The sequence below is a fragment of the Heteronotia binoei genome, chromosome 2 (assembly GCF_032191835.1).
Source record: "Heteronotia binoei isolate CCM8104 ecotype False Entrance Well chromosome 2, APGP_CSIRO_Hbin_v1, whole genome shotgun sequence".
Lineage (NCBI taxonomy): Eukaryota > Metazoa > Chordata > Lepidosauria > Squamata > Gekkonidae > Heteronotia > Heteronotia binoei.
This window is the reverse complement of record NC_083224.1, coordinates 186,977,726-187,048,745: the sequence shown is the minus strand read 5'-3', so window position 1 is coordinate 187,048,745 and position 71,020 is coordinate 186,977,726. Positions and strand designations below refer to the sequence as shown.

Here is a 71,020-nt window from a genome sequence, read left to right as displayed (position 1 = left end):
GATGGCAACCCAGCCCAAACCGCTGGGCAATCTGGGCGAGGGGGCGCATATAGATGTTGAACAACATCGGGGAGAGAACTGCTCCCTGAGGCACCCCGCAATCCAGTGTGCGCCTCCGGGACCGTTCCCCCCCAATAGCCACCCTCTGTCCCCGACCTAGGAGAAAGGAGGAAAGCCATTGCAAGGCCGACCCCTCAACCCCAATGTCGGCGAGGCGGCGCGTCAGTAGCCGATGGTCGACTGTATCGAATGCAGCCGACAGATCTAACAACATCAGCACCGCAACGCCGCCTCGGTCCAGTTGCCGTTGGAGGTCATCCACCAAGGCGACCAGCACCGTCTCCGTCCCATGGCCCGGCCGGAAGCCCGACTGACATGGGTCCAGGACAGAAGCGTCATCCAGAAACCTCTGAAGCTGCAACGCCACAGCCCTCTCAATAATTTTACCTAGAAACGGTAAATTAGACACCGGTCGATAGTTCGCCAATTCGGCCGGGTCTGCTGTAGCTTTTTTCAAGAGAGGGCGGACCAAGGCCTCTTTTAGGGGTGTTGGAAATTGCCCCTCTAAGAGGGACCTGTTTATGATGTCCCGTAAAGGACATCTAAGCTCCCCCTGGCAAGATTTAATCAGCCAGGAGGGGCAAGGGTCCAGATCACATGTTGTCGGGCGAGCAGCAGAGAGGATTCTGTCGACTTCCTCCAGGCTGAGCGGGTCGAAGTGGTCCAGCACTAAACCTGAAGACAGGCACGGAACCTCAATTTCACTCACTGTATCCAAGGTGGTAGGCAGGTCTTGGCGGAGCAACGAGATTTTATCTGCAAAATATCTCGCAAATGCCTCACAGCCTATTTCCAATTCTCTAACGTTTGGTTTGCCTTGAGGCAACGTTATAAGATCCCCGATTATTCTAAATAATTGTGCTGGGCGCGAGTTTGCAGATGCAATCCTGGTTGCAAAGTATTCTTTCTTTGCAGCCTTGACTGCCATCTCATAAGACTTCATAAACGTTCTATAGGATGTTCTCGTTGCTTCGTCCCGAGTATGCCTCCACTGCCTCTCTAGTCGTCTGAGCCCTTGCTTCAGCCGGCGCAACCCCAAGGTGTACCATGGGGCCAGCTTCGTACGAGGGCGTAGAGGACGCCGGGGTGCAATTTCGTCGATAGCCCTGGATAACTGGCCCTGCCAGATCTCCACCAGGTCATCGAGGGAATTGCCAGTGGGCCAAGGATCCCTCAGGACCGTTTGGAACCGTTCCGGGTCCATCAGGCCCCGAGGGCGAGCCAAAATAGGCTCTCCGCCCATACAGGGTTGGGGCAGCATCCCCATACGGGCCTTAAGGGCTAGGTGATCCGACCATGGTATCGCTTCTACGGCGATATCGTTCACCAAAATCCCGGACGCAAAGATCAGGTCTAATGTGTGCCCGGCCTGATGCGTGGGAGTCGTGACAAATTGAGAGAGTCCTAGTGTCGCCATGGACGACACCAGGTCCATCGCCTGAGTGGAGGCCGTGTCGTCGGCATGGACGTTGAAGTCACCCAGGACCATAAGCCTCGGGTACTCCAACGCCCAGCCCGCCACTGCCTCCAATAGTGATGGTAAGGCGTTGGCTGGTGCGTTAGGCGGACGGTACACCAGCCAAACTGCCAACCCCTCTCCAACATCCCACGCCAGACCGGCGCATTCAATCCCATCAATCTTTGGGCCCGGGAGAGCCCGAAAGGAGTAATCCTCCCGTATGAGTAGTGCTACGCCTCCCCCCCGCCCGCTACTCCGTGATTGGTGAAAGACCGAGTATCCCGGGGGGGACATCTGGGAGAGAGCTACTGTCTCCCCGTCCCTCACCCAGGTCTCGGTCACGCAAGCCAGGTCCACGTTCTGCTGTAGCAGAAACTCCCTAAGGGTTGCGGTCTTGTTATTTATGGACCTGGCGTTACATAACACCAATGACAGAGGCGAGCATTTCTTCTTAGACCCACTACCCGCCACCATTGGGATGGGAAGTAGACTGGAAGGTGGCCGAGCACCACTTTGTCTCTGTCTCCTTCCATTATATTTCTGTCTATTCCCACCGTCATATCTTCCCCTCCCCAGGAGCACTGGAATCCCCTGGCCGGACATCTGAATCAGCCCAAGATAAAGTCACCGGTATCACTCTCCACCTTGTCTCCACCTGCCACTTCTGTTTACCCTCCACACCAACCCCACCGATTCCTGATTGGTAACTCACTATTTATGTCTCAAGTTAATTTAGTAACCCTCCCAATCCACCTTACAATCAATTAGTTCGGATTCTACAATTTCATTGGTTCTTAAACTTATTAATAAATAATCCCTCCCCCCCATCCTAAATAATAAGTTAAGATTTTTTTTTTTAAATCTGAATATTAATTTTATCGCTAATTGATTGATGAAATAATCTATAATTAAATTAACAATAATAATAATTAATACTACTAGCGAGTTAGCAGTCATTCATCCATGGGGTGTAAGTCCAGGCAGTCTATTGGGTCGTTATTGCACACTGCCCGTAGATGTTCTTCATTAGTAATGTTTACTAAGTTAGTCTCAATGATGATCTCGATGATGTTAAAATGCAGGTGCCGGTGGGATCAGGATGTTGGATCAGTTTCAGTGATGTTAAAGTGCGAGTGCAAATGGTGACCACTTCAGGCTTAATTCAGCCGCTCAGGCAGCTGTAGCCTGGCAGTCAGGGGAGGGGGGAGGCAAGTCCCCCTTGCGGTCTCTTGGCTGGTCCGGCGCTTCAGGTCTTCTCTGGCTCAGCGCTCGACCGGGGTTCCCCTGAGCCCCGTATAGGGCTTCTCTAACTGGGGATACCCGGCTGCTAAGTCAGTTGTGCCATTCAGCGCTTGCAGGCAGAGGGAGAGGGTGGGCGGGCCGGTGGGCGCGAGATGACAGGGGCGAAGGAGGAGGGGGGGGGAGCAGGGCGGGGGCAGAGGCATCCGCCAACGCCCTAGTCTTGGGGCTCACTAGCCTCTCCTCGGCTCCTCCACTCCCCGGGGCTCCGTTGATACTCCCCAGTCCTCCCAGCCGACGCCTGCGGTTCGTCTATGGCGCCCTCGGCCGGCCCCCACTCCGCGCCTCGACCGGCCGATGGGTTGGTGGAGGCTTTGAGAGCCACACGATGTGTGTGAAAGAGCCTCATGTGGCTCCCGAGCCGCAGTTTGGCCACCCCTGAATTATAATGTTTCAAGTGAAAAGATAAGGAAGAGAAAGAGCCTGATGCGATGTGGGAGGGTGGGGGGGGGAAATCCCATATGTTTTAAGTAGGAGACATAAAGTTTGGTCTGTCTTCAGCTGCCTTGTGAAGATCAAAAGTGAGGGGGCCAGGTGCCCAAGGGGAGGCTGATCTATGCAGCTGCCACGGAAAAGGCCCTTCTCTCGTGTGCCCACCAGATGAGCTTCTTGGATTTACAGGACAGTCAGGAGAGTGCTGCAATCTTACTTCCCTGGGCAGGAATATGTATAATCTCTTCCAGGGCTTTTTTTTGTGGCAGGAACTCCTTTGCATATTAGGCCACACACCCCTGATGTAGCCAATCCTCTAAGAGCTTACAGGACTCTTAGGACAGGGCCTACTGTAAGCTCCAGGAGGATTGGCTACATCAGGGAGGTGTGGCCTAATATGCAAAGGAGCTCCTGCTACAAAAGAAGTACTAATCTGTTCCTTCCTTGATATCACAGTTGTGCCTCTCTCTTTGCTTTCCAGGCCCCAGGGAAAATCCTATCTCTTCTTTACCCAGTTTGAGGCAAAGGTGAAGGGGGCAACGATCGAGTACGGCATGGCTTTTGTAAGTCTCTTTCAGAGGCCCAGGAAATTGTGGTGGGAGGCGAGGGGTTTATGCAAGGCGCCATTAACTATCCCGTGCAGTCGTTCCTCTGGCTCACTTCTTAAGACATCTTAGAGGTGATTAGAAATCTGTCCTCAAGATACTAAAAGGGGGAGTCCCGTGCACGAGCACCAGGTCGTTACCGTTCCGTGGGGTGACGTCACATCGGGACATTTTCTTGGCAGACTTTTTGTTACGGGGTGGTTTGCCATTGCCTTCCCCAGTCATCTACACTTTATCCCCAGCAAGCTGGAACTCATTTTACTGACCACAGAAGGCTGAGTCAACTGTGAGCTGGCTACCTGAACCCAGCTTCCGCTGGGATCAAACTCAGGTCGTGAGCAGAGCTTGGACTGCAGTACTGCAGCTTACCACTCTGCGCCACGGGGCTCCTCAAGATACTACTGGAATTCTTTTTATCTGTTCTTTACAACAGTAGCTTCTGGGGGCTCTTGCTTGCTGCATGGTTGTGTTGGATTAGAACCTGGCAGACCTAAGACGAAATCTCCACTCTGCCAGGAAACTCCCGTCAGTGACTCCTATAGGCCAGTCATTCCCTGGAGAGCAATCCTACCTTTTAAAGTGGTTGTGAGGGCAAAATGTGGGAGGGAGAACCTTGGATAAGAGACATGGTCAAAAATGTGCCAGCCTCCCAGACCACCTAGTCACGCCTGTTTGGTGATGGAAAGTACCGTCAAGTTGCAGCTGATTCATGGCGACCCGGTTGGGTTTGAGGTGGTTTGCCATTGCCTGCCTCTGCGTAGCAACCTCAGACTTCCTTGGTAGTCTCCCCTCCAAATATTGACCCGGACTGACCTTGCTTCGTTTTTGTGAATTATTTGGTAAGCCTAGGCCATCGGCATCAGGGCACGCCTGCTTAGCTTCCATAAAAGCCACAACCCCAGGTGCTTCCTGTCAAGCATGGTAGAATTCCACTGGTAATTGATTGTTTTAGGGTCCTCCATAAAGCTGGCCTGTGAAATATCTTGGAGGACGAAGGTCTATTAACTCTGTTATTCTTTCCCCCTCCCCCTTCTTGCTTTATTGCTTGCGAAGTAGAAGTAGAGAGAAACGAAACTAACTTGAGAAAGAGTAATCGGCACCTTCCCATACATTCCTGTTAGGGAGTGCGGCATATCTGGGGAAAGCAAGGACGGGAGTCCTGATAACGCCGTGAGAATGTAGGCATTTATGATAGTTTATGTGTGGGAGCGCATCCCTCACCCCCACCTTTTGGAATCCTTTTGAAGTATGCCTTAAAAGTATTGTATCAATGTGTCTTTAGCATCACTCTCAAGAATCTGTTACACAGAAAGTATCGGTCTATCAATAAAGGTAGTTTTGTATCAAACCTGACTCCTCATTGAAACCGCATGCTTGACACTTCCTTAGGGGCTGGAAATCTGTTGCCTCTGCAGGCTAGAAATGTTTAAATACATTCCCACGCAATCATCCGCTGCCTCTTGGAAGGTCTTCACCAGGGTTGTTGTGTTTTAACAATTTATTAATAACATATGGTTACAATAATTAATTGTCTCTTTTCTATGCTAACCCATATGATATTTCAACCCCCCCGCCCTCCAATTTTTGACTTCCCCTAAGTTATAAATTTAAATTCAATTGCAAAGGTACCGCTAACCAAAGTCCAATATTTTTCTTCTCTCATTAATGCTAATAAATTGTCCAATAACTTTTTATATTCCATTCTTTCTCCATATATCCTTTAAATTTCTTCCACTCCTTTTTGAATATATCTAAATCATAGTCTCTTAAAGTTTTAGTTAATTTGTCCATCTCACTCCACGATAACACTTTCACAAGCCAATCCCATTTCTCTGGTATTTTTCCCCGTTTCCGCAGCCGCGCATACAATGTCCTAGCAGCTGAGAGCAAGTACCGAATTAAAGTCCTGTCTTCCTTTGGAAATTTTTCTAACTGTAATCCAAGCAAAAAAGTCTCTGCAGTTTTCTTAAAATCATAACCCAAAATTTTGGAGATTTCTTGTTGTATCATCTTCCAAAATTCTTTCGCTTTTTCACAAGTCCACCACATGTGAAAGAAAGAACCTTCATGTTTTCTACATGGTCTTCACCAGGGTTGTTGAACTCATTTGTTATGAGGACCAGATCTGGCATGAATGAGACCTTGTTAGGGTTGGACCATGTGTGGCATAAAATGCAATGCCAGGAAGCAGAGATACAAAGTTTATAAAGGACACAGAGACTCTCTTCTCTTCTCTTCTCTCTTCTCTTCTCTTCTCTTCTCTTCTCTTCTCTTCTCTTCTCTTCTCTTCTCTTCTCTTCTCTTCTCTTCTCTTCTCTTCTCTTCTCTTCTCTTCTCTTTGTATTTCTCCTGTGGAATCGAGGGAATTGGAGAAAGGAAGCTCTGGCTCTTCCCTCCCTCCCGGGGAGGGGGAGGAGGAGGCTCAGCCAATAGAAGGAAGAGAGGCTTGGCTCAGTAGCTCCGCTGCATGACTGAGAAAGCTTGGCAAATCAAGCTCTCCCTCTTCCCCAAGGGAGGAGCCTTAGCCAATGGAGAACTAGAGGCTTTGCTCTGTAGCTTCTGTGTGATTGAGCAAGCCTGGGAAAGCAAGCTGCGATGCAGAAAGGAGCAAGAGAGAGGGAGAAGGAAGCAGACTGGCTTGCAGGCCTGATTCGGCCCTCAGGCCATATGTTTGACACCTCTGGTCTTCACCTTTCCTTTTCTCTTCTTTGTAGTCTTCTGCTGCAGCCGGAGGACAGAAAGATGTCCCCTTGAAGGAGGAAGAATTCCAAGTGACAGAAACAGCCGGTAAGCCATGATCGGTGAATGCTTGAGGAGAAATGCAGAATGTTTTCACTGTGCAGCCGGTGTGCTCTCAAACATCCCGGTGTTCTACTGATGCCGCCCTTCTTGCAGTTTTGGAACTGTCACTTTCCTCATGAGATGGTGCAGGTTTCAGTGCTGCAGGCGTGCTAGTGGCATGCTTACGTCTGGCCCAGGGAGCCTTGTTTTGGCTCTTGGGTGGCGGAAAGACTCCTTGTGCTGGAGGAAAGCACCTCCACTACCGGAACTAGGGACGCCAGCCCTCCAGCTGGGACCTGGGGATCCCCCAGAATTATAACTTATCTCCAGACTGCAGTTTCCCTGGAGAAAATGGATGCTCTGGAGAGTGGACTCTAGGGCACTGTACCCCACAGAGGTCCCAGTCTGTCACGTTCTCAGGGTGCAGGCTGGCAGGAGTCCAAAGCCATTCCAAGGTCAAAGTCCAGGAAGTCAAGCAGGAGCCAAGTCACCAATGCAGAATCACAAACCGGAATCAGAAGTCAATGTCCAAAAGCCAAAAGGTCAGGGTGCCAAGGAAATCAAGCAGGTCAGGATCAGGAAGGAGTGTGGATGCAAGCCACTTGTTGCTTCCACAAGGTTACCAGGTCCTGGGTGGGAGCTATATGGGAGTCTCAATCATCCTGCTCCCTGGGTGGCAGTGACTCTGCTAGAACTCAGGGCTGAGAGATCTGAAGCATCGGTGTGCCTCATGTCTTCGCTCTGAAAGTTCTTTCCGGAGCCTGCTTCGAACTCTTGAGATGGGAGGAGGAGCGCTTGGAGGAGATTGATCCTCAACATCTGACACTGCTGCCTGGAGAGTGATTAATGGGCCAGCTGCTGTTTGTTCAGCTGAGGAACTGGCTGGCAACTCTTCCAGGTCTGTTAACCCTTCCAGCTCCTCGTCAGGGCTCATGACACTGTCCTCGTCAGGCTCCATCCCCAAATCTCTAGGAGTTTCGCAACCTGGATCTGGCAACCCTACCCCCCCCCCCCCCGTCCCACCAATGGCTATGGAGGACCTGGCAACCCCAAATGGAAAAGATCTGTGGGATTAGACCCATAGCTTGGGGTTTGCTACAAATTCTCAGCCTTCTAGACCTACGGGGCTCCCGAGGCTGAGTTGTTCCGCCATCTTGCCTCTCCCGCGTGTCTCACGCCTCTCTTGTCATCTTCCCCTTTTCAGTATCCCACAAGGAAGGCAAATTCCGCTCGGAACTCTCCAAGCTGGTGGTCGTAGCGAAAACAACCCATGACGAGTTGTGACCGTGACGCCAGAAACATCGTGCCTCACTTGGGAACAAGACGGCAGGAAGGAACGGAGGCGTCGGCTGATATTTTGCCTGAGGAGGATTGTCGGATCAGAATCGGGGCTCCACTTTTGTATGCTGGGGCTTGGAGACATCCCCAAAGCGTTTCAAACTCCAGTGAGAATTTGGGGGGGGGGGGCGTGCCCCTCTGTCACGTTCTGCTTTAGTGATCCAGCGGCTACAAAGAGCACCACCCAGGGTGAGGGAAATAAGTCAGGGGACTCCTCCTCCACCTTCTGCGCTTACTTACATTGTAGCGATGGAACATCACAGAATTATTCTTTACCCTTTTAGCTCCTTGAGAACATTCTCAAACCAAAGAATGTTTTCTCCCCCCACCCTCCCCATCTCCATGCCTCTTCCTTCCCCCAACGTAATTTGGTCCGATAGGTATGAAGGGACTCCGATTGTGGTTTTTTAAAAATTTGGAATAAATCAAAATATGTCTCTTAAATTAAATTTCTGTCCCTCTTTCTTTTCGCTTCCTTCGATGATAATGATATTGGATTTATATCCTGCCCTATACTCTGAATCTCAGAGTGGTCAAAAATCTCCTTTACCTTCTTCCCCCCCCCCACAACAGCCACCCTGTGAGGTAGGAGGGGCTGAGAGAGCTCTCCCAGAAGCTCTCCCTTTCAAGGACAGCTCTGCCAGAACTATGGCTGACCCAAGGCTATTCCAGCAATAATAATAATAAATTTTATTTGTATCCCGCCCTCCCCACCTAGGCAGGCTCAGGGCGGCTAACAACATTTCATAAAACATACAATAATAAATAAAACCTTTAAGTTTAACAATAAAAACTTTAAGTTTAACAACATTAAAAACCAGTCAATACAATTAAAATAACTTGGTCTGACAGTGCCGATGGTGTTTGACACTAGCTCTGTCAGTTTATACAATCTATACAGTTTACACAGCGGTATAAGTCTTTAATTAGACCGCATTAGCGAATCCTTAGCAGCCGCAAGTGGAGGAGTGGGGAATCAAACCCAGTTCTCCCAGATAAGAGTCCGCGCACTTAACCACTACACCAAACTGATTGGTGGGCTGCACGCACTTTTTATGGACCTGCTGCTGTTAAGGGGGGTTTGGGAGAGGTCACCAGGTAGAGAAGAAAGATGGCAGAGTGTTGCCTGTTAATATTTTGACAACAAATCCAAACTGGGTTTTGCGGGTAAGAGGCCGTGTGCCACAAGCTTGGAGATTCCGCATCGAACCACGTTTGTGGACAAGGACCGATGTGTTTCTGTGCTTGGAGTGTTGAACTCGGCATCTTGTTGGGGTATTTGTTTTAAATTCAGAGGTGAGGTAGATCCATAAATAGAGACAAGGCTTTTGCTTATCTAAAGAAATAAAGTTTACTAGTATAAAACATCAAGGAAAAGTACTTGGGATAAAAGAAAATTGAACATATGAAGCTGCCTTATACTGTATCAGACCCTCGTTGGTCCATCAAAGTCAGTATTGTCTACTCAGACTGGCAGCGGCTCTCCAGGGTCTCAAGCTGAGGTTTTTCATTCCTATTTGCCTGGACCCTTTTTAGTTGGAGATGCCGGGGATTGAACTTGGGACCTTCTGCTTACCAAGCAGATGCTTTACCACTGAGCCACTGTGAGTAGATTGTCCCATTGAGATTACAAAAGTGTGTGCTTGCAGACTATTTATTTTGGCTGCTTTGATGTGTATGTTCACCTCTCCTCCCTCAATCGCACAGGAGCTACAGAGCAAAAACTCTATTTTCTCCGCTGTGGTAGACAGTTCAAGGCTTGGAGAATGGTGGTTTGGGCTGAAGGCTACTTCCTGAATCTGGGCACAGCTGAGGTTCAAACACGGCTCCCTCTTGTTGCCCGAATGCTATGCCAACTAAAAGCAATCTTAATTTCTATGAGAAAAGTAGAATTTTCAAGATAGTCTCCGGATTATGTGTAGGGTGGAAGGTCCACCCTGGCCAAGGGCAGTGGGGGAGGGGGAGATAGTGTGGCCAGCTTCAGGCTGGGAAACACCTGGAAATTACGGGGTGGGGCCTTCAGAGGACAGGGGCCTCAGTGGAGTACAATGCCAAGGAGTTCACCCTTCAAAGCATCTACTTTTTGAGAAAGTGATCTCAGTAGTCTGGAGATGAGCTGTAATCAGGGGTCATTTTGTAGAAAAAGATGTGCCAGAGCTCATTAGCACAACTCATTTGCATATGCCACACACCCCCTGACATCATTGGAAGGTGGACTAAATTACAGGGCTTTTTTTGTAGCAGGAACTCCTTTGAATATTAGGTCACACATCCCTGATGTAGCCAATCCTCCTGGAGTTTACAGTAGGCCCTGTGCTAAGAGCCCTGTAAGCTCTTGGAGGATTGGTTACATCATCGGGGTTTGTGGTCTAATACGCAACGGAGTTCCTACTACAAAGAAAGCTCTGCTAAATTATATCAGCTCCGCATCTACCTTGAAATGCTTCTTGAATTATAATTGTCATAATAAAACCTTACTCCCATTGCAGTTTTAAAATTACTTTCTCCTGTGTGTCCACAAGTGGCATAACGAAGATTTCCATCTGTCTGCTTTATGTTTTGGTTATTTTCCCTATTTTTCTTGTGAGGGAAAATATGAGAATCTTAGGATTCAGCAAAATTCTCACAGGGGGTCTGAACAATGGAGCCCAGAAGCAAGTATTTTTTTTTTGGGGGGGGGGGTGGTTTAAGAAAAGAGCACAATAAAATTTAGAGGTTCGGGAGCTCTGCTCCTGTGAGCTCCTGTCAAAATGAGGCCTGGCCAATTCTGAAGGGGTCTCCAGGTATCAAGGCAAAAGCAAGGGGGGTTTTTTATGCATGATGTCCTCTCTGCATGTGCTGTTGATTGCCACTAGGGGGCGGGAGAGATTGTCCTTGAGTTATGCTACCCGTGTGAAAAGGGCAGGTTCCCTATTTGGATTCTCCCAAGAACAACCTGGAAATGAAACAGCTAGTCTTGTGATGAATGACTTTGGGAGAGCTCAACCGTACAGCTGCATTTGGAATCTCGGTCCGGTTCTGTTTTCCCCATCTCGAAAAAGGTATTGCAAAGAGGCTCTTGGCATGGGTCAAGCAGTTGCTGAATACTCAAAGATAAGGATGCTTGCCTCCAGGTGGGACCTGGGGATCCCCTGGAATTACGGCTTACCTCCAAACTTCGGAAATCAGTTCCCCTGGAGAAAAGGAATGCTTTGGAGCAGGGATGACCAAATGGCAGCTCAGGAGCCACATGTGGTTCTTCCATACATATTGTGCGGCTCTCAAAGACACCACTGCCCCATCAGCCAGCTCGGAGAAGGCATTTGTCTCTTTAAATCACTTCTCCAAGCCAGCTGGCAGCTTGGAGAATGCATTTAAAGTTGCTTTCTGCCCACCTCTCCCTCCCCCCTCCCCATCTTCCTTCATTTCTTCCTTCCCTCCTTTCTTCCTTCCTGTCTTGTGGCTCTCAAACATCTGACATTTATTCTATGTGGCTCTGAAGCAAATTTGGCCTCCCTTCTTTGGAGGGTGAACTCCATTGTGCCGCACTGAGGTCCCTGTCCTTCCCAGGCTCCACCCCCAAATCTCCAGGAGTTCCCAAACTTGGAGCTGGCAATCCCACCCATTCCCCACAGGTAGCTGGGGGAAGGGGGACCTGGCAACCCTACCTGAGGCTGATGAGCTTGTGGCTGATGGTTTTATTTTGGGGTGTGGGGCTTGCATTTGTGTGTGTGTGTTCCCATGCCTGGAAGTCATGGTGACCTCTGGCAACTCCTCCTGGGGGCCTGGAGGATATTTAGGGAGGTGGCTGAATAAAGCCTGCCCCTGCCTCCTGACCCTGGTATTCGCTGGAGGTCTCCCATCTAAATACTTGCCAAGGTTGGCCCTACTTAGCTTCTGAGATCTGATAAAATCGGGCTTGCCTGTGCTATCCTGATCAAGGTGGGCTGATTGCTTTAGAGCAGGGGTGGCCAAAGTTGCTTAACATAAGAGCCACAAAGAATAAACATCAGATGTTTGAGAGCTGCAAGACATGAACATCAGATGTTTGAGAGCAGGAAGGAAGGCAAATAGATTGAGGAGGGAGGAGAGGTGAAAAGAAAGCAACTTTAAATGCATTCTCCAAGATGCCAGATGGCTTGGCTTGAAGAAGTGATTTCAAGGGAGAAATGCCTTCTCCAAGATGGCCAGTGGGGTGATGGAGACTTCAAGAGTCATACAATATGTGTGCAAGAGCCACATGTGGCTGTCGAGCCACAGTTTTGCCACCTCTGCTTTAGAGTAAAGGGGGGACTTTTCCCCTTCTACCCTGACAGTACAACTGGGGGTGTCAACTCCCAATGAAATTGCATTACAGCAGCCCCCTGTGTATAATTTAACATCCGGAACTTACTGCCAATGGCCACGAGCCTGGGTGGCAGCAAAAGGAGGACTAGAGAAATGCACTGAAGGTCTGTCAACGGCTGTTGGCCCAGGGTGCTGAATTGAAGCCTCCATGTTCAGAAGCAGTGTACCTGCTGGAGAATCATAGAATAATAGAGTTGGAAGGGATCTCCAGGGTCATCTAGTCCAACCCCCTGCACAATGCTAGAAATTCACAAATACGCCCCCCACCCCCAATTCACAGGATCCGCATTGCTGTCAGATGGCTGTCTAGCCTCTGTTTAAAAACCTCCAAGGAAGGGGAGCCCATCACCTCCCGAGGAAGCCTGTTCCACTGAAGGCTCTGTTAGGAAGTTCTTCCTAATATTGAACGGGGAACACTTCTGATTTTATTTCAACCCATTGGTTCTGGTCCTACCTTCCGGGGCCACAGAAAACAATTCCACGCCATCCTCTATATGACAGCCCTTCAAGTACTTGAAGATGGTGGCCATATCACCCCTCAGTTGCCTCCTCTCCAGGCTAAACATGCCCAGCTCCCTCAGCCTTTCTTCATAGGACTTGGTCTCCAGACCCCTCACCATCTTCATCGCCCTCCTCTGGACCCCTTCCAGCTTGTCTATATCCTTCCTAAAATGTGGGGCCCAAAATGAACATAGAAGGGGGCAGCTAGAAGGACAGCCTTCATACTCTGCCTGGGGACTTCCTGAAAGCCACTTTGGGAAACAGGATGCTCAACTAAATGAACTTTGACCTGATCCAACAGGACTCTTCTGTCCTGGGATGCAAACAGTGAAGGGGGGGGGGGGTTCTCTTCTCAGCACAGAATTAACAAGCAGCTTGGTGTTGACAGCTGAGCTGGAGGAGTGGCTGACTAGGCATTCTCACTCCTCCGCATTGTTCCACCTCCTTCCCTGACGGCATCACTGTGAGCTCCAGGGGGGCTTGGTGCGCAGCTGTCAATCTTCCAGGAGGGCTGTGGCTTGTCATTTTATCCCCGAGTCTCTGTTTTGCAGCTGCCGGATGGGGAAAGACGTGTGCTGTGAAACTCCCTTTTTTGGCTTCAGAGGCAGCCAATATCGAACCTTGGTGGTGGAAAGTGCCATCGACAGTGGAGGCATGGTGACCCTTCGTGGGGTTTTTGAGGCAAGAGATGTTCAGAGGCATCTTGTGTCAGTGAAGATTCATTGAAGCTCCCAAAATAAGCAAGCTTGATTATTTGAAACAAAGTTGCATTTATTGTATACTCCAAAGTTACTTCAGCATGATAGGCATTGGAACTGATGGCAAGCAGTTCGGGTCATTGGTATTTAACATTCTACATCAAAGCAATTACAACTACCCCCCAATTCCCAAAACAAAGGCTGAGACTTTTCACACGGCTCCCCCTTATCTTCTACAGTTGGTTACATTTCCCTGCGGCAATGTCCTTGCTGCCTCTAGGGAGGAGGTGAGAATCTGCTGGGCATTCTCCACTTCAAAGAATGCCTAACAACCTTTGATGTCCCTGGGAAGCTACTCTTTGGCTATTCCCTACTTGGCCCCCTCTCCTATTCTGCTAGCATAGGTTAGTGAGCATATATGTGAGTTAATCAATCTGGTTAGTAGTCAGCATTCAGCAATAGTATCAATGAACAGAGTCTGACATCTTGGCGTCGCCTGCCTCTGCCCAACAACCCTGGATTTCCTTGGTGGTCTCCCAAACCAGTACTAACCAGGGCTGATCCTGTTTAGCTTCCAAGATCTGACAAGATACAGGTTTGGGCAGGGCTGGTTCCAGGTTTTGAGGGGTCTTGGGCAGAGAGCATTCAGAGACACCCCCTTCTCTTCCCACCCCGACGACTCCCATCCATACCTTCCTGCCTGCCTCTGCTATTTACCCTTCCCTTGCTTGGTTGGCCTTCCCTTGCTTCTCAAGACGTTTTGGGCCCTGTTGGCCTCACCTCACAGTATGCTGGTGCTGGCCCTGGGCCATCCAGGTTAGGACAACATCCTCCATCTTCTTCCATCATCGTCGTCAGAGCTTTTTTGGTAGAAAAAGCTCAGCAGGAACTCATTTGCATATTAGACCACACCCCTGACATCACCATTGTTTCGCACCAGGTTTTTTTGTAGTAAAAGCCCAGCAGGAAATCATTTGCATATTAGGCCCTGACACCAAGCCAAGCCGAAACTGCATTCCTGGGCGTTCCTGCTCAAAAAAAGCCCTCATCATCATCGTATTGATCCTGGGCCTAGTGAGGCCTACAGGCTCCAGAGAAGCCTGCCTTGGAGTTATTACTGAAAGCTTACATTTCCCAGGATCCCCTCTGATTGGGTGGCAAGGTTTTCATCATATTGATCCTGGGCCTATTGAGGCCTACAGGCTCCAGAGAAGCCTGCCTTGGAGTTATTACTGAAAGCTTACATTTCCCAGGATCCCCTCTGATTGGGTGGCAAGGTTTTCATCGTATTGATCCTGGGCCTATTGAGGCCTACAGGCTCCAGAGAAGCCTGCCTTGGAGTTATTACTGAAAGCTTACATTTCCTTGGATCCCCTCTGATTGGGTGGCAAGGTTTTCATCGTATTGATCCTGGGCCTATTGAGGCCTACAGGCTCCAGAGAAGCCTGCCTTGGAGTTATTACTGAAAGCTTACATTTCCCAGGATCCCCCTCTGATTGGGTGGCAAGGTTTTCATCATATTGATCCTGGGCCTATTGAGGCCTACAGGCTCCAGAGAAGCCTGCCTTGGAGTTATTACTGAAAGCTTACATTTCCCAGGATCCCCTCTGATTGGGTGGCAAGGTTTTCATCGTATTGATCCTGGGCCTATTGAGGCCTACAGGCTCCAGAGAAGCCTGCCTTGGAGTTATTACTGAAAGCTTACATTTCCTTGGATCCCCTCTGATTGGGTGGCAAGGTTTTCATCGTATTGATCCTGGGCCTAGTGAGGCCTAAAGGCTCCAGAGAAGCCTGCCTTGGAGTTATTACTGAAAGCTTACATTTCCCAGGATCCCCTCTGGGCGGCAAGGTTTTGGAGGGACACTAGCCCAAAGAGGGGTAGGACCTGGGAGGAGAGCATAAAAAGGGCCAAGCCTGGAGAGACTTCAGGCAGAGAGGTTCTCTGTCTAGAGAGGTTGCAGACCGAGGAGGAGTGCTCTCTGGAACAGGCAGTAGTGGTGAGTTTTGGTATTAGAGCAGGGACTGTCTAGCTAAACGTGTCAGGGCTTTTGTTTATTTGCACCAACCTTTACTGTTTCATATTCACTATAGCACTAAATCTTTATCACCCACATTGTTTTAGAGCACTAATAATAAAGTATTTTTGTTGTTATACTGCCTCGATTCTCACGTCTCCTGGTCACAGTTAAGAGGTATTTATTAATAAGGACAAGTGGGGTTGGGAGCTCCGGGCCCTCCCATGCAGACCCTGACCAGAGTGGTGGCAGCCAGTAGAAGGCACTGCTAGGCCCCTGCTGTGTGACAGTTGTCATCATCATCATCTACCCGAATGGCATTGAATGGTGTAGAATAGGCAGGAGATTCTAAGACTGTCTGGCAGCCAGAAGTTCTAGCTCCTTTTAGCAATTTATGCACGACTAGGTGGCAAACTAGACTTGTTTTTTTTTCCATCCATCTTTTCACACATTAGAATAGTGCAAAAAATTATAGCCATTTCCTCTTTACAAACATAAAAGAAATATAAGGCAAGGGACTTTCAGAGGTGGTTTGCCCGTTGCCTGTCTCCACATCATGATCCTGGTATTCATTGGATGTCACCCTTCCATAAAAACGTAAGAGCCATGTTGGATCAGGCCAATGGCCTATAATAATAATAATAATAATAATAAAATTTTATTTGTATCCCGCCCTCCCCGCCGAGGCGGGCTCAGGGCGGCTAACAACATTTCATAAAAATTATACAGAGTTTAAAATCACATTATCTTTAAAACCTTCCAATTAATCGAGTATTATACAAGTTTCCAGGTGCTAATCCAGTCCAACGCTTTGTCACACAGTGGCCAAAAAACCCAGGTGCCATCAGGAGGTCCATCAGTAGGGCGAGGACACTAGAAGACCTCCCACTGTTGCCCCCTCCCCAAACACCAAGAATACAGAGCATCACTTGCCCCAGACAGAGAGTTCCATCTATATCAGGCGTGACCAACGGTAGCTCTCCAGATGTTTTTTGCCTACAACTCCCATCAGTCCCAGCCAGCATGACCAATGACTGGGGCTGATGGGAATTGTAGGCAAAAAAAGTCTGGAGAGTTACTGTTGGCCACCCCTGATCTATACCCTTTGGCTAATAGCCACTAATGGACCTCTGCTGCATATGTTTATCCGGTCCCCTCTTGAAGCCATCCATGCTTGAAGTTGCCACCACCTCCTGTGCGAGGGAATTCCATATGTTAATCACCCTTTGGGTGAAGAAGTACTTCCTTTTGTCCGTTTTAACCTGATCGCTCAGCAATTTCATGGAATGTCCAAGAGCTCCTGTATTGTGAGAAAGGAAGAAGAGTACTTCTTTCTCTACCTTCTCTGTCCCATGCATAATCTTGTAAACCTTGATCATGTCACTCCTCAGTTGAACACTAGCCAAAGCCGACCCTGGTTAGCTTCCAGAGATCTGACGAGACCAGCTGTCTCCAGGTCAGGGCCTTCGATTAGGAACCATCAAAATCACACCAAGCCATACACAAGTTTTGGAGTTCTGCAAAACTCTTTGATTTTTTAAAAAAAATCCTCTAATCTTTATAATCCTCATCATAAAGATTTCGCTAGGAAGAAATGGTGCGGGTCGAGCGGGCACCCATTGGGCTTTTGGCATTGTGGGAAGCTAAGCAGGCAACGGTCGGCTCGGACTCAAAATGCTTAAGAAATGGGGTTGGTCAAATCCTTCCCGAGTGCTGGGTGCAGCACACAAGGCAGAGCCGGTCCTAGACTGTCTGGCACCCTAGGCAAGACTAACATCTGGCACCCCCCCCCCCCCCACACACACTGATAATCTCACTGAGTCACATGGGGGAGGGTGCCTCATTCAACATCTGCAGAAAGTTGGCACTGTAGGCAATTGCAGGATCCTATAAGGCCAAGAGAAGAGGGAAATTGTCCAAGTTGTTAATTGAAAGGGAAGAAGAAGACTGCAGTTTTATACCGCGCCCTTCTCTCTGAATCAGAGACTCAGAGCAGCTTACAATCTCCTATATCAGGGGTCCTCAAACTACGGCCCGTGGGCCAGATGCGGCCCGCTGAGGACGTTTATGCGGCCCGCCGGGTTATGGCAAAATCAGACCGGAAGTGACGTTCGACCTAAACTCGCATTAGCAACGCACACTTCCGGCACTGGGCTGAGGCGGCGGAGACAGAGTGTGAGGCGATACCGAGGTGAGGTGAGTTCCCAGGCCGGGGTGTGTGGTGTGGGGAAGGGAGAGAGATGCAGAAGACGGAGAACTGACGGCCCGCGGCCTTGTACAGTAACGGCAGTCCGGCCCTCCAACAGTCTGAGGGACAGTGAACTGGCCCCCTATTTAAAAAGTTTGAGGACCCCTGTCCTATATCTTCTCCCCCCACAACAGACACCCTGTGAGGTGGGTGGGGCTGAGAGGGCTCTCCCAGCAGCTGCCCTTTCAAGGACAACCTCTGCAAGAGCTATGGCTGACCCCAGGCCATGCCAGCAGGTGCAAGTGGAGGAGTGGGGAATCAAACCCAGTTCTCCCAGGTAAGAGTCTGCGCACTTAACCACTACACCAAACTGGCTCTGGAAGCTGCTTTAGACAATCAAAGCCAAATCAAGGGACTCTTATCTAGCGCATGAACAACCACCAGCTGCATAGTTTCTTCTCAGATCTTTGCCCACCAGGGGAAAAATCTCTGATGGCTAAATTTGGTATGTCCAGAATAGATGGGAGGTTGTCAGGAGCCACACTGGAGCCTGGAGTGGACAAGGGACCTCAGCCACTTAAAGTCCACCTAAGGATGACAATCCCCAGGTGGGGGCAGGGGATCTCCTGGTTTGGAGGCCCTCCCTCCACTTCAGGGTCATCAGAAAGCGGGGGTGGGGGGGAGAAATGGCTGTTGGCACTCCATTATTACCTATGGAGACTGATTCCCATAGGGTATAATGGAGAATTGATCCATGGTTATCTGGGGCTCCGTTTTTTTTGAGGCAGAAGCACCACATTTGCAGCATAGCATCCGATGACTCTTCTCAAAACACCCTCCAAGTTCCAAAAAGATTGGATTAGGAGTCCAATTCTATGAGCCCCCAAAGAAGGTGCCCCTATCCTTCATTATTTCCAGTGGAGGGAAGACATTTAAAAAGTGTGCAGTCCCTTTAAATGTGATGGCCAGAACTCCCTTTGGAGCTCAGTCATGCTTGTCACAACCTTTCTCTACTTCTTTCTCTACCTTCTCTAGAAGCCAGTTTGGTGTAGTGGTTAAGTGAGCAGACTCTTGTCTGGGAGAACCGGGTTTGATTCCCCACTCCTCCACTTGCACCTGCTGGAATGGCCTTGGGTCAGCCATAGCTCTGGCAGGAGTTGTCCTTGAAAGGGCAGCTGCTGTGAGAGCCCTCTCCGCCCCACCCACCTCACAGGGTGTCTGTTGTGGGGGAGGAAGGTAAAGGAGATTGTGAGCCGCTCTGAGACTCTTTGGAGTGGAGGGCGGGATATAAATCCAATATCTTCTTCTTCTTCTTCAGCCCCACCCACCTCACAGGGTGTCTGTTGTGGGGGAGGAAGGGAAAGGAGATTGTGAGCCGCTCTGAGACTCTTCGGAGTGGAGGGCGGGATATAAATCCAATATCGTCTTCATCTTCTTCTTTCTCCTGGCTCCACCCCCAAAGTCCCCAGATATTTCTTGAATTGGACCTGGCAACCCGAAGTCCAGCCCCCAAAGCATCCATTTTCTCTAGAGGAACTGATCTCTGGAAAGAAGCTGTAATTCTGGAGGATTCTCAGGTCCCCCCTAGAGACTGGTGGGACATAATAGTTACTAAAATTTGACCTCAAGTTTTTTTAAAGTAGCTTTTGTTCTTCTTGAGATGTATTCCTCTATTTTTTTAAAAAAGAAAATCTAATTCTTTGGAAGTCTAACCAGGCTCTGCTTTAAAAAACCCATTCATTTATTTATTACCAACATTTCTACACCAGCCTTCCTTCCAGCACCGCTACAAATTTAAAATTCCTCCTGGGGCCTGATAAAGCCAATTCAGAGCTGTCCTACCAGTTACAAGTCAATTGCAACATCCAATTTTTAAAAGGGTGTTTTGCGAAGGAAGGGGCCGTGAGAGCCTGGCATGCTTTTGAAGACCGCAGACACCCTGACTGCTCTAGCTGAGCCCCTCTGCAAAGACAATGCATAAAGACAAGGAAGAATTACACTTCACGGAACTCAGGACTGGTTATAGCTGCACAGAGCGATGGAGAACCGGCGGAGGCCCAAGTTTTTAATTACCCAATTTGCTTCAATGGCTCCCTGCAGGGGGAGAAGCGGCCTCTTCCTTAAAGGGGGTCATGAGGGGTACCTGCTGTTCAAAATTTTTTTAATTTAATCTAAGACAGCTCTGAAGGACTTGTCGATTGCTTGGGGCGGCCGGCTGCCGGACCGCACTTCTCGGCAAAACAAATGGGCCTGAGAAAGGCTGCTTGAAAAGCCAAAAAAAAAAGGGGGGGGGATTTCCAAAGCAAATGGGACCATTTGAAACAACGGGACCTTTGTAATTACCATCCACTTGCTTGGTCTCCTACGGCAAGGCCAGAATTCCCTCCAGGTGACAAATGTTTTGTGAATGGAAACAGAGTTAATGCTACCATCCTTTTAATCAGTTGATTCCTAAGAAGGCTAGTATTTGTCAGACTCATTTTATCATTTATTTTAAATAAACAAGGACTGGTTATAGATCCCACCTGCTTAGTTTGTGTCTGTACTGGAGGGGGAGCTATTATGGTATAGTTAGAATACTGGATTAGGAGAGGGGTGTTATGTATTTGCTGCATTATGTATTGCATTTTACTGGGTTCTGTTGCCTGAGCTTGAGACAGGCACTCTTTGCAAACCAGGATCCTGAAGCCTGGAAGAACAGGCCAATCAGGCTTATAGGCATGTAACAACGAGATGCAAATAAAAGATTCTGGAGTGAGCCAATCAGGATGCGAGGCATGTAACAACTTGTAACAAAGAGATGCAAATAAAGGATTCTGGAGTGAGCCAATAGGAGTAACTGTTGCCTGCTGGGGGGGGGCATGGTTAACCATGGCCAGAGTGTATATAATGAGTGAAGTGCCTGTGCTGTTTGTGACTGTTTCTTCTTGCAGTAAAGTGTTCTTGGTTGATTCCAGGCTGGCTGAACTTGCTTTACAATAAGTCTCCAACTTTTGAACCTGTGGGCATCTTTGAAATTCTGAAGCAGGGGGATGGGCGCAGCCACAAAATGGCTGCCAGCAGCTGCCGTAGCTTACCTCCCTTGTGCTGTGGCGGCAGCTGCTGCCAAAGTAGTGCTAAGCCAATCAAATCTCCAGCAGACAATCAGAAGCAGTGCCTGGCAAAAGCCCCACCTGGCACCACTGGGGACCCCTGCACTAGGAGCTGGCAAGACTTAGGTTCAAATGCCCCCTCAACCATGAAGTCTTCGGAGTGACTCTGGGCCAATCAATCTCTCTCATTGTAACCTGCCTCAATGGGATGATGGGTGGATAAAATGAGTGGCTATTAGCCACAGCGTATTGTTGGAACTCTCTGTCTGGGGCAGTGATGTTCTGTATTCTTGGTGCTTGGGAGGGAGGCACAGTGGGAGGGCTTCTAGTGTCCTGGCCCCACTGATGGACCTCCTGATGATGCCTGGTTCTTTTTGCCACTGTATGACACAGAGTGTTGGACTAGATGAGCCACTGGCCTGATCCAACACGGCTTCTCTTATGTTCTTATGAGTTTGTGAGAAAAGCCATGCACAACACCTTACTCTCCTCTGAGGAAAAAAAACATGTTCCCTCTAAGCTGAGTTAGTGAGCTAGCTCACAATTTTTTTAGCCTCAGGCTCACATATTTTTGTTTTAGCTCAGCCTGCGCAGGAAGGATGGCCTCAGAGAACACTAACTTATGCAGTAGCTTACAGCTTTCCTGCCAGTAGCCCACAAAGCAGAATTTTTGCTCACAGGACGCCACAGCTTAGAGGGAAGACAGAATGCTTTTCCCCTTCCACCAGTTGCAATCCTGCACCGCAGGGAAAAGATTTCATCTCTGCTACATGTGCAATTTCCAGATGACACTTGAAACCTCCTACCTCTACAGCATGACTTTAAGCCAGGGGTGAGGAAAGACAGGTTGCTTACCTGTAACTGTAGATCTTCGAGTGGTCATCTGTGCATTCACACTCATGGGATAGTGCGCCTGAGATTCCATCGGTTTACTAGGGCGAAGCGCCGATTCGGTGAGCGCCGCCGACAAACGAGCCGCTCGATTTTTCCTGGTCTGCTTTGAGAAACGCAGACAATGCGGACAGGAGTCGACTCGATGGGCTTCTCCCAGGCACAGCAGGCAAAGGGAATGCCCGTCCGGAGGGGCGATCTTCCTTCCACAAGCACGGCAGCGCTTGAAAAACCCCCAGCGACTTTCCATAGAAAGAAGCCGCAGAAAAAAAACTGCTCAGAATAATCTGAGAGAAAAAACGCGGGGGAAAGCGGGAGCGAAGCACCCCAAGGGGCCGTTCGCCACACAAACAAAGAACGCTTTTTTTTTTTTTACACTAACTAACTATACTACACTATAACTAAACTAACTAACAACTATAAACGGGCTAGACCGAGAAAAGGCAAAGCCAAAAATTCTCACCGACCGGGGAAACGGAAAGGAAAACCTCTCAGCGCAGCGGTCAGAAAGGAACTGGCGGGATCCTCCGCGCGGGCGCCGGTGGGCATGCGCATTGGGACGCCTGCGCATGCCCGTTGGCGCCGAGCGCGAAAAAATCCCGGGCTTTTTCAGATACCGATTCGGGGATCGGCGCAGGCGCACTATCCCATGAGTGTGAAGCACAGAGACCACGAAGAAGATCCTTTTTTCTGCCAAGGGCCATATGGATATTTATAACATCATTTGCGGGCCATAAACAATTATCAACTTAAAAAACAGTGCTCCACCAAGGGAGAATGATTCAGGCCAGCAAAATTAATGCAAATCATTGTTTTTCTATTTGAAGTCATATGGGGAGAGTCTAATCTGGCATGCGCGAGCATGCACACACACCCACCCACGGCCTGCCACCCTAGGCAAATGCGTAGGTCCAGGGCTTTTTTGTAGAAAAAGCCCAGCAGGAACTCAGTAATATATTAGACCACATCCCCCACTCATTAGCATATTAGGCCACACCATCTGGGATAATCAAGTGCAAACCAAACTGTGACAGTAACTTTTCCATGCCCTGCAGCAATTCTGCCCCGCCTGCCAGGCCCCCAGAGAGGCTGCCGCACAGTACATCTGGGCCCTGGGGAGGCTGCCTGGCTGGGCCCCACAATCCTCGCTGGCCAGTCAGGCCCCAGAAAGGCTGCCACATGGCTTGGTTCGGCCCAGCAATCCCTGAGGGCCACGCCAAGAGACCTCGAGGGCCGCATATGGCCCTTGGGACGGAGGTTCCCCACCTCTGTTTTAAGCAATCCATGTCTTGTTAAAATATGAATCAAAGATTGACAACATAGGTTTTCAAAGCTTTCCCTTTATTTCACACCCACAAAACACGGTACATTTTTTTTGTCCTATTCCCAAAACAATGTTCAATCCACAGAAATGTTCAAGCTTCAAAACTCTGTAGCCACTATATCGCACTGCCTCTGTACAGAAATCTGCTTCCAGTTCTTAGAGAAGGGAATAAGAAATTACACAGGGCACTGAATTTCCATCTCTCACGTCTTCCAAGTTTTAAGTTTTAACCTTAGACTTTTAAAATGTATATTTGCAGTCAAAGGACTAGTAGTAACTTTAAAACAGCGTAAAAACTGAGTCAGGTTCTAATGTACGTGTTGGCGTAATGCAGTGACGAGATGCCCGCAGCTCTGTTTTTAAAGCTGCAAATAACTTAATTTGGAAAAGATAATGTTGTGTCTCCCAAAACTGTCCCATCACAAGGTTTTTGTAAAGGCAAGACCTTTGTCACCAATCTTGGTACAAGTGGGGAACTTCCAGAGAGGGTTGAAGAATATTAAGGGGGTAATGCCAGGAGAGACTGATGCACCTGTAAATCATGCCATCTCTGCCAGGGCACCCTGTCCAGGGAAGCTGGGTGACCTGGGGTGGAGCTGATCCAGTAACTGAATCATGGGGAGAAACACAGGAAGTTCCTGACTTCTGGTCTTTACCAAAAAACCCCCATCAAAAGCAGGGGCAGCCAAACTGTGGCTTAGGAGCCACATGTGGCTCTTTCACACACATTGTGCGGCTCCTGAAGCTCCCACTGCCCCTTTGGCTGGCTTGGAGAAGGCATTTAAAGTTAAAGTTGCTTTTTTTCCACCACTCCCTCCCTCCCCCATCTGTTTACCTTCATTCCTTCCTGTCTTGTGGCTCTCAAAAATCTGATATTTATTTTACATGGCTCTTATGTTAAGCAAGTTTGGCCACGCCTGATCTAACGGGTGCACCACAAATTAGTGGAGTGTCCTCTCCTGGGATGTTTTGTCTCCTCATAATGAAGTTGGGGGAATGCTGTAGCAAAGTGGTTTAAGCACCTGCTTTGGGTGCCAAAGGTCTCAGGTTGAAGAATTGCAAATTTATACCCCACCCTTCTCCCTGAAGCAGAGACTAAGAGCGGCTTACAATCTCCTTTATCTTCCTCCCCCACAACAGTCACCCTGTGAGGTGGATGGGGCTGAGAGCGCTCTCACAGCAGCTGCCCTTTCAAGGACAACCTCTGCCAGAGCTTTGGCTGACCCAAGGCCCTTCCAGCAGGTGAAAGTGGAGGAGTGGGGAATCAAACCTGGTTCTCCCATATAAGAGTCCACACACTTAACCACTACACCAAACTGGCTCTCCAGTTCAAGGGGAATTTTTTTTTTCCGGTCCGAGGCCTTGGAAATGGCCTCAGGCCAAATAGAAAGGGATTTACTGAGCTGGATGGTTCAAAGGCAGCTTCATCAGTTAATGCTGCTTATTCATAAGTTCATTTTGCATTTCTGTTGCCACACAAGTGCGAACGGCAGCTATTTGCTCCTACGGAATAATTTCACATGCATCCCGGAGACTTGGTTCTGATCAAAGCAAAGCCCCTTCCTCCTTCTTCTCTTGCGAAAAGGGAACAGGCCTTCTCTCCACCTCTCCCATTCCATTTTCTTCACCTAGGTCCACAGGACCGAATGGGAGCCAGATCTGGTCTGCCAAGTCTCGCTGTGGGCTCCATTTTGTTTTGTGCAACTCTGGACTGTGACAGAACCCAGAAACTGGCCATTTCTGAGTCGCTCACAAGCGGTTTTTCAAACCATGCTCTGACAGTTCCTGAGATGCGCAATCGTCAAGGAAGATCAGTCAAGGCGGCCTCAATAAGAACATTTCCCCGTCAAGAACAGGCGTCCCCTGAAAGGCCCACTTGCAAGAAGACTGCAGATTTATACCCCACCCTTCTCTCTGAATCAGAGACTCAGAGCGGCTTACAATCTCCTTTATCTTCTCCCCCCACAACAGACACAGAGCTGTCACAGAAGCTGCCCTTTCAAGGACAGCTCTGCGAGAGCTATGGCTGACCCAAGGCCATTCCAGCAGCTGCAAGCGGAAGAGTGGGGAATCAAACCCGGTTCCCCCAGATAAGAATCCGCGCACTTAACCACGACACCAAACTGGTTCTCAGGATTGAGCATACAACCCCTTGTTTGAACTGTGAGGACTAGGAGCGGAGCTGATTGCAGGTGTTTATTGGCATTCTGGTACATGGGCTGTAAGTCCATGGAATCCAGCGTAGCTCCTTCCCCTCCCAAAAAAACAATATCGAATTCCATCCCTCTCCCATTGTGGTTTTGCAGAGGGAACGGGCCTTCTTGCTCTCCGTTGGAACTGGGAAGGGAGTCCAGAAAAAAAAAATGGCAGGAGTGTTACAGAGGCCTGAGCATGAGATATCCTCAGAGAAAGTGGCAAGGTGTGATTCTCTCATGCTCCCTACATGGCCTCTATGGAGCAGGAATCCCGTTTTTTTTTTTGAGCTCCGGGATTATGACAGCGTGGTGGGGTGCAGCCACAAAATGGCTACCATGGGAGGTGGAGAAAGCCACAAAATGGTGGTCACAGCTTACCCTCAGTCACGCAGTGAAGCTCCTTGTGCTGTGGTGGCAGCTCCAATGTTTTTAAAAAGTCTGCACAGCCAATCCAATGGCCAATCAGAAGCCCAGCTGGGCAGAAAGCCCCACCTGGCCCCGCTCACATTCTAAAAACACTTGGCAGGAAAGGTGTCAGTGGGCACCCATGGGCATCATCCATGTTGGGGACTTCTCCTCCCACCGATAAAAGCAGACTCTCTGCCATGGTGTGGGACATCGGCTGAGGGCACAAACTTATCGGGCACCCTGGAATATTGCCAGGGAACCTTGCCAGTGCTTCAGGGATTCACAGGTTCCATGGCAGAGAAAATCAACAGGGAAAAACAGTTCCTGAAAGTGGAGAGTCGGAAAGTTTTCATCTTCCCACTGAACTGATTATGGAAGGAGGAACCCCAAAAACTCCAAAGCCACACCCAGACAGGAAGCAAGTGCAATTCTACCATCTGCTGAAGGTGGCACAGCTTGTCACAATCTCAAACTTAACCTCTGATTCCATAATTATACAAACAGAGAGGACTATTAATGCATGCCATCCAGAGCAGACTTAAACCCTTTTAAGTCCACTGAAGTCAATGAGCTTAAGGGGAGGGACGGTGGCTCAGTGGTAGAGCATCTGCTTGGGAAGCAGAAGGTCCCAGGTTCAATCCCTGGCATCTCCAAAAAAGGGTCCAGGCAAATAGGTGTGAAAAACCTGAGCTGGAGACCCTGGAGAGCCGCTGCCAGTCTGAGAAGACAATACTGACTTTGATGGGCCCAGGGTCTGATTCAGTATAAGGCACCTTCATATGTTCATATGTAGGTGTAACTGTTTTAGAACTGCATTGAAAAAGCAGCAAGGGTGATTCTGTAGATGACGACGAGTGGTAGATGGATGGAGGAGCGTTCCATCAAGTCGGATTTTCCAAAGGCAAAAGGGATTTCAAATCAGCATACGACATGTAACAAATCCTATTTCTTACTGCTCCACAAAAAAAGGGGCTGGGGCACCGTAGCCTGTGAAAGGGGTGGGGCTAGAGGGGCCTGCAGGAGTTTGCTAAGATTATGGAAAATATTGAGACAGGGAGTGAAGAAATTGCTTTTCTCCCATTTTAAAAAAAAATTCTATGATCTGCAGAATCCCGATTTTTTTCTTGGACTGTTTAACTTTTCAGGATGCTGGTGGAGTGTGGAGCAAGGAAATCAATGCTTCTCCTTTTGTACTTGACAAAAAAATATTTCTCTTAACACAGAATAATAAGAATAAAAAAGAGACCAGCAAAGTATTTTGCCATGCTAGTTTTCTGCATGTAGGATTGTTGCTGCTGTTATTCAAAGGGCAAAGCAACCCCGTCATCTGAAGTGGTACAATCTAGGAGGAAACTAGACCCAAGATTCCTCTGACCACAGAAACTGACTTCTAATGTTCTGAGAGAAGAATAACTCAGGTGGAATTCTAGCAGGAGCTCCTATGCATATTAGGCCACACCACTCTGATGTAGCCAATCCTCCAAGAGCTTACAAAAAAGAGCCTTGTAAGCTCTTGGAGGATTGGCTACATCAAGGGTGTGTGGCTTAATATGCAAAGGAGCTTCTGCTAGAATTCCACCCCTGACTCAGGGCTTTTTTTGTAGCAGGAAATCCTTTGCATATTAGGCCCTGTAAACTCCAGGAGGATTGGCTACATCAGGTGGGTGTGGCCTAATATGCAAAGGAGTTCCTGTTACAAAAAAGCCCTGATTTACACGGCTGAGTTTGTACAGACTTGATTCTGCAAGGATTGCTGACAGATATGACCCCAGGGTAACCCAAAGGCATTGATTCTCACAGCAGGCTCAAGGCAGACAAAAGGATATGTATCACACACATCGGCTATGGAACTCACCATCACAAGATGCCAGTGGCATCGATAGCTTTTTAACAAAAGGATCAGAAACATTGGCAGGTGCAAGTTTAGTGACGGAGACAAGTTTCTGTAATCTAGGTATGGAACCTCCATGTCCAGGAGCAGTCTATGCCAAGAGCTGCAGATAAGAAAAAGAGGATGGTCATGATATCCATCCAGGACTTGTTCTAAGTTAGGCTGGACCTGGTCTAAAACAGAATGTAAGGTTTAAAGCACAGTTCTCATTAGACCTTTTAAATCACACTGATTCTGTGACTGTGGCTGGATGGGCTTGAACCTCCTGGTGTTCTGACCATCTGTCTACATTAAACAACTTCAAAGAGAAGTCTATCCACAGCCGCAGTTTGAGTTTCCTAAATAAAACCTCCATGTGGTGGGGCAGTCTATCTCTGAATATGAAACTAAGCACTTAGTAGGGGTGGAATTCTAGCAGGAGCTCCTTTGTATATTAGGCCACACACCCCTGATGTAGCCAATTCTCCAAGAGCTTACAAGTCTCTTTTTTAAAGGCTCTGAGGATTGGCTATATTAGGAGGTGTGGCCTAATATGCAAAGGAGCTCCCGCTAGAATTCCACCCCTGCACGCAAGAGATAACCACAGCCTTTGTGCCATGCTTACCAGATGTATTTGGATGAGTGCTATCGGAAACAGGAACTTGGAATAGATGGTCCCATCCAACTGGACTCCACTCGTGGAAAAGAAACCTGTAAATGGCTATAACAGCTAAATGGAGCTTCCACATTGAGAGACAGTCTACCTGTCACATTCCACATGCCGGGAACAAGCCACAAAGGAATGCTGTTGCTAGGGGCATCTGGCTGGCTGCTGCTGAAGACACAGGCTCATACTGTACCACTCCCCCCAGCCCAATCTGGAGCCTTTGTCCAATAAAAGACTCTCTTCAGCTTCCACCACTGAAAGGAGGCCCCTTTGCCAAAAAGGAAGGCTTCAGACTGTGCGGAGTGGTAAGATACAGGCCAGCATGTCAGATTACGTGCACCTTCATTGCAAATAAAGGTGACTTTTATTTAAGGCCCAAGATTAGCAAATCCACAGATGCTCCTGTTTCCCTTCCCTTGGTTCCATCTGATGGAGAGGCAAGCTGTTTGCAGAACGAATTTAATTTGAGGGGAGGGAAAAAGAAGAGATTCCAGCTGCCACCATTGGAGCAAGGAGTCCTGAAATGCTACAAAGAAAGATGAGATTTTAGCACCGGATAAAGACAGAGGCGGACAAAGTGGATGCCGTCAAAGTCAACGGTCTCTTGATGTTCCTTCGGCTCGTGCCCGAAACAGAGTCTGCCAAAGCCGGTGTGACTTTTGATGCTCATATTTTGTCCTCATCAAGCATCTGGTTGAGCCCTTCGCAGATCCTCTGCAGGTGTGTGCGGTACGGCTCGGAAGGTCCATAGAGTGCCGAGAGGAACTCGTAGTCCGCAAAGTGGTTGAAGACGTGGTTGATGCGGCTGTGGGACTTGGCGGTGAGGTGGGTGTTGACTGCCTGATGCAGGAGGTCCCGGCACTCGTTGAGCATGCTGGACATGACCCGGCAGTCAAAGGTGAAGTCAATTTGGTAGAAGCTGACAGCAGTCATGGCCAGGGTGTGGACCTTCTTGCGGAAACGGTCCATCAGCAGCAGCTCATCCGCACCGAACTGTCCGTTGCGGTAGAGGATGCCCAACTTCATGACGATCTTGATCAAATTTTTGATGATCTTCTGGGCTTCCTTGCGGTTACGGGTGAATTCCTTGGTTACCCGGTACAGCTCATCCAGAATCTCGCTGCTGGTGTCATCAATGAAAATGCTTGCCATGTTCTTGGACGCCATCTTGCTCAGGAGCTTTTTCTGCGCTTGGAGAGCCAGATTCTTTGTGCTGAAGGTGTCCATCTTTTCTGGAAACAGGAACAAATACAGATTATTGGTGGAAAGTGTTGTCGAGTCGCAGCTGACTTACGGTGACTCTGTAAGGCAGGGTGTCAAGGGCCAAATCATGCCCCCAAGAGGGCTCCTATCAGGCCTGTGAGCAACTCAATGTCATCTGCTTCCTTCTCTCTCTCTTGCTTCCTTCTGCATCACAGCTTACTTTGCCAGGCTCACTCAATTGCACAGGAGCTGCAGAGCAAAGCCTCTATTTTCTTCATTGGCTGACTAGCGCACGAAGCAATTTATGTGCAACAACTTGCAAAGCCCAGCCATTTCATATTTTCCCCTGAGTCTCAGGCTCAAAGCACTGACCACGAACAACGCCTGAACAGCATACTCAATACTGCTACAGCACAGACATTGTATCCAGATTTTTATGCAATAATTCAGTAATTCAGAGCAAGAGGTGTGTGTTATCAGAAACTGTTAAATAAACAAAATATTGCCAAGAGTGCTTATCTTTTATCCATATTTTATTTTAAGTTTTTTCAAAAAAAAAAGTGTAATTGTGTTTGAATCCTTTATAAATTTTATATCTTCACTGCCTAGCATTAAATTTTACAACAGGCATGGCCTGGCCCGACAAGGGCTCATTTATGTCGGATTTGGCCCTCATAACAAATGAGTTTGTCACCCCGCTGTAGGGTTTTCAAGTCAAGAGATGTTCAGAGACAAAAGCACATTGTGGGGGAAAACAAACAGGACCGGAAGTTTCCATAGTCCAATTAATATTTGGCAAATCCAGATTACTGTTTCTTTGATTGTTTATTGCACACGGAGTTATTGCGCTGGTTGCTCCCACAAAACTGGCATTCAGGCAGGCCTGAGGATTTAGCATCCTTTGCGCCACAATTTCCCCCACAAACTTTATTCCCGCTCAAAGCCAGTCCTCGTTGTTGTTCCCCTTGCTTTTGAAGCTAAATTCCTCAGCTTTGATAGATGCTGACAGTACTTTGCCCTAAGATCCTGCCAACCTTGTCCCAAAAGCCAAATTCAGGAAAAACATGAACAAATTAAGGTCCCGTAAGCAGAAAGGATTGCCCCCCAAATCAAATATTCAAGAAGAAAAATGTGTAACTGGGTGCCTTGCGGTGAAGAATGGGGAGTGGGAGCAGAAGGTGCTGGCAAACCTGAGGTGGCAGGGAGTTGCCAACTTGAGGAACTGAGGCCTGTACAGCATATGGCCTAGAAATGGAATAGCTAGGGGGAGATTCCAGGGAACCACAAATTAAGTGCATTTTTAATGGCGCACGCCAAAGGAGAAAGCCCAAGCGGAGCGGGATTGTTCTATCCGCTGGTATTTACGGCCCCCTGGAAAACACAAAGGTTTCTATGAGTTGCCTTTTATGTGAAAACATTGATTTTTAACATCCGGAGTTTCTGAGCCGAATCCCCTACGGTTTCCTAATAAAACAAAATTGTAAAATTACTGGCGCCCGCTTAACGGGGCCTGTCTTATTCTCGGCTTGGACAGGTATATGGCAAAGAAGGCCAGCTACCGGAGGGTCTGTCTGGGAAGGAAACGGTTCAGGAAAGACCCGGTGATTTACTCCCCTCCCTCAATAAAGTGTTGTTTTGTCCCTCCGGGGTGGATTCCTGAGGTACAGTCTGCACAAAGTGTGGCTAGTTCCCCACTCTGTGTTTTGATCAGATGTGAAGGGAAGGTTCCCCTCAGTTCCTAGCTGTGTGGCAGGTTTCCAAATCTCCACATAGTGGCTGGAGATCTCCTAGAATTTACTACTGCCCCAAACCCCGCCCTCCCTAGGCTCCACCCCCCAAATATCAGACCTGGCGACTCTAGGTTGCCTGGTTAAAGAGATCAGTTCTGCTGGAGAAAACGGCTGCTTTGGAAGATGTGCTCTGTGACATCATATTGCACTGAGAGCTCTCACCTATCTAAGTTCCGCTCCCTAAATCTCCAGGGATTTCCCAATCCAGGGCCAGGGACAGTCCTTCCACTAGGCAAATTAGGCGTTTGCCTAGGGTGCTGGCCTTTGGCACCCCCACATGACTCACAGAGGCCTTCCCCACTCTCATGCCACCTTCCCTGTTCTCGCACTGGCTTCCCCACTCTCACGCCAGCTTTCTCGTTCTCCTACCGCCTTCCCTGCTCTCTCACTGTCTTTCCCGCCTCCATCTCTCCTCCCTTGCTGCGTGGGCGATGAGACACAGCACCATGGGGCAACTCTGCGGAGGGGGGCAGTGCCATGGGGGAGGGTAGCAGGCCTGCCTAAAGTATCACGCGCCCTAAGGCTGTCCCTGCCCAGCCCAGCCCAGGGCTGATAACCCTAGGTGAAGCTGTATTTCCAGTAGCTGTCTTCATTGACAATGGCAGTAGGAGTCTCAGCAAATGTCTGTCCCAGCACCTGGTACCTGAAACACATTAACTGGAGCTGCTGGGGATTGAACTCAGGATGTTCAGGAGCCCGAGATTTGCCAACTCTGAGTTGAGAAATCCCTGGAGATCAGGGGGTGGGTAGACTCTGGGGACAGTGGGGTTTAGGGAGGAGAGGTCCCTTAGCTGGGTGTAATGCCAGAGAGCCCACTCTCCAAAGCAGCCATTTTTCTCCAGGGCTTGATGATCTGTCATCCGGAGATCAGTTGTCGCTCCATGGGCTGCAATCACACACACAAAATAATGTGGTTTCAATCCACTTTCCAACAGTCAAATCCATTTGGAAAGAGCACGGGAAGTGGATTGAAACTGCATTATTTCATGTGTACGATAGCAGCCCGATGAATCCAGAAAACGTTAATTAAACATAGTATCACAAAGCGATCAAAAATTCATAATGAACTATTTAAATATATGGTGACAGCGGCAAGAGTGGTACTTGCATCAAAACGGAAAGCTGAAACTTGCCCTGAATTGATTGATTGGAAAAATAAGCTAGCTGATGATATGACCATGGCAAAGCTAACATACTACCGGCACAATAGATCAGAATCTGAATTTCGAAGAAAAATTGAATATATTTTTTCATATATTGACCAGAATTAGGTTGCAAATTTTTAAAGACTAAAATAAGAATAAAATGATAAAGTCCAAAAGGATTAAGAGACAGAATCGAGTAGCATATATTAAAAATGTTCATGCTTATAATGACCTAACATCAGAAACACCAGAATTTTCAAGAATGTTAGGAATGTAAATGTATTTAGATATAGTTTAGACCAAAATCAAAAGTACATAAGTAACTTGCACTTAACAATGTAAGATCTGTTCAGCAATTTTATAGACAGAAAAACATTCTCATTTACAATTCATTAGATAACACTTATGGCTTCTCTCACTTACTGATTTTTATGTTTTTGTTGGCCAAATTAGGGGAGGCATGGTGGCTCAGTGGTAGAGCATTTGCTTGGTAAGCAGAAGGTCCCAGGTTCAATCCCCGGCATCTCCAACTAAAAAGGATCCAGGCAAATAGGTGTGAAAAACCTCAGCTTGAGACCCTGGAGAGCCGCTGCCAGTCTGAGTAGACAATACTGACTTTGATGGACCGAGGGTCTGATTCAGAATAAGGCAGCTTCATATGTTCATATCATTGTTTATGTATAAATGAGCCATTGTGGTATTTCTGCCTTATTTTACCTTTTTCTCTGTTGGTTTATATAAAATAAAATATATTAACTGGGGGAAAAAAAGAAACTTGCATTATTTAGCATGTGTGATCGCAGCCCTGGAGGCTGGCAACCCGACCGGGGCTCATATCATGAGCCCAGGAACCAAGCCATGACCACCTCATTGGTCAGTGGGCTGCTCAGAATGTTGTCAAGCACTATTTGAAATCTGGATTGCTAAATTTTGGAGCCAGACGCTGGCTTCCTCCTTTGTCAGATAATTCCAGTCAAACCGTTCTCAGTGTGCCTTTGTGTCCAAAAAACCGTCTCTCCCTCTTCAGAAGTTAGCTGGTGTCTGTTGGAGAGCTCTGCGCATCGCCTCTCCTGCCTCCCCGCCCTCTCAATTATTTATTACTTTTTAACAGAAAATCTGTTTTCCTGACAAACAGATTGCCCGACCCACATCTCTTCCGCTGGGCTGAAGACTGCACAAACAACAAAGCAGCCAGCTTCTTTCTGGTGCGGCTCACGGTTCCAGCTGTGTTCTATCCTTTTTTAAAATTGTTGTTTTTTTTAACAGGGAAGGGGGAGAAATGCAGCTTTGCAATCATATGCACATCAAGGCGATTACAGGGAAACGGAGGAAATGTAAGACTTAGTAGCGATGCCCGGACGGATAAAAGGACTCGCGTTGTTTTTTAATCTCCCTTGGACTGAGGTTTGGTGCTCCTCTGATAGCAGAATAACTGCAACCCGGGGGGCACTACAGTAGCATCGCACTCTTTTGCAATATGGACCAGTTTTAGCTGGGTTATCTCCCTGCCTGAAGGGTCCTGGCTTTCCGTCTTTGCATCTACAGGCTGGATTGGGGTGGCTTTGATAAGGCTGAGAATTCGAACGCCCAGAGGGGACATGGAGGTGAAGGTGAAACTGAAGGTGGACGGGGTTAAGTACTAAAAGGAGACATGGGGGGGCGGCTCCATGCCAGCACAAAGCCATATTCTTGAGGCTTTGAGGACTGTTCCCTTCAAATGTTGGAGCCTACCAAGTATTCAGTAGACCTCCAAAGGAATACCAGCAGTCAGGAAGACAAGGACAGGCTTTATTCAGCCACCTCCCTGAATATCCATCAGGCCTCCAGTCACTAGAGGTTGCCATGACTTCCAGGTGTGTGAGCACACATACATAATAATACAAAAATACCACCCAGTTTGGGTGCCCATCCGTACAGTACTTTGTAAGTGGGAACACTGATATTTACAGATGTCGTGCTACTGCAATACTGATTGGGAGATACTAAGTCTGTAATACAGTCAGTAGCAAAATATTGTTTTTTTAGCCATAAATATGCAGAAGTTTTTAACAAAGTAGAGAGGGTTAATGATGCCACTGGTGGAACTTGAATATGAGAATGCTTTCATGTAGTGAGAAACTGTGGTCTGTGGCTATGAGATTTTGTATATTGTTATTGCTGATCAACTGACCATAATAAAATTGGAGAATTGGAACTCTGCACACGCCCAGAGGCTGTTTTGATTGCCAACTCCCAGATTTCAGTGGGAATTAGTTTTTATTTCCTCGCTAGGTCACCCTGGCCTGCTCAGAATTCTCTAGCTCTCCCTTTTCTAATTTTTGATGCCAAACTTCCTCGTGATATTTCTGCATCTGAGCACCACCTGTTTGAACAGCAACGTATTAGCAGTATACATTTATTTATTTTTCGGTCCATAGGACGCACTGGACCATAAGACGCAGGTGCCTGGCTGGGAGACAAGCGGCGACTCCCTCCGCCCCCACCGCAAACCCAGCACTTCGCAGGGAGCGATCTCGCCGCTTGTCTCCCAGCCAGGCACGCAGGCGCGGGGGGGAAGCACGCCTGGCTGGGAGACAAGCGGCGAGATCACTCCCTGCGAAGTGCTGGGTTGGCGATGGGGGCAGAGGGAGCGATCTCGCCGCTTGTCTCCCGGGGGCTGCAGGCCCCTCCCCCCCTCATCTTTTAGTATTCGGACCATAAGACGCACGCACTTTCCCCCCCACTTTTTTGGGGGGGGAAAGTGCGTCTTATGGTCCGAAAAATATGGTACTTTATCTGTACCCCACTTTTCTCCCCAAATGCCCCCCATAGTTTACATTGTTCTCCTCTTCTCCATTTTATCCTCCCAACAACCCTGTGAGATAGGTTAGGTTGAAAAGTGTGTGACTAGCCCAAGGTCACCCAGAAAGCTTCCATGGCAGAAGATTTGAACCTGGGTCTTGCAGGTCCTGGTCCAACCCTCTAATCACTATACCAAGCTAGCTCTATTATCTCTATATATGACATATGTTGTCAGGGCCATACCCCCCTGATGTAGCCAGGGCCATATTAGGCCATACCCCCCTGATGTAGCCAGTCCTCCAAGAATTTACGGGGCTCTTATTACAGGGCCTACTGTAAGCTACATTGGGGTGTGTGATCTAATATGCAAAGAAGTTCCTGCTACAAAAAAGCCCTGTACTGAATACTGGGGATATCAAACAAACAAATCTAGAAGCCATACAATAAAACACAGAGAACCGAAACCATTAACAAAGCATGAAGAAAGGTCAAAAGGAACTAAACAGTGAACATGTGATCATCCCTATTTAGGGGTCTTCAGTCTAGTATACCAACATGGTTAACTGGCTGGAGTGTTAGACTAGGACAGAGGTACCTGCCGACACCTTTCCTGGTGGCCACCAAGTGATTTTTAAAGGGGTGGGGCAAGTGAGGCTTTTGCCGAGCAAGGCTTCTGATTGGCCACTGGAGATTTGATCGACTGCAGATTTCTAAAAATGTTGCTTTGGCAGCAGCTGCTGCCACAGGACAAAGATCTTCATACTGTGACTGAAGTTGAACTGTGGCAGAAGTCATCTTGTGGCTGGCTCCGCCTCCTGCAACAGCCATTTTGTGGCTGTGCCCACCATGCTGTGTCAGAATTCCAAAGGTGCCTGCAAGCTCCAAAAGGTTGGGGACCCCTGTACTAGATCCGGGGGCGGGGCGGGGCGGGAGTTGGACTGCTTTTCTTTTTTTAATGAAACATGCAAACAATACCAGATCATGGGTGGCTAAACTTGCTTAATGTAAGAGCCATGTAAAATAAACACCAGATGTTTGAGCACCACAAGACATGAACATCAAATGTTTGAAAGCTGCAAGACAGGAAGGAAGGAAAATGGGGGATGGAGAAGTGGAAAGAAAGCAACTTTAAATGCATTCTCCAAGCTGCCAGCTGGCTTGGCTTGGAGAAGTGATTTAAAAAGACAAATGCCAAGCTGACCAATGGTGCAGTTGGGCCTTCAAGAGCAACATAATATGCGTAAAAGAGCCACATGTGGCTCCCGAGCTGCAGTTTGGTCACCCCTATACCAAATGATCCAAATGATGAATAGTTAAAAGCAAAACAGTAGATCTGACCTCATTTAAAGTTTTGTGGCCCCGTTAGCTGACAAATTTATTTATTTTTTTTTTTTATTTATCTGGGATTTATATCCCGCCCTTCCCATCGAGTGGCTCAGGGCGGCTTACAACATATATAAAACTAACATAAAAGTATAAAATTACACTTTAAATTAACAATTCACAATATATAATTAAAATAAAACATTTGTTATAACTATACATAATTAAAACAGCCAGCAGTCGTAAAGCTACACTCCATTCAGCTTCAGGTAAAAATTCAGTATACAATATACAGCATTCGGTAGTCGGTATACAGGGCCGTTAGTTGTGGGCCAGCCGGAAGAGGACTGTCTTACAGGCCCTGCGGAATTGGGTGAGATCCCGCAGGGCCCTTACCTCCTCCGGCAGCTGGTTCCACCAAAATGGAGCCATTACAGAGAAGGCCCGGTCTCTTGTGATCTTCAAGCGGGCCTCCTTTGGCCCGGGGACAACCAAAAGATTTTGAGATCCCGATCTCAGTGCTCTCTGGGGAACATGCGGGGAGAGACGGTCCCTCAGGTAGGCAGGTCCTAGACCATATAGGGCTTTAAAGGTAATAACCAGCACCTTGTATCGAACTCGGTAGGATATTGGCAGCCAGTGCAGCGCCCGAAGTCCCGGCTGAATGTGCTCCCACCTTGGGAGCCCACCTTGGGAGCCCCAAATGAGAAATGTGTAACTTGTATAGTGAAACCTGTCATTTCTAAAGTTTTAATTTTTAAAAAAGACTCCAATCTGGGAGACCAGGATGCCATCTGGGTGACCTTGGACCTGTCACTCCCTCAGCCTGGCCTGCCTCCCAGTAGGGTTGCCAGCTTCCAGGTAGGGCCTGGAGATCTCCCACTTTTACAGCTGATCTCTAGCTGGCAGAGATAGCTCCCCTAGAGAAAACGGTAAATACAACTGGAGCTAGTGTGAAGATAACCACCGGAAGCAATAAAACTTTCACGCAAAATGTGTAAATATGAGTTTTTAGTGAAGTAAAACAAAAACAAAACTAAGGAACACTGAACATTCTTGAAATTTTTCCCACAAAAGTCTCTCAACAGTCACAAAGAATGATAGCCTCTTCAAATAGGACGTAACAAAGACGTGGGTAAACTCTTTAATTTCTTAGTGTTTCACTCATGATACCGGCTCTACTGGTAGCAGCAAATTAGAGCACGCATGGATCCATGTTGCAAAGAGTAGAGCTGCGGCTCCGTTTAACATCTGGAGAAAGAGGCTGAGGAAGAACTATTCCAATCCAATCACACCTTTATTGGCATAACGAAAAGAGATATACAGAGACTTGTCAACTAAACCACAATCAGATATGTCTGTTCAAAGCATAAAAGGCTAAACTAAGATTAAGATCACAATAAAACCTGCTTGGAGTAATTTTTAACAATTTCAGCCAAGAAACAGCAACAGCTTTTGTGATATTATGTTGTCATTTAATAGGAAACGGCAATCAATTCTATTTTCTTGAACGTAGGACGGCAAGGAAAGACTATCTACCAGAACCTTCTGGAGATTAGTATACAGTTGGCAGTTCAATAAAATATGCTGGATGGAATCCGGTGAGCTTGACCCGCATAGACAATGTCTCTCGCCTAACCCCTTTAGTGGAACTCTAACTCTAACCCCTTTAGCGGAAGAACTATTGAAACCGTGAGGAGTCCTTTTAAAAGCAGTTCCTTATTCTCTCTGTACCATCACGAGTGGAACACGAAGAAATTAAAGACTTCACCCACGTCTTCATTAAGTCTTATTTGGACTTAATGAGGCTTTCATTCTTTACGACTGTTGAGAGACTTTGTGGGAAAAATTTCAAGAATGTTCAGTGTTCCTTAGTTTTGTTTTGTTTTACTTCACTCAAAATGCATATTTATACGCTTTGCATGAAAGTTTTATTGCTTCCGGTGGTTATCTTATATTGCTCCCCTAGAGAAAATGGCTGCTTTGAAGGGCGGATTCTATGGCATTGTACCCTGCTGCGGCCCCTCCCCTCCCAAAGCACCGCCCTTTCCCGGATCCATCCCCAAAGTCTCCAGGTATTTTCCAACACAGACCAGGCAACCCTACATCCCAGCGTTGTTGTGAGGATCAAACAGGGAAAGCAGAACTATGAGCTCCTTAGACAAAGGGTTGATAAATGTGTACTAGATTGATCCTGTGGTGGGGGCGGGATCAGGATGAGGAAGCTACTTGGTGCTCTAAGAGAAGGGCCATGGCTGAGTGGTAAAGCATCTGCTTGGCATGCAGAAGGTCACAGGTTCAATCCTTGGAATCTCCAGTGAAATACGACTGGTAGGAAGTGGTGTGAAGGACCTCTACATAAGACTCTGGAGAGCTGCAGCCAATCTGAGTAGATGAGATCAAGCTTATAACTTCCCGTCTTCGTGTGTTTTAGGGCACCACAGAGGTCATCTTGATCTCCCCACCCATGTTCCGCAGCTAAATCCTAGCACTGAAAATAACTGCTGCGGTTTCAGAACATAAGAGAAGCCACGCTGGATCAGGCCAGTGGCCCATCTAGTCCAACAGTCTGTCACGCCGTGGCCAAAAATACCAGGTGCCATCAGGTCAACCAGTGGGGCTAGGACACTAGAAGGCTCCCCACCCCAAGCATCAAGAATACAAAGCATCACATGTCCCAGACAGAGAGTTCCATCTATACCTTGTGGCTAATAGCCACTGATGGACCTCTGCTCAGATGTTTATCCAATCCCCTCTTGAAGCCATAAGAACATAAGAACATAAGAGAAGCCATGTTAGATCAGGCCAATGGCCCATCCAGTCCAACATTCTGTGTCACACAGCGGCCAAATATATATATATATATATATATATATATATATATATATATATATATATATATATACACACACACACACACTGTGGCTAATAGCCACTGATGGACCTCTGCTCCATATTTTTATCTAACCCCTTCTTGAAGGTGGCTATGCTTGTGGACGCCACCACCTCCTGTGGCAGTGAATTCCACATGGTAATCACCCTTTGGGTGAAAAAGTACTTCCTTTTATCCGTTTTAACCTGTCTGCTCAGCAATTTCATCGAATGCCCACGAGTTCTTGTATTGTGAGAAAGGGAGAAAAGTACTTCTTTCTCTACTTTCTCCATCCCATGCATTATCTTGTAAACTTCTATCATGTCACCCCTCAGTCGACGTTTCTCCAAGCTAAAGAGCCCTAAGCGTTTCAACCTTTCTTCATAGGGAAGGTGTTCCAGCCCTTTAATCATTTTAGTTGCCCTTTTCTGAACTTTCTCCAATGCTATAATATCCTTTTTGAGGTGCGGCGACCAGAACTGCACACAGTACTCCAAATGAGACCGCACCATCGATTTATACAGAGGCATTATGATACTGGCTGATTTGTTTTCAATTCCCTTCCTAATAATTCCCAGCATGGCGTTGGCCTTTTTTATTGCAAACGCACACTGTCTTGACATTTTCAGTGAATTATCTACCATGACCCCAAGATCTCTCTCTTGGTCTGTCTCTGCCAGTTCACACCCCATCAACTTGTATTTGTAGCTGGGATTCTTGGCTTGTAGCCGCCACCACCTCCTGTGGCAGTGAATTCCATGCATTTGGGTGAAGAAGTTCTTCCTTTTATCTGTTCTAACCCAGCTGCTCAGCAATTTCATTGAGTGCCCATGAGTTCTTGTACTGTGAGAAAAGGAGAAAAGTGTTTCTTTCTCTACCTCTCTATACCATGCATAATTTTGTAAACCTGGATCATGTCACCCCTCAGTTGACATCTCTCCTGGATCAGATTACATTCTGGGAGGGGACAATATGAGGGAAAGAGGGGGAAGAGAACAACATGGGATAGTGGAATGGCTCTTCTCTGAGCACCCAATAGCCCGTCCTATCTGCACCATCTCCCTCTAACTCGAAAAGGTAGATTGTAATCTCCGAGGGGGAGACTCACCTTTAGGTGAGTATACGCTGGGTACTTTCACACAGTGACTGTTTGCAAGCTGATTCTTGCACAGTAAAAATCCAGTTGCAAACCATGATATTTAGTGTGTGCGAATGCACTCTGTTAAGCTGATATCCCCCTCTACCAACACACACACAAACGCTTTCTCCTTCCCTTCCAATTTCTTCTGAAGGCTGCTGGGCCCGTATATCTGCTTGTGATGATCTCGGGCTCAGTTACGGAGGCACCCGCCAACTTCTGTGGCTTGCAATCGTAAACCCCGCCGCGCAGACACAACTCTCTCGATGACAGGGATGAATTTTTCATGCAGCAACACAAAAAAGAGCTTGAATAATTTACTGGTCAAGACTGCCAAGGGGAGAAGGGACAGAAGGCAAAAGGAGGAGCTCCCAGAGAGAGACAGAAAGTGAGCAAAGACTGCCTATTTTGCCAAGGGGCTTATCTTGGGATCCTTCATCTTGCCAAGAGAGTTGTCACTTCCCAAGGTTTTAGATGAAAATCCACCGGTTCATGGGTTCAGATCCCCTGCTCAGTCCTGAAGCTTCCTGGGTGTCTTTGGGTCAATCCCCCTCTTTTCAACCTACTTTGCAGGGTTGTTGTGAGGGTGGGGAGACCATGCAAGTGCTTGAACTCCTTGGAAGAAGGGCAGGACAGAAATGTGACGGAGGAGGAATAAAAAGGAAATAAAGTTTGGGTGAGAGCCCGCCTCTGTGTCCAGTGAGTCCCACCTCTTATGTTACATGACACAGCCCAATGCTTCCGCTGACCTGTCATGTGTCACTAGGCCCCACCCCAGCCTTCGAAGTGCCACCCCTGGCTCTGCAGTCCCCTCCCCTTAGCTCTTCAGCTCCACCTTCTTATTGTTGGAACTCTCTGTCCGGGGCAATGATGCTCTGTATTCTTGGTGCTTGCGGGGGGGGGGGGGGGCACAGTGGGAGGGTTTATAGCCCCACTGGTGGACCTCCTGATGGCACTTGGGTTTGGCCACTGTGTGACACAGAGTGTTGGACTGGATGGGCCATTGGCCTAATCCAACATGGCTTCTCTTATGTTCTTATGTGACACAGAGTGTTGGACTGGATGGGCCACTGGCCTGATCCAGCATGGCTTCTCTTATGTTCTTATGTGACACAGAGTGTTGGACTGGATGGGCCATTGTCCTGATCCAACATGGCTTCTCTTATGTTCTTATGTGACACAGAGTGTTGGACTGGATGGGCCACTGGCCTGATCCAGCATGACTTCTCTTATGTGACACAGAGTGTTGGACTGGATGGGCCATTGGCCGAATCCAACATGGCTTCTCTTATGGTCTTAAGTCTGAAGTTCTGAGCCAATTGGGAGATCCGGCAATATTACCCCTTGTTCCCGGCTAACCAGGCAGCCATTTCCTTATTTGTTTCACCAAGCCCTTCTGTCTGGGGGTGCTCAACATGCCTATCGTGTAGTTACCCTTGAAGTCATTCACTCTGCCTAACCTACCTCACAGGATCGTTGCTAGGATAAAGTGGAGAAGGGAACACCAAGGCTCATCTAATCCAACCCCCTGCACAATGCAAGAAATTCACAGCTGCCCCCCGCATCCCACAGTGATCCCAGCTCCATGCTCTTATGTGTATGTTTCCTCCCTTTCTAATTTGAGCCTCCCAACAACCCTGCAACAGGATTGCCGACCTCCAGGTAGGGCCTGAAGCTCTCCTGGCATTACAACTGATCTCCAGGTGACGGATCAGTTCCCCAGGAGAAAATGGCTGCCTTGGAGGGTGGACTCTGACATTGTTCCCCTTCCCCAAACCCCTTCCTCCCCAGGCTCCACCCCCCAAATCTCCTGCTTTTCCCAACTGAAAGTTGGCAGCCCTACCCGTGAGGCACATTTAGATGGAGAAAGTGTTGCTGTCATCGAGGCAGTGTTGGGATTTGAACCCGTATCTTGATCTGTCGCTCTTACACCACCCTGGCTGAACTGCTATCAATAATAAATCCCCTTTCAGTCACCTCACCTAGAAGACTTTAGGGTTACCAGTTCTCCAGGCGTTGACCTGACATTTCAGTTTGAGTTTTAGTCTGCATCTTTGGGTCTCCGGTGATGGAAAGTGCCATCAGCATATGGCAACCCCCGCAGAGTTTTCAAGGCAAGACACCTTCAGAGGTGGTTTGCCATGGCCTGCCTCTGAGGGAGGAGCGGCAAACACACCTCTGAGGGAGGAGCAGCATATGGCCTGGGACCTGCCTACCTGAAGGACCGTCTCTCCCCACACGTTCCCCAGAGAGTACTGAGGTCGGGAACCCAAAACCTTCTCACTATCCCCGGGCCTAAAGAAGTCCGTCTTAAGTCAACTAGAGACAGGGCCTTTTCCACAATGGCCCCTACATGGTGGAACCAGCTGCCGGAGGAGGTGAGGGCCCTGCGGGACCTTATTCAGTTCCGCAGGGCCTGTAAGACAACCCTCTTCCGGCTAGCCTACACTTAACTGGGAAGCAAATGTAGCTTACTAGACTCCTGTTAATTATATTGTATAAGATTTGATGTTAAGGTTTTAAGGTTTTAAATGTTCTGACTTTTTAAACTGCTTATATATGTAAACATTAATTTAAATTCTGTTTTATCGTCTGTTGTGAGCCGCCCTGAGCCATCTTTGTGGGAATGGCGGGATACAAATCATAGAATAGATAAATAAATAAATAAACACCAGAAGACAGGGACAGAATTCAACAAGATCTGAATACCCTGGAAAAAGAGAAGGATGCGAACAAGATGCAATTTAACAAGGATAAGTGCCGAGTTCTACGTCTGGGTGACAAAACAACACGCATACCAGGTGGGGGATACACTACTGGGCACGGGTGGAGTGCAAGTTAAATATGAGCAGCCAGTGTGGTGCAGCGACAAAAAAGGCTAATGTGATCTCAGGGTGTATCAACAGAAGCATAACATTCAAATCGAAAGAGGTCCTAGTCCCACTGTACACTGCATTGGTCAGGCCGCGCCTGGAGCATTGTGTGCAGTTCAGCAAAAATAAGTAAATAAAAATAAAGAGGATGGTCAGGGGCCTGGAGACCATGCCCACGAGGAAGGCGGAGGGATTTGGGAATGTCCAGTCTGGAGAAGAGGAGGTTGACAGGCGACGCAATTGCTCTCTTGAAGTATTTGAAGGGTTGTCACTTAGAGGAGGGCAGGGAGCTGTTCCTGTAGGCAGCAGAGGAGAGAACTTGCAATAATGAGTCTAAATAAGGGTGGGAAGGTATCGGCTGGATATTAGGAAAAACCCCTTTACAGGAAGAGCTGTTCAGCAGTGGAATCAGCTATTGAGGGAGATGGGGAGCTCCCCCTCACCGGCAGTCTTTAAGCAGCAGCTGGACAAACACTTGTCAGGGATGCTCTAGGCCAGGGGTGGCCAAACTTGCTTAACGTAAGAGCAACGTAACAGAATAAATGTCAGATGTAGGGAGGGAGGGGAGAGGTGGAGGTAGAAAGAAAGCAACTTTAAGTTTAAATGCATTCTCCAAGCTGCCGGACAGTGGGAGTTTCGAGAGCCACACAACGTGTGTGAAAGAGCCACGTGTGGTTCCTGCGCTGCAGTTTGGCCATCCCTGCTCTAGGCTGATCCTGCATTGAGCAAGGGGTTGGACTTGAGGGCCTGTATGGCTCCTCCCAGCTCTGTGATTCTGTTGTTCTAAGGCCATCCCATTTGGCAACCAGATTTTGGGCTTTGTGGAAGCATCAAGATAATTGCTGTAGGAAACAGAATTCTGGGTTGGAAGGACCTTTGGTCTGATTCCATGAAATACGGTAGTTCTGACACTGCAAAGCCAGAGAAATAAAGTAGTAAATGACCCCAGGATTCCCCAAGGTTCACATCTTATTTTATTCCAAACTGGCAGGAGAACCACTCCATGTGACTGCAACCTGACACACAGGTATGGTGCCAAAGAGGTTGAGTCTTCTGGAAAACCTGGCCCGGCTCGCCAATCCAGGTCACAGTGGGAAGGAGGCGCCTCGCTCTTCAGGAGTCAGGCTCCAGAGTAGCATAAATATCACCGCTAATGAGCCAATTAGTTACACCAAGCTGGGGAAATATTAGGCACCATAACAGATTGGCCCATAAATCAAGACGGCGTAGTAGCATCCCATTGCAACCCCACTCAAGCGATGACGCTGCCTCGGCTTCGCAAGGACCTTCCCTTGGCCCGACGCTACGCAGTCCTGAAAAACACCTCCAGGGATCACCAAAATCAGATCCTAGAAGAATATGATGCCAGCTACATCCGATTCAGTGTGAATTTTCCCATGCCCTCAATTTATGTTGCATGGCAGTTCTTTTTGGCAGAGTGGTGGAAAGGCAAATGCCACAAGCCGGGCCACGCTGCGCTCAAATCCCTGGGGCCAAGCCCTCAATAATGCCACGGGGCTTGATCGAAAACGTGATGCTATAGAACAGGAGCTGCCAAACTTGATTAACATAAGAGCCACACAGAATAAATGTCAGATGTTTGAGAACCATAAGACATGAATGTCAGGTGTTTGAGGGAGGGAAGGAAGGAAAATAGCTGGGGAGGGAGGAAGAGGTGGAAAGAAAACAACTTTAAATGTATTTCCCAAGCTGCCAGTTGGCTTGGCTTGGAGAAGTGATTTAAAGAGACAAATGTCTTCTTCAATCTGACCAACGGGGCAGGGGGTCCTCAAGAGTCACACAATATGTGTGCGAGAGCCACATGTGGCTCCCAAGCTGCAGTTTGGCCACTGCTATAGAATGATGCCCCTGAACTTGCACAAAGTATTTTCCTGGCATTGCCAAGTAACTGCAACCAGACTTCACATGTAAATTTAAAAAATAACAGTAACTCAAGGCTATGAATTGCTACATTATCAGCCCTGAAATGAAATTGGCTCAATTCATTAGCAAGTCATTATATCTGTAACCGGAAGAGGAGAGAAATTGTTTTGGTTGCTAAGCAGTGATTCACCCTTTGTGCAATGTTTGCTTTACATATCTGGCAGACAAAAGAGAGAACTAAACCACAGATCTACCTGGTTTCCCTTCTGATTAATCGAGCTTCCAGGGTCAGGAATTTGAGAAATACACATGTTCTGATATGTGTGTACATTCTGGGGTTTCCGCCCTTCCCACTGTAGATGTATTCTTTTCTGTTTGTTTGTTTTGGTGGATCTTGTAAAGGGAGAAATGTAGAAGTCAGGCATGGGGCAGAACAGGAAGGAGAAATCTGGCCCCAGAGGCAAAAGTCCTTGCTTAGGAGAGGGAAAAACATATTTCTAATATGGCCTCTGGGAATGTGCAGAGTGTGTTTCCTCTCAGGTGTCATTTCGTAGAAAAAAGAGGTGCTGAAGCTCATTAGGACACCTCATTTTCATATGCCACACACCCCGACATCACCAGAAGGTGTACTGAAATTATATCAGCTCAGCATCTACCTTAAAATGCTTCTCGAATTAGAACTGTCATCATCAAACCTTACTCCCATCGTACTTTTTAAATTACTTTTTCCTCTGTGGCCACAGTGGCATGAGGAAGATTTCCATCTGTCTGCTTTATATATTTCGGTTATTTCCCCATTTTTTGTGGGGAAAATTATGAGAAAGTTTGTCGAATCTTAAGAGTCCAGCAAAATTCTCCCAGGGGGTTTGAACAATGGAGTCCAGAAGCAAGTATGTGGGGGAGGAGCGGTAAGAAAGAAAGAGCACAATAAAATTTAGAGGTTCTGGAGCTCTGCTCCTGTGAGCTCCTACCCCAAATGAGGCCTGCCCTTGACTAACCTCAACCAGTCTGATATTAGGCAGAAGGGCACGAAGCTCAGATGGAAATCCTCCGGGTTTACTGCCGTCATTTGCTTATGGAGAGGGGGGGGGGGGCGGGAGGATGCTGGTATCTGATTCAAATCTCTCCAGCATGCAGACCCCTCCCCGCTCTAAAGATGGAATAAGACTTTTTAGGCCCCATGGAACTGCTGTACAAGCAAACCCCCCCCCCCCACCCTGTTCACACCTTTCTGGATTCCTTAACAGAAGGCCGCTAACTTCTGAGCATGCACAAAGTGTTTTTGCCCTCTAGCGCAATTTAAACTTTCCAGTCCAGTGGAAACTTTAAAAACAAAACCAAAGCACGAACGGCGTGTGGCTGAGTCTGAGAAAGCGCTCCTTTTGGGATTTTGTTTTTGTTTTTTTGTGTAGGTTTTAAAAGAAAGCAGAGCGATAAGGAGGAGAAATTCGCCCGGAGATGCATTTTTCCTGCCTGACGCGCTCCGCTGCTGGCTCGTCGTCAAGGAAGGGGGGGGGGGGAGAGATAAAATCTGGCGGGCCCGGAAAATGCTGTCTGGTTTCCCCCCCTCGCTGAACCCCGGCACCTCTTTGCTTCGCATCCCGGGCCCCCTTCCGGCCACGCTCCTTACCTGATCTGGGGCATCCAGACGTGCCGACAACCGGACCTTCGGAACGGCAAAGGTTTCTGCAAAAACTCCCCTTTCCACTATCTCGGGAGAGAGAAATGCAAAACCTTTTTTTCCCCTCGGGCTTTTAAAATATAAGTCTTCTCTCTCGCTCGCTCTTTTTTTTAAAGCCCTGCGGGGTGGTTTCTGCGGCCGCTCTGTTTGCAGAAATCTCGTTGCCCGGCGCAAACCGCACTGGCTCTGGAGTCCAAGGTTGAAACCCGATGCTTTCTGGCCCAACGCACGCCTATCGGGGGGGAAAAAAAGTTTCAAATTCTGCCTAGACTTGAGGTGCGGGGGGGAGAAAAGAGGAGGGTGACAGGGAAACGGGCCAACGGCAGTGCAAGGCTACCTGTGAAGCAGCCAATGGGGAGAGAGGGGAGGGCCCTCCGTTGCGATCTGAACTGGAGGGGGAACCCAGAACGAAGACGCCAGGCGTTTGGGTAATAGTCAAGGTTTGTCTTTTGGAAGGGGTTTTGGCTTGCAAGGGAAGGCCTCGTTCCCTGCCCGGTTAGAGCACAGGGATGCCAAATCCAGGCCGGGAAATTCCTAGAAATTTGGGTGGGTGGAATTTGGGAAGAGATCTCAGCAGGGTTATAATGCCATACAGAGTCCCCCCTCCAAAGCAGCCATTTCCTCCAGAGGGACTGTAGTCTGAAATTTGGAAGATCTCCAGGTCCCACCTTGAGCTTGGCAACTGTAGTAGGCCAGGGGGGGCAAGAAACTAATTTTGGCCAGGATCGGTTGTCTTGCATCGGCTCCCCATTTCCTCCCCACCCACCCACCCCCCTTCCCCATCTGTAACCAGACACCCACGGGGCTGCAAGACTTGCTCTCTTTCTCCGTATCTGCCTTCGCCTTTTCCCAGCCCCAGTCGGCTGATTGCGCAAAATGCGCGTCCTGCCCCATAAACAAGCGCCGTGCGCCAAAGCGCGGCGCTCCGAGCCAGGGGTCGCGGCCCCTCGACGACCCTTTTTGTCTGTCTTAGCGCGGCTGTTTCCGCCGCCCTGTTGGGTTTCCTCTGCTTCTGGCTCCGCAGCTCCGGGTGAATCCCCTCCCAGGCCTGCTGCGTCCTTTCCTCGCCCACGTCGGAAGCGCAGCAACGCGATGCTGACTTGTCTCGGCGCCTCTCCTCCGCCTTTCTGGAGAGAGAAAGGGCATCGTTGTTTCAGGGCCGCCGCCCAGGCGGAGACACAAGGTTGCCAGCTCCAGGTGGGAGCTGGAGATCTCCCGGAATTACTACTGATCTCCAGTCGAAGCGGATCCGTTCCCCCGGAGACGATGGCTGCTTTGGAGGGTAGACTTTATGGCAGGGGTGGCCAAACCTGTTTAATAAATGTCAGAGGTTTGCGAGCAGGAAGGCAGACAGGCAAATAGGAGGGAGGAAGAGGTGGAAAGAAAGCAACTTTAGCTTTAAATGCGTTCTCCAAGCTGGGTGATGGGGTTGTCGGGCCTTCAGGAGCTGCAGGGTCTTTCAGAGAATCTAGGATCTTTTCAGAGGGGGGGGGGCTGTTTGGGTCTGCAGTAAAACAGCTCAATTTGAACATCTTAGGAACCACCAAGACATTCAGGGAACGCACTTTCAAGAGTCCAAGCTCCCTTCCTCAGATCTAGGGGGAGAAACTGAAATTAGTCACCCAGGCACCGCCCCCAAATCTCCAAGAATTTCCTGAGCCAGACTTGGCAACCCTGGGCTAGTGGGGGAGTATTGTCTGTGCCTGGACAGTTTGCCAGGTCTTGACTCCAGACCCTGTTTTAAGCACTCGTTCTGAAATGCACAATCCTGCATTCAAGGACTGGAGGCCGAGGGGAGGGACGGTGGCTCAATGGTAGAGCATCTGCTTGGGAAGCAGAAGGTCCCAGGTTCAATCCCTGGCATCTCCAAAAAAGGGTCCAGGCAAATAGGTGTCAAAAACCTCAGCTTGAGACCCTGGAGAGCCGCTGCCAGTCTGAGAAGACAATACTGACTTTGATGGACTGAGGGTCTGATTCAGTAGAAGGCAGCTTCGTATGTTCATATGTTCAATGTAAGCAGAATGTCCATAGCTGAGATAGAAAGGTTTTGCCACGTTTGGCCCTCAGTACTGACTGGATGGCTGGAGCATTGCAATTGCTGTTTACTTCCGAACATACCAAACTGTCAGTCCAAGAATTGCCTTGTGGTGTGGCAGGACGGACTGGGTTGCCAACCTCCAGGTCAGGCCTGGCTATCTCCTGGAATTACAGCTTATATCCAGGTGACAGAGATCAGTTCCCCTGGAGAAAATGGCTGCACTGACAGGTAGACCACATGGCATTATACTGTGTTGAGCTCTCTCCTCAAACCCTGCCCCTTTCCAAGCTCTCCTTCCAAAATCTCCAGGAATTTCCCAACCTGGAGTTGGCAGCCCTTGAAAGGATGTTCCTAGGCCATGTCACCCAAGGCCGTTTAGCTGGAGAAGATCTTATTTATTTATTTATTTATTGCACTTATATTCCGCCCTCCCCAAACAGGCTCAGGGTGGCTAACAACAATCTAGGTTGAAGTCTATGCTTGGCCAGTATAAAGTCAATCATAATATCTACACCCAATACTCCCTCTAAGCTGTGGAGTCGTGTGAGCAAAAATTCTACTTTGTGAGCTTACTGACATTAAAGTTGTGAGCTGCTGCATAAATTAGTGTGCTCTGGGGCCATTTTTCCAGAGCTAAGACAAAAATGGGTGAGCCGGAGGCTAAAAAATGGTGAGCTAGCTCACACTCACTCAGCTTAAAGGGAACACTGAACCCTACCAGTTTGCGGTAGTGGTTAAAAGAGGCAGACTCTAATCTGGAGAACTGAGTTGGATTCCTGATTCCTCCACATGCAGCCAGCTGGGTGACCTTGGGTCAGTCGCCGTTCTCTCAAGAGCAGTTCTCTCACAGCTTTCTCAGTCCCCACTGACCTCACAGGGTTCTGCTGTAGGGAGAGGAAGGGAAGGAGATTGGAAGCTGCTCTGAGACTCTAGTGAAGGGAAGGATATAACTCCAATCTCTCCTCCTCTTCTTCCGGGCTTGTAATCAGGGGAAATTGGAAGGGGCGAGCCAAGGAACCGGAGTACCTTGGAGGAAGGCCCCTGGGGTAGGTGGGTGGATTTTTTGAAAAAAAAAAGTCTTCTGGCTACTGTTTTGAGTGGCCACCAGAGATCTGGGTCGTGCCTTCCAAACCAGCTGCTTTAAAAGACCTCTCCCTTCCCCCGCCCCTCCTCCCCCTGCCCCGCCGTCCTTGTTCTCATCTCATTCCTTTCCCGCCCCTCTTTTCTTCTAAGGCCGAATGAAGGTATTTCCAGGCCAGCCCACGAAGCCGCCCTCCCTCCTCTCCTGTGCAGGGGCCCCTTTCCGGCTCGCTTGCCCTCCTCGCCCGCTGCAGAGTGCTCCCGCCCCCTCCTTGCCGGCCTGATTTACTAAAAAGGAAGAATAAAGCTCTGCTTTGAATGCCGTCTCCTTTAAGAGGCACAAGAGCCGATGGTTACAGCAGCCTGTCCACAAGCCCATAGGGAGCTAGCTTCTGCCCCCAGCCATTGATAGGCAGGGGTACACTGCGCCTAAACCTAGAGGTTCCGTTTTTCCATGAGAAGGAAAAATACAAATCCCTGTATTGTGTGGATCTTTCCCTTTTATCAAGGCTTAAATATAATAATAATAGTAGTAGGAGAGACATCACCCTGCCAACAAAAGTCTGTATAGTCAAAGCAATGGTATTCCCAGTAGTAATGTATGGCTGTGAAAGTTGGACCATAAAGAAGGCCGAGCGCAGAAGAACAGATGCTTTAGAGATGTGGTGCTGGAGAAGACTCTTGAGAGTCCCTTGGACTGCAAGAAGATCCAGTCAGTCAGTCCTAAGAGAAACCAACCCTGACTGTTCCCTGGAAGGTCAAATGCTGAAGTTCAAATACTTCAGCCACCAAATGAGAAGGGATCATTCACCGGAGAAGACCCTGATGCTGGGGAAGCCAGAAGGCAAAAGAAGAAGGGGACGGCAAAAGATGAGATGGCTGGACAGCGCTACCGATGTAACTAACATGAATTTGAGCAGACTTCGGAGGATGGTGCAAGACAGGAGAGCATGGCGTGACTTTGTCCATGGGGTCACAAAGAGTCGGACTCGACTGTGCGACTGAACAACAAAAAAAGCAGCCTCAGAGACCCATTTTTGAGTGGGGAGAAGTGAAGAGCTCAGTCTCTACCCAGGGCTTTTTTTTTTAGCAGGAATTCCTTTGCCTATTAGGTCACACCCCTCTTAGGTAGCCAGTCCTCCAAGAGCTTAAAAAGGTAAAGGTAGTCCCCTGTGCAAGTACCGAGTCGTTACCAACCCACGGGGAGATGTCACATCATGATGTTTTCTTGGCAAACTTTTTACGGGGTGGTTTGCCATTGCCTTCCTCAGTCATTACAGGGCCTACTGTAAGCTCATGGAGGATTGGCTACATCAGAGAGGTGTGGCCTAATATGCAAAGGAGTTCCTGCCAAGAAAAAAGCCCTAGCTCTACCCTTCTTTCTCCAAGGTCAAGGCCCTGATCCACTCCAGAATGGCTAGTTTTTAGGGCCCAAGACAGGGGTGGCCAAACTTGCTTAACATAAGAGCCAGATAGAATAAATGTCAGATGTCTGAGAGCCTCAAGACATGAATGTCAGATGTTTGAGAGCAGGAAGGAAGGAAGGAAGGAAAGAAATAGATGGGAGAGGTGGAAAGGAAGCAACTTTAACTTTAAATGCACTCTCCAAGCTGCCAGCTGACTTGGCTTGGAGAAGTGATTTAAAGAGAGAAGTGGTTTTTCCAAGTTGACTGATGGAGTGGTGGGGGTTTCAGGAGTCACACAATATGTGTAAAAGAGCCACATGTGGCTCCCGAGCCACAGTTCGGCCACCCCTGACTCAAGGCATGTGTTGTGTCACAGAACATGAAACAGAAAAAGACCCTAGGAGACTAGGGTGGTCGAAATTGCAGTCACACAAGGGGTCCCAAAGAACCGCATAAATTAGTTTGCTCTGGGGCCATTTTTCCTGAGCTCAGAAAAATGCATGAGCCGGAGGCTAAAAAGCTGTGAGCTAGCTCACACTCACTCCGCTTAGAGGAAACACGGACGCCAAATGCTGTGACACGCTTTTGTCGTCTGACTGATGAAGACCTCTGAGGGAAACAGGATCTGCCCACGCCTGCTTATTGGCAGAAGGCTCATGCGCTAGATCTCGCACCCAAGACTGTCTGCGCCAGCCTTTGGCAAACAGGCTCTGTTGTGTCTTCTGCTTGTAAAAGGCAATGCAAACATCTACATCCTTCTTCTCACCCTGCTGAAGCACCTGCTGCTGGGCCTGACTCCTCTTTCAGCTAACAGACTTGTGTTTGTCTTGTGGGCAAGTGACGGGTGTATGGCAGGAAGCGAGGGCAGGCTTTCCTGTAAGAGTTGGGCTAGTGACGGCGCATGTTAGAATGCCCTTCTGGTCTCCTGGTTGCAATTTGGACCGGTGTGAAGGGCGTGCAGTCCTTGACCCTCGACGATAATGTTGCTCTTTCAGAGGAACTTCGATGATTCGATGATCCTCCGCGTGCAGAGCCGGTAACACCGTCAGACACCAAACTCTGGGATGAAATATCAGGGGGAGGTTGTCACCGTCGTGCCAGGCCTTTGGACTAATTCTGCAGATCTCTCTCTCGCTCTCTTTCTCTGTCTGTATTTGTATGTGTGTGTGTGCATGTCTGTGCACCTGGAAGTCAGGGGAAGCTCTGGTGACTGACGCCTACTGGGGGTCTGGAGGATATTCTGAGAGGTGGCACAATAAAGCCTGCCCCTGCCTCCCGACTGCTGGTATTCCAAGGAGGTCTCCCATCCAAGTCCTTGCCAGAGTTGGCCCTGTTTAACGACCAAGATCTGACGAGATTGGGCTTGCCTGGGCTATCCAGGACAGAGTCCGCAGGCCTCTTTTGATGCTCCTATCCTTGCTAAAATTGTGTAGTCCTGGTTCTTGATGGTAGCTTGGAGCCTGTGGCTCTGTCCCAGGACAGTGGCATTTCCCCTTGGCACAAGGGCATGTATTGGCTTCTTTGAACACAAAACTTTGCAACCAAAAGTTTTGCGAGAAACCCAAAGTAACGCAGAACACATACCCCAAGAGGGTAAAATTGACTCTGCAAAATGTTACGTTTGTTCGGTTGGAAATACACTACGTGGTCTAGGTTGTAAATATAAATATATTCACAGCTGGAAGAATTGCTGTTTTGTATGTGTGTGTGTGTGTTCCTCAACTTGCTGCTTTGTCTCTAGGGAGCTGTGCATACTCATTTCTTGACTAAGCAAGGCTGTACCGGATGTCGCCCAATAAATGCAGCTCGTAATCTCATTCCCCAGATTTTAAGTGCTGAGTTGGTCAGATATTGCCCCACACTGGCTTTGCTGTTTCTTGCGCAGCTGAGGCCATACAGCACTATTCTGTCTTTCTGACAGATTTCATGACTCTGCATCCAGACTGGAAGAAGAGGAGGGCAGAGCAGCGACTCGTGCAGAGATGGAACTGGCAGCCTCCTCAGAGAGTGGCAAGTTCCGCTGGGCCTGTTCCTGCCGAGATGGTCTAGAATTCTCCCCTCCCCCAACAGAGGTTGATCTTTGAGCATTGACTCTTGCAGAGACACAACAGGCACTGAAGACATTTTTGATTATCCCCTGAATGTATTTCACATATCTCGCTAGCATGCTCCAGCACACGGTCTGGAAATTACAGGTTTCAGATGCATCGGAAACTCGTGCTTGTCCATGCAACCCGTAATCATCTTGAAGCATTCATTCACGCGGGACAGCCACAGGCACAATCTGGCTTTTGAAGGGGGTTATTTGTATCAGAGGACAACATGAGCTGTAGCTATTCGCTAAAGAGAGCCTCCATGTTTAAAGGCAGTCCACTTGTCGGCACAAGAGGCTGAAGACCAACAGAAAGGAAAGGTTATGCCAGTGAGCAGAGGCATTTGCTGTCCTGAACAGAATCAATGACAGAATTAATGAACCTGTCCCTATAGAGCAGCAGTGGCCAAACTTGCTTAACGTAAGAGCCACATGGGGTAAACATCAGATGTTTGAGAGCCATTAGACATGAGCATCAGATATTTGAAGGAAGGGAGATGGGGGGGAGGGGGGAGGAGGAAAGAAAGCAAGACATGAACGTCAGATATTTGAGTGCTCCAGAGAAGGAAGAAAGGCAAATAGATGGGCGAAGAAGGGAGAGGTGGAAAGAAAGCAACTTCAAATGCATTCTCCATGCCACCAATTTGGTGCCCTCAGGAGGCCAGTGCCCTAGGCAATTGCCTAGTGGCAGGGCCGGCCCTGAGTGTGAGCAATTGGTTAAAGCCTTAGTTTGCCTAGGGGAGAAAAAAAAGAAAAAAACCATGGGCCAGCCATTGATGGGTGAACCTGATGCCGAATTTAGTGTGGACATATGTAAGGGCCAGTTGGTGGCACAGGCACCCCTAAATCCCTTTCTCCATCAACGGCCTCCAGTGTCTCCACCCCATGATCAATCCCATCGTATTGAATTGTCCTTTTGACAAAATCTGCATATCCAAGGGGTGTTCTCAACACCAGAATTTCAGCATCAGCTGTACAAAAAAAGTCACCATACCAAAAAGGCAGGGAACCACTGACGATGCAGAGTGTCCGTCCTGATTTAAGATCACCTTTATTGAGCTGTCACATATACAGCGGGTCATTTACTCACTGCGACCTGACTATCAGACCGGAGACCTCATTCTGGATCATAGCCCCTGGTGTCTCATGGTGAAAAAGAACTACTGGAGGAGTGGGGTGGCCTAATGGGCACTGAGCTGTCCACCTTGGAGGCAGGATGCAAGGTAGACCCCCCAATCTGTCCCAGCACTGCAATTTATAGCAACACCTAGCATTTAAGTAGCGCGTCTCAGTGCTGAACGCAGTTCATTGCCTTAAGTTGTCATTACAACATCCCTGCAAGGTGGGCTCTTGCATAACAGATGTTGGGGGAGAGAGATCACATCTAAGTGGAGGTCAGCTAAAGATCCTTTGCCTTTAAAAAAAGTAGTGTAGTAAATTCATTGTACAAGGCTATTGGCCTTCACAATCAAAAGGCTGATTCAAGATGAGGAGGCAATAGGAGTTCCAGCAACAATCGTCCACAAGTTAATTTTAATCTATTTTATTTAAATCTGCTCAGCTATTCAACTTGCAACTGTAAACTGCAGTGGCTAGAGACAGCTTTTAACTCAGGGGTGGCCAAACTGTGGCTTGGGAGCCACATGTGGCTCTTTCACACATATTTCATGGCTCTCGAAGCCTCAACACACCATCTTGGAGAAGGCATTTCTCTCTTTAAAGCATTTAAAGTTGCTTTCTTTCAGTTGCTCCTTCTCTCCTCCCTCCCCCTATTTATTTGCCTGCCTCCCTTCCTCCCTTCCCATCTTGCGGCTCTCAAACATCTGATGTTCATGACTTGTGGTTCTCAAACATCTGACATTTATTCTATGTGGCTCTTATGTTAAGCAAGTTTGGCCACCCCTGTTTTAACTCAAAGCAGACTCCAGAATTTTACCTTTACCTATTGGTCTGCTGCCAGTAGGTGGCGCTGCTTCTGGCTTCTTGCCTTCTTTTTTCGAAATCCGAAATTCCAACGCTCAGACTGTCGTCTTCCGCCAGCGGGTGAAAAAAAAAATGTTTTGTTTGGCATACCCTCCAGTGACCGTTTTTGGCTTTCGCCTTGGTTTCTAGTGTTAGGAGTGTTTATAATTGATTTTAGATTTTTTTTTTTTTAATGGCAAAATGTTTTAGCGTTTGACGCTCGCTGCCTTGGGGACCCTAATTGGGTAAAAAGGCAGCCTAGAGATGTTTTAAATATATAAACAAACCCCAGAAATGTTGGCTTTAAGGTCATGTTCCCCATGTGCAAAACTGCAAAATATGGGCGAGTGTTAGCACTTCTCCCTTTCTTCCCCTATAATTATTTATTTTGACTTACGACTCGCCCTCTCCTGCTTCCACAGGGCTCAGGGCGTGTTACAACATAGTATAATAACCAGGGGTCCTTTTGTGGGAAAATAGGTGGGTGGAGCTTATTAGCATAACTCATTAACATATGCAGGCCTCACCAGCTAAAAGCAGCCTCGTGCAAAAAAGGAGAGCCCCGGGTGAGCGAGGCCTGCTTGGGCTGGCTAGAGATTCGCCTGGGGCTCTCCTGGGCCACCCCCCCCCCCAGTCAAAAAGCCAGCAAGCCACCCGCTGCCCAAAATCACATAAGAAGTGGAGAAAGAGTGGCGTGGGCTTCTCAAGGGGTTAATGAGGGTTGCTGAGGGCGTGGCAAAGCCCTTGGTGGCTGGCTGGCCGCCCGCTCTCCTAATCTAGGGATTGTTATGCAGCTGCACCTACTATTCAATGGACAAGGTAGGTGGAGAGGAGGAGGGGGAACCTTCAGAAAGGTTCAGAGGCTGCTGTCCTGTGTGTTCCTGGTGAATCTGAGGCCTGATAGTAACAATCATAATTTAATATGTTGAAAGCTGGGTTTGAGGCAAACAGTTTGGAGAGGCACTGATCATTTTCACCAGCCGATGGCGCCTTTGGAGCACCTCTTCTACGGCCAGCTTCCTTCTAGGTGTGTGGAGTCGGGGTGTGTGGAAAAAATTTGCAAACTGAAATTCTTCCAGGTGGGAGATGGAGGGTTTAGTCTTTGGAATGCCGGGATGAAATAGTCCAATTTGTTGGTTTACCCTTCATGTTCCAAACAAATTCGTCCAAAAAACTGGAAGAAGATGATATTGGATTTATACCCTGCCCTCCACTCTGAATCTCAGCATCTCAGAGCTGCTTACAATCTCCTTTCCCTTCCTCCCCCACAACAGATACCCTGTGAAGTAGGTGGGGTTGAGAGATGCTCTTCCAGAAGCTGCCCTTTCAAGGACAGAGTCTCAGCAGCCTACAATCTCCTTTACCTTCCTCCTTCACAACAGACACCCTGTGAGGTAGGAGGGGCTGAGAGAGCTCTCCCAGAAGCTGCCCTTTCAAGGACAGAGTCTCAGCAGCCTACAATCTCCTTTACCTTCCTCCTTCACAACAGACACCCTGTGAGGTGGGAGGGGCTGAGAGAGCTCTCCCAGAAGCTGCCCTTTCAAGGACAGTCTCAGAGTGGCCTACAATCTCCTTTCCCTTCCTCCCCTAAAACAAATACCCTGTGAGGTAGGTGGGGCTGAGAGAGCTCTCCCAGAAGCTTCCCTTTCAAGGACAGCTCTGGCTGACCCAAGGCCATCCCAGCAGCTGCAAGTGGAGGAGGGGGGAATTAAACCTGGTTCTCCCAGATAAAAGCCCCCGCATTTAACCACTGCACCAAACTGTCTGGAGAGAGGGGGGAATGTCCTGTCCCTTTATGTTGTTGCTCTTGCCATCAAGTCACAACTGATTTATGGCAACCCCTCGAGGTTTTCAAGGTAAGATACGTTCAGACATGGTTTGCCATTGTCTTCCTCCATGCCACGACCCTGGCACTCCTTGGCGGTCTCCCATCCAAATACTAGCCAGGGTTGCCCCTCCTTAGATCTGATGAAATTGGGATAAACAGGGCTATCTGGGTTGGGGGTGGGGAGCTGTTCTTTTAACATAGGCAGCTGAATCTTCTCAGGGCATGAAATTGGATAAGGACACCCAAGGACAATTGGCTGATAAAACTGATATAAAAGAGACAGAAGAATCTGTTTAAAAGTTGGTAAGAGCCCCGTGCCGAAGAGTGGTATAGCTGCAGTACTGAAGTCTGAACCCTCTGCTCATGACCTGAGTTCAATCCCAGCGGAAGCTGGTTTCAGGTAGCCGGCTCAAGGTTGACTCAGCCTTCCATCCTTCTGAGGTCGGTAAAATGAGTACCCAGCTTGCTGGGGGGGAAAGTGTAGATGTCTGGGGAAGGCAATGCCAAACTACCCCATAAAAAGTCTGCCATGAAAACGTGAAAGCAACCTCACCCCAGAGTCGGAAACGACGTGCTTGCACAGGGGACTACCTTTATCTTTTTAAGTAACATTGGAGTCATTTTGTAGAAAAAGAGGTGCCAGCTCACTAGCACAACTCATTTGCATATGCCTCACACTCCTGACATAACCGGAAGGTGGACTGAATTAGATCAGCTCAGCATCTACCTTAACACACTTCTTGAATTAGAATTGTCATCCTCAAACCTTACTCCCATCATACTTTTAAAATTACTTTTTCCTCTGTGACCACAGTGGCATGAGGAAGATTTCCATCTGTCCGCTTGATATGTTTTGAGATTATTTTCCCTTTTGTGTGTGTGTGTGTGGGGGGGGAAATATTAGAAAGTTTGTCAGATCTTAAGAGTTCAGTAAAATTCTCACAGGGGGTTTGAACAATGGAGCCCAGAAGCAAGTATTGGGGGGGGAGGGGTTAAGAAAGAAAGAGCACAATAAAATTTAGAGGTTCTGGAGCTCCATTCCTGTGAGCTCCTGCCCAACATGAGGCCTGGGATGGAGAACATCCAAAACTAGTTCACATCTTCCCACACGTTTCTGAGGGGTCCATATCTAGGATTGCTGGTTCCAGGTTGGGGAATTCTCGGAGACTGGGGGAGTAGGGTATCAAACCTGGTTCTTCCAGATAAGAGTCCACACACCTAACCACTATACCAGACTGTATTTTTACATAAGAAAGTTCCCCAAAAAACAGCTTATTAGACTAGAAACTGCTCCCTACCCCACCCTCGTGGTGGATACTGAAGATAGGTGTTTATGTGGGGTGGATGCAGGACCCGACATTGGTTTTGCCATAAAAATAAAAATTCCAAACAATTGGACAGCAATTTGGAAAATCAGTAATTTGGTGGCATGAGCAGAGGGCCTCTTTGGCTCATGGATGTCCAGGGGCTACTTTGAAATATATTTGTTACAATGATGCAAGCATTTCTGAGCATGGACAGAGTGCTGTGAATCTTCAACTATTCGAAGGGGATGGTGCAGAATTGCTTTCTGTCACCCCAGAAGGTTACCCCAGAACCAGCGGGTTGAAATTCAATCAAAAGAGTTTCTGGCCAAACATTAGGAAGAACTCCCTGACAGAGTGGTTTCTCAGTGAAACAGGCTTCCTCAGGAGGTGGTGGGCTCTCCTTCCTTGAAGGTTTTAAAACAGAGGCTAGATGGCCATCTGACAGCCATGCTGATTCTGTGAACTTGGGCAGATCGTGAGAAGGGCAGGAAGGGTCGCATTAGGACTTAGTTTTCGTGGCCCTTTCTTTTACACACCTGGGAACAGGGCTTTTTTTGTAGCAGGAACTCCTTTGCATATTAGGCCACACCCACCTGATGTAGCCAATCTTCCTGGTGCTTACAGTAGGCCTTGTACTAAGAGCCCTGTAAGCGCTTGGGAGGATTGGCTACATCAGGGGTGTGTGGCCTAACGTGCAAAGGAGTTCCTGCTACAAAAAAAGCCCTGCCTGGAGAAATACTGATTGCCACTTTGGGGTCAGTCGGCAATTTTTCTCCAGGCTGGTTTGGGATCCTGGAGGTTTTTGCCATCTTCTGGGCACAGAGAATGTATGTGTGTGTGTGGGGGGGGAGGCATTTGTGTAGTCCCTGTATTGTGCAGGTTACTGGTGAGCAGTCAGTGAGAAAGGAAAGGTCCCCTGTGCAAGCCCCAGTCGTTTTCGACTCAGGGGTGACGTTACTTTCACAACGTTTTCACGGCAGACTTTTTACGGGGTGGTTTGCCATTGCCTTTCCCAGTCATCTAAGCTCCCCCCCCCCCCAGGAAGCTGGGGACTCATTTGACCGACCTCGGAAGGATGGAAGGCTGAGTCAACCTTGAGCCGGCTACCTGAAAACCCAGCTTCTACCGGGGCTTGAACTCGGGTCGTGAGCAGAGTTTAGGACTGCAGTACTGCAGCTTTAACACTCTGTGCCATGGGGCTCTTTGGGGGGGAGAAAAGGAGGACATAAACATCTGAATCAATAAATAAGACTCAGGAATGGCAGAGCTGCCAACTCAACTCAACTGCAGTGCCGGGGGGAGGGGGGAATGCTACAACGCTCATGTGCACATTACATACCCACCATGAGGCCTGGGAGAGAACTCTCCAGAAACAAACACGCTTGTTCTCGTGTGCTTACCAAGAATGCCCATCAACACCAAGCCAATTTGGAATTATCCTGCTGGACTGCTCTATTAATACTCCCTCCCCCCTTCCCCAAACTCAGCGGTTTTCTTAGCTCAATATGTTTATCTCTTCCCCCTCCACCCTGCGCCCCCCGCCGCTCGTTTGGAGGCAGAAGCTGTGCTGTACAAAAGCCTAATTTGGAGCCCTGGCATCTAAACGGATTATAGGCAGGGGTTTAGGGGGGATTAGGAACCGGATTAAAAGGGTTTGCTGGAACGGAAACTGAGCTGCAAGGTGGAGCTTCCAAAATGCAAACTCCGGCCCCTGGGGGCCAAACAGATTTTCTCCGCAGATACCTCACTCCTGCCCAAGGCCAGCCCAGATTTCAAACTACATTGAAATATCAGTAAAATAAAGATTCTTTTCTGGTGGATGTTAGTATTGGGGGGGCAGGAAGGGAAACGGGCTTGTTTCGAATTAGGGAGGTTTCCGAAATTCTCCGCCTTTGAATATTTCACCAGACTTTGCAGTTCCAACTCGGAATTGGTGCAGCAGGAATTTTAATCTCCGTTGTTTGTTGTGATTGTTGCTGTTAACCATTCAGTCATGTTGGACTCTTGTGATTCTATTGGTCAAGTTTCTCCATGTTTTCTGGTCTTGTACCTTTTCTTTGAAGAAGAAGAAGACTGCAGATTTATACCCGTCCCTTCTCTCTAAATCAGAGCGACTTACAATCTCCTATATCTTCTCCTCCTCACAACAGACACCCTGGGAGGTGGGTGGAGCTGAGAGGGCTCTCACAGCAGCTGCCCTTTCAAGAACAACTCCTGCGAGAGCTATGGCTAACCCAAGGCCATTCCAGCAGGTGCAAGTGGAGGAGTGGGGAATCAAACCCGGTTCTCCCAGATAAGAGTCCACACACTTAACCACTACACCAAACTGGCTCTCAGTTGTTTAGGGTTGCCCAACTTCCAGATGGTGGCTGGAGATCTCCTGGGATTACAACTGATCGTCAGGTGACAGATATCAGTTCACCTGGAGAAAATGGCCTCTTTGAAAGGTAGACTTTATTGCATTACTAGTAATAAGGCCCATTGTGAGGAGAAATATAACAGGTGCTAGAAATTTGCTGTGGGTGAGTGTCATGGCCTTGGTAGGGAATGGGAAGGGGAGGGAAAGATAGAGGGAGGCAAGGTATGTTGAGAAGGCAACTGTTGGGAAGGGAAATGGAGAAAGTGGGGAAATATGGAACAGGTTATCAGAGAAGGGGAGTAGATAGAGAAGGAAGGGGCAAAAGAGATGGGGGTAGATCTTCTCTCCCTTCTCTGTAGCCTCTACCTAGGAAAAGTATGGTCTTTCTCCATAGTGGGGACCAAAGCAGCTTACATCATTCTCCTCTCCTCCTTTTGATCTGCACAACAACCCTGTGAAGTAGGTTAGGCTGAAAGTCTGTAATTAGTCTGAAATCACCCAGTCAGCTTCCACAACAAGAAGCTGGGTCTGGCAGACCCTACTCTGAAGTGCAAACTGCCACATCACACTGGCTGTCATAGGGGGTGACCTCAGCAGGATATAATGACACAGAGTGTACCATTTTCTCCAGGGGAACCAATATCTATCCATCTGGAGAATTCTGATTGATCTTCTGCCCTCACCTAGGGATTGGCAACAATGGTTCCCCTGGAGGAAATTGCTGGTTTGGAGGGTGGAGGCTATGGCATTGTACCGGTTAAAGTTCCCACCCCTTTTCAAATCCCACTCTCTCCAGGCTTCACCCATCAAACCTTCAGGAATTTCCCAACTTGGAGCTGGCAACCCTCTCTCCATCCCAGCCAACCATCCACGTAGCTTTATCAGTCCCTTTGACTTCAGCTTTCCATCTTCTCTCCCTTTTTATCTGCACAACAACCCTGTGAGGTAGGTTAGACTGCAAGTATGTGGGTGGTCCAAAATCACTCAGGAAGCTTCCACAGTAGGAACCTGGGTCTGGCAGATCCTACTCTGAAGCACTAACTGCCACATCACAGTGGGTATCATAGCGGGGCTGCTGCTGACATGGTTTCCTCAGACTTCTTTGGTTTGAGGTTGTTGACCCCCGAGAATCTTTTAGGATGCTAGCTGTCACTGGCTGCTCTGTTTCGGTCTTGGGAGAAGGGCCAGACAGCAAGAACAGCCTCTAGTTGCTATTGGCTGTGCTGCTGTGATGTCAAAACAGCGAGGGGCTCCAGGGCTGCCAAACTGCTGTGACGATCCCATTGGCTGACCTGCTCTGATTCTAAGAATCCCTGGCTTGCCATTGGCTAAGATAGCTGCTGCAGACACAATGGGGGACGGAAAGCTAGCAGGGCTTAGAAAAATATAGTTAGAAATGACCGAGGGGGAGAGGCCGGAGGGCCGGGTCTCAGCAGGAGATGGGCAGAGAGGAAAAATGCGAACAGGCAGGATGTTATAGCAACATGGACAGACGGCACTCGGCTCTTGATCAAAAACTCTGAGCCGAAGGCTTCCTGCTTGCTTCTGTTTTGCTGCCCTGATTACCCTTTTTGCTATTCTGATACCCCTTGGACGCTTTCAGAATGAGCCGGGCTGTCATTGGGAATCAAATCAAAATCCCCACCAGGGGGCAGAATCTTCCTGCTGTTTCCTTTTGGCCACGGAAAAGAAGCAAGGCGGCTATATTGCTGTGCCTTCGATGCCAGGTGGTGTGAGGCAGGGAAAGGCTTCCTTTTTATAAAGATTTCCTCACCTGTGTTTCTGTCTCCTGGCTGTCAGTTTAATGCAGACACTCCTTGCCCTCCAGTTCCACTCACACACCCCTCCACCATCCTGCACTCTCTCTCTCTCTCTGTGTCTGTCTTTGGTATCACTTTACATTGGAAAATGTGTCCATAATTTAGAGGGAAGAGAGGCTGGGGCGGGGGCGGGGGGGGATCAGACCTGCGGCTCAATCGGGAAGGAAATATCGGAAGTGGCAGGCCCGCGTCCGGAAGGAGCCAGTACACCTGTTCTGGCAGGTGTGCACCAAATGTGATCTCTTTGGATTTGACAGATGAGAGAGAGTGAGTGAGAGAGTATCATGTTTCATCCCATTTGTTACAAGCGAGGGATTCTTGGAAATGTGGGCACCGAGACGCCTCCTCATGCCATTATCCTTGCCTTGTCGAGGAACCCTGGTTCAAATCTTGCCTGCCTACAAATTTCCTTCTTCTAGCGAGTGCCCTAGCCTAATTCACAGGGCTGTCATGAAGATAATCCTGCACTTCCTGAGAATTTGGATTTGTTTGTTTAGAAGAAGACCATAGATTTATACTCCTCCCTTCTCTCTGAATCGGAGTGGCTTACAATCTCCTTTACCTTCCTCCCGCACAACAGACACCCTGTGAGGTAGGTGGGGCTGAAAGAGCTCTCTCAGAAGCTGCCCTTTCAAGGACAGAGTCTCAGAGCGGCCTACAACCTCCTTTTACCTTCTTCCCCCACAACAAACACCCTGTGAGGTAGGTGGGGCTGAAAGAGCTTTCACAGAAGCTGCTCTTTCAAGGACAATCTCTGTGAGAGCTTTTTTTTTGGAGCAGGAACTGCTTTGCATATTAGGCCACACACCCTGATGTAGCCAATCCTCCAAGAGCTTACAGGGCTCTTAGTACAGGGCCTACTGTAAGCTCCAGGAGGATTGGCTACATTGGGGGGTGGGGGTGGCCTAATATGCAAAGGAGCTCCTGCTACAAAAAATGCCCTGGGGATGGTGTATGGGTTTTTTTCCTCCCATTTATGCTCTACGCCCAGGGCTTTTTAAAAGCAAGAATGCAGTTCTGGCTGGCTCGGCACCAGGGTGTGTGGCCTAATCTGCAAATGAGTTCCTGCTGGGCTTTGCCTACAAAACCAGCCCTGACAATGTCCCCATGTGGTGGGTTAGGATGAGAGTGATTGGCCCAAGAGGACACATTCAGAGCTTCCTACCTAAGTGGGGATTTGAACCCATGTCTCCTAGACTGATGCAATCGTCGCTGCACAACACTGATGCTTGGAACGAATGCAGTTTCACTGTGGGAAACAGCAGCATTCATCGTCGTGAGGGAGAAACAGATTTCTCCAGTTTTGTTCTTTTGTCTGGGATCTCTGTCTGCCTAGCATTTAATTAATGGCTTGTTTAGAAGAACTGTGATTAACGTCGTTCCAAAATTGGATCGTCTGCATAATTCGGGGTCTTTGGGATTTATTTTCTTCCCTCTCCCCACTCGGCATTCTGGGTGCACATGTGCACACTGACGAAACACTGCAAAAAAGCAACTTTGATGTGCCCGTGTGCATGACAGCGTTGCGATTCTTTTTGTCTAACACATACCGATGTGCTCACCTCTCCTGACGCGATGTGCCTGAAAAAGCATATAGCTAACACACTAGAGTCCCTGCATGGTTCAATGCAATCAGACTGGGCTGGATTTTGTGGCAGTGTTTTATCAATGCGCAGGCTCCCTTTTAGCAGGAACACACAGAAATGCAGTTCTGGCTAGCTTGGTGTCAGGGGGTGTGGCCTAATCTTCCCATCTGGGGATTGGCAGCCCTCCCTGTTATGTATGACAGTTCCTACTGTACTGGGCCTGAGCTTGAAGCTCAGTATCCTGGGACATAGCAGGACTCAGCTCCCACTGTCCAGAAGGCAGAGAACTAGTCAAGTGTGTCCATGACCATTTTTTCATACATTTTGTTGTTGTTCAGTCGCACAGTCGAGTCCAACTCTTTGTGACCCCATGTGGGGGCAGGGGAATCCCCTAGTTTGGAGGCCCTCCCCCCGCTTCAGGGTCATCAGAAAGCAGGGGGGGGGGAGAAATGTCTGCTGGGCACTCCATGATTCCCTATGGAGACCTGATTCCCAGGGTATAATGGAAAATTGATCCATAGGTATCTGGGGCTCTGGGGGCGCTGTTTTTTGAGGTAGAGGCACCAAATATTCAGCATAGCATTTGGTGACTCTACGCAAAACACCCCCCAAGTTTCAAAAGGATTGGACCAGGGGGTCCAATTCTATGAGCCCCCCAAAAAGGTTCCCCTATTCATTATTCCAAATGGAGGGAACATTTAAAAGGCGTGTGGTTCCTTTCAATTTGACGGCTAGAACTCCCTTCAGAGTTCAGTTGTGCTTGCCACACCCTTGCTCTTGATTCTACCCCCAAAGTCCCCAGATATTTCTTGAGTCGGACTTGGCAACCCTACCCATGAACCAAGTCACGCCAGGCCCTCCTGTCTTCCACCATCCTCTGGAGTCTGCTCAAATTCATGTTAGTTACGTCAGGAACACTGTCCAGCCATCTCATCTCATCTTCCATTACTCTTCAGGATCCCGATACATTTCAATTGGCCATTCTCTTAGAACCGGCCAATTGGGACACGAGGCATTTCTTCCAGGAAATGCAAATGAAAGATTCCAGAGAGACCAATGGGAGGAGTTGCTGCCAACCCAAGGGGGCGTGTTTTCCCCAGCCACTGTGTATATATTGAGTGGAGTTGCCTGTGTTGTTTGTTCTTCTTTAATAAACTGTTGCTGCTTACTGAAGAGCTGACTGAACTCACTTTACAATAGCGTAAACGGCCTCTCTGCTTCTGCCAGCGCTGCCCCGAGGGCTGATCCAGCTCCAGCAACACACACATGGCCCCAGCATCTCCCATAGCCTGTCTCCAGGTTTCTTCAGACAGGAGGGAACCAGCACTTGGAGGAAGGAAACAGCTGCTGCATCCATGCCGAACAGCTGCTGTGCCAACCTGCCCGGCGTCCATCAGACGCAGACGATCATCTGCTCCTTTTGGCCACCGGTCGGAGGCAACAGAGCGGCGCAAACGGCAACAACTCAGAGAGGGGTGTTAAAGAGACTTTGATGGATGCCATCGGTGCTGGTGTCGGCAGCCCTGAATGCATGGACAAGAGGTGGCATGATGTCTTCCAAATGAGGCCTGCAGATGAATTCTTGCTGATAATGCTTGCCCATTGTTGGATGGCAGACTGTTTTCCCCCCCCACATGGCAGCTGATTCATGGCCCTGACTGTGAATCCATGAACCAGCCTTCAGAGGGGAAGGGGAAACATTCTGCCCATGCTCAATGGCACTCTCATTCTGCATTACTAAAGAGTGCTGAATCGCATTATTATTGAGAAGCAGGATAGTTCTGGGCAGGGCTTTTTTAGTAGAAAAAGCCCAGCAGGAACTCATTTGCATATTAGACCACACACCCCTGATGTCACCATTCTATCACACAGGACTTTTTTGTAGAAAAACCTAGCAGGAACTCATTTGCATATTAGGCCACACACCCCCTGGTGTCACCATTGTTTCACATAGGGCCTTTTTGTTTTTTTTTAAAAAGTCCATCTGCATATTAGGCCACACCCCCTGACAACACAATTGTTTTGCGCGGGGCTTTTTAAAAACACGCCTAGCAGGAACTCATTTGCATATTAGGCCACGCTCCTGACACCAAGACAGTCAGAACTGTGTTCCTGTGCATTCCTGCTCAAAAAAAGCACTGGTTTCAGCAGGATAATCTCCTTTCACCCTGGCATAAATATTCATCCTGATAAGACTTTATCGTGAACAGAACCTGGCCTGATTTTTTTTTAAAAAAAAAAAAATAATATGCTCCATCTTCTTTTAACTTTGGAAAAAAAGTTTACTGTGTACTGTCTCCAAAAGAATTCTAGTCGGCAGCAGGACTCAACTCCCATTGTCCAGAAGGCGGGGAACGAGTCAGATGTGTCCATGACCATTTTTTTTCATACATACATACAAAAAACCTTTAATGGCATAAAAGAATGAAACAAAAAAAACATCAACAGGATCCAAAATGGGTGAAACTGAGTAAAAATTACACTGACCAGCAGGGGTAGAACTCTAGCAGGAGCTCCTTTGCATATTAGGCCCCACCCCCCTGACGTAGTGAATCCTCCAAGAGCTTACGAGGCTTTTTTGTAAGCTCTTGGGAGGACTGGCTACATCAGGGGGGTGTGGCCTAATATGCAAAGGGGCTCTGGCTAGAATTTCACCCCTGCCGACCAGAAAGGCAACCAAGACAACACCATGGAAAAAATGATCAAATATTAATTGCCCTTGCCCAAAATTATGATAGCCCCTATGCAATACAAGAGCCAAGCACCCAGCCACCAGCCCATCAGTCTGGGGGATCCACCAGCGAGCAGATGCTGGGCAACTCCCACTGGAGAGCTGGAAAGGTCAGAGGCAGCAGGACCAAGAAGTTGCCGATGAGTCTAGGGTTGCCCCATCTTATCTGGCTGTGGGTAGGCAACTGCTGTCTACAGCACGTGCACAGAGCAAGCGCACCACGATGACATCACCCAGGAGTGATATCGTTAAGCCGGGCAGGTTGTGCAAGGGATGCTCTATCATTTTTGGGGGGGAACTCTGTGGTCGCCTAGAGTCCTCCCCAGGTGACGTCATCACACCGGGTATGTCAGGTGCACCGGAGGTCTTCAGGGGCGGGGCTCTCCACACCAGCCAGCTCCATGGTGGCAGATTGGAGGCCTTGAAAATGGGCGAAACCCTGCCCCCATCGGTGGGAAGGGAACCCTAGGTGAGTCGTGCGCATTTGATCCACTTTCAGTGCCCTTTGCAACTGGATGTTACCAGATGAAACAGAAAAAATCCACTTGCAAAGAGGAGCTAAAGTGCATCGAAAATGAATCGGAAGTGCAGGATTCAGCACACGTGAAAGTGCCAGCATAGCAACTCAGGTTGGCTATTCAAAGTGCATTCAGTGGAGCGCTGTATCCCAGCATGAGTCTCTGAGGGTGCCCCTGAAAGCTATCTTGGAAACAGGAAGGGCTGGGTGGACTGAATAGCATTTTGGAGAATGGATACATGAAGCTCCCTTATGCTGAATCAGACTTTTGGTCCATCAAGGTCAGTATTCTCTACTCCAGGGGTGGCCAACAGTGGCTCTCCAGATGTTTTTTGCCTACAACTCCCATCAGCCACAGCCAGCATGGCCAATGGCTGGGGCTGATGGGAGTTGTAGGCAAAAAAACACCTGGAGAGCTACTGTTGGCCACCCCTGCTCTACTCAATGGCAGCAGCTCTCCAGGGTCTCAGGCAGAGGTCTTTCACATCAATTACCGCCAGCTCCTTTTAACGGGAGATGCTGAGAATTGAACCTGGGACCTTCTGCTTGCAAAGCTGAGGCTCTTCCAGTGAGCCACAGCCCCACTCTTGTACAGTGCTGGCCAGAAGGAAGTAGAAGTGCTTTTTTGTAGCAGGAACTCCTTTGCATATTAGGCCCAACCCCCACAATGTAGCCAATCCTCCAAGAGCTTACAGGGCTCTTAGTACAGGGCCTACTGTCAGCTCCAGGAGGACTGGCAACATCAGGGGGTGTGGCCTAATATACAAAAGAGTTCCTGCTATTAAAAAAAGCCTGGATCAGAAGCAATTGTGAAATGTCTTTGCCTTCTCCTCCCTAAATCCTAAAGTGACAGGGTGCAAGTTAGCTTCCTCTAACCAGAATCCCTTATCCCGTAATCCAGTATAGCTGGGACTGGTCATGGGGACTGAATGCAAAGAGAACTCTGTACATGTGCAGGGACCCACAGTTTTCCGGGATATGAAATGCTAACTGATCATTAAGCCTTGGACTTGACAATGGATGTGGGAGGCTGGCTGTGAGTCAGTGTTTGACCTGGATGACTTTTTTTTTAATGTTCCAAGGGGGCACCTTTTGAATCTGTGACACACACCAGGCCTGAATGTTGAAGGTGCTAGGAAGGAAGCTTTGATGTGTGTTCAGCCCCTCAGAGGCAAAGAATAGACTGGGCAATCTATATTCTAGAGAACAGAATTGGGAGGAAAAATCTTGTGTTCTGTTCCTCTGATGAGCAAGCCTCAGAGGCCATGTCAATCAACATGAAATGAAAATGGAACAGAATGGAGAGAGGCTAAAAAAATCTTCCTTCCTTCCTTCCTTCCTTCCTTCCTTCCTTCCTTCCTTCCTTCCTTCCTTCCTTCCTTCCTTCCTTCCTTCCTTCCTTCCTTCCTTCCTTCCTTCCTTCCTTCCTTCCTTCCTTCCTTCTTTCCTTCCTTCCTTCCTTCCTTCCTTCCTTCCTTCCTTCCTTCCTTCCTTCCTTCCTTCCTTCCCTCCCTCCCTCCCTCCCTCCCTCCCCACTGCTCTATCTCTCTCTGGAGAAAAGATTCCCATTTGGAAAGCAATTTCCACCGTGCATTGCAGTCTTTTCCTTACACCGGACTCAGCATGGTGTAACTAGGTCAGTCTTCTGATCTCTCCCTTCTCCCTCTCACAGTTTGTTTGAACATCTTTCCTTCTAATCTTGAAAAAGTCCCTTCCCTGACTCTCCAAGACTTTGGCTGTGGTGGTGGCCCACAAACTTAACTCTGCCGAGAGAGAGAGAGAGAGAGAGAGAGAGAGAGAGAGAGAGAGAGAGAGAGATGTGTGTGTGTGGTTTAGGAAAGACTTCCTTTGTGCTTTTGTACGGATTGGATTGGTTTGGTACCCAGGCAATCAGGTCGCTTGGAGGCCTTTAAGATCAGCCTAGAGCAGAGGAAGAAGCACTCCTTTGTTGCTAGGCAACAGTGTGGCCAGCATTGCTTTCGAGTGCCATTCTTTGCTTTTCATTTCTGCGTGTCATGCTCGGATTTATTTATATTTTGGGAAACTCAGAAGGAGGGTGATGATGGGCACGGTTCCTGAATGGCAAAGCCTCACCTGGGACTTGGTGCTTATTTTAATGCCTCTTTCTCTCCTTATCCATCACCTGCCTGTCTCCGCATCTTTCTTGCTGTCAGCATATCTGTGAATCACGTCCCGTACATTGTGTGTGTGTGTGTGTACGTGCGTGCGTGTGCAATCCCCACCCCCAAGATCTGGGTCTTTTGTCATCTTGGAAAATGTGAGTCAGATTAATAAACGTCGGAAACAAAATATTAAGAAATCAGTCTGATTGACGTTTCTGACGGATTTCAAAGGGAAACTCATCTGGTGGTGTTTTTGGATTTCAAAGGGAAACTCATCTGGTGGTGTTTTTGCATTTTCAGTTGGAGGCTCTTATTCTCCCTTCTTCTTCCCAGCACCACTTCCTGTATTTGCCAGGCATTTGACACAGAATGTGAACAAGATCTTTTAAGACCAGGGCCTGAAATATATGCTTTCTGTCCTCCTTTTGGTTTTCTAACATTTAACATGATGAAGAGTTCTGGAGGGCTCAAAAGCTTGCATAGTTGTCTGGTGTGGTTTTGATTGGTTCTATATGAGCCCCATGGTGCAGAGTGGTAAGCTGCAGTACTGCAATCCAAGTGCTGCTCACAACCTGAGTTCAATCCTGGCGGAAGTTGGGTTCAGGTAGCTGGTTCAAGGTTGACTCAGCCTTCCATCCTTCCGAGGTTGGTAAAATGAGTACCCAGCTTGCTGGGGGTAAAGTGTAGATGACTGGGGAAGGCAATGTCAAACCACCCCATTAAAAAAAGTCTGCAGTGATAACATCATGATGTGACGTCACCCCAGAGTCAGAAGCAACTGGTGCTTGCACTTTTGCTTTACCTTTATTAAGAGGCATTCTGTGGCTTTGTGTGTGTGTTGGCCAACATGGCTGCTTGCAGCCAGTTTGGTGTAGTGGTTAAGTGTGCGGTCTCTTATCTGGGAGAACCGGGTTTGATTCCCCACTCCTCCATTTGCACCTGCTGGAATGGCCTTGGGTCAGCCATAGCTCTGGCAGAGGTTGTCCTTGAAAGGGCAGCTGCTGGGAGAGCTGTCTCAGCCCCACCCACCTCACAAGGTGTCTGTTGTGGGGGAGGAAGGTAAAGGAGATTGTGAGCCGCTCTGAGACTCTTCGGAGTGGAGGGCGGGATATAAATCCAATATCTTCTTCTTCTTCTTCTCTCTGTGTGTGAGAGAGTGTGATGGGCCAACACACCACTTCTGACGTATTGCCTTTCCCAGCAAGTCGTCATCTCAGGATGTCACCAAAGTATAGTCTTTTCTTCTTTTACTGTCGAGTCACAGCTGATTTATGGTGATCCCGTCAGGTTTGCAAGGCAACAGACATTCAGGAGTGGTTTGCTGTCGCCTTC

General features: G+C 48.4%; 2 protein-coding genes across 2 annotated transcripts in view; one reads left to right on the top strand and one right to left on the bottom strand.

Moving 5' to 3' along the window:
- Positions 1 to 8,418, top strand: part of MYDGF (myeloid derived growth factor) — a 13,263-nt gene extending 4,845 nt beyond the window's left edge. The window contains exons 4-6 of the mRNA XM_060232675.1: positions 3,732 to 3,813; positions 6,570 to 6,642; positions 7,841 to 8,418. Of these exons, the coding sequence (XP_060088658.1) occupies positions 3,732 to 3,813; positions 6,570 to 6,642; positions 7,841 to 7,920 (235 nt within the window). The 3' untranslated portion in view covers positions 7,921 to 8,418. The remainder of the gene's footprint in view (positions 1 to 3,731; positions 3,814 to 6,569; positions 6,643 to 7,840) is intronic.
- Positions 8,419 to 28,496: 20,078 nt separating this feature from the next.
- TNFAIP8L1 (TNF alpha induced protein 8 like 1) lies at positions 28,497 to 47,105 on the bottom strand. The gene is made up of 2 exons (XM_060233401.1): positions 46,789 to 47,105; positions 28,497 to 29,381 (listed from the first exon to the last, which is right to left on the bottom strand). The coding sequence occupies exon 2, from the start codon at positions 29,374 to 29,376 to the stop codon at positions 28,816 to 28,818; it is 561 nt and encodes a 186-aa protein (XP_060089384.1). The 5' UTR covers positions 29,377 to 29,381; positions 46,789 to 47,105; the 3' UTR covers positions 28,497 to 28,815.
- Between the last annotated feature and the right edge of the window lie 23,915 nt (positions 47,106 to 71,020).

Bases quoted from the DNA above. Each gene is read 5' to 3' on its own strand.
- TNFAIP8L1 (XM_060233401.1), bottom strand. From the start codon at position 29,376: ATGGACACCTTCAGCACAAAGAATCTGGCTCTCCAAGCGCAGAAAAAG.